Source organism: Miscanthus floridulus, chromosome 2, assembly GCF_019320115.1.
Source record: "Miscanthus floridulus cultivar M001 chromosome 2, ASM1932011v1, whole genome shotgun sequence".
In the NCBI taxonomy this organism is placed as follows: domain Eukaryota; kingdom Viridiplantae; phylum Streptophyta; class Magnoliopsida; order Poales; family Poaceae; genus Miscanthus; species Miscanthus floridulus.
Genome location: NC_089581.1, coordinates 1,083,621 through 1,135,288, shown reverse-complemented (window position 1 = coordinate 1,135,288; position 51,668 = coordinate 1,083,621). Strand labels below are relative to the sequence as shown.

At 48.5% G+C, this 51,668-nt stretch overlaps 4 protein-coding genes and 2 long non-coding RNA genes across 9 annotated transcripts; 3 read left to right on the top strand and 3 right to left on the bottom strand.

Moving 5' to 3' along the window:
* Window positions 1–1,430: 1,430 nt before the first annotated feature.
* Window positions 1,431–6,745, top strand: LOC136514257 (uncharacterized protein At4g15970-like). Of its 2 annotated transcripts, XM_066508245.1 has the most exons (4): window positions 1,431–1,883; window positions 2,270–2,518; window positions 4,973–5,347; window positions 5,911–6,745. In XM_066508245.1, the coding sequence occupies exons 1-4, from the start codon at window positions 1,635–1,637 to the stop codon at window positions 6,394–6,396; spliced, it is 1,359 nt and encodes a 452-aa protein (XP_066364342.1). In that variant the 5' UTR covers window positions 1,431–1,634; the 3' UTR covers window positions 6,397–6,745. The 2 variants fall into 2 exon arrangements, with proteins under 2 accessions (XP_066364342.1, XP_066364350.1); XM_066508253.1 differs by lacking the exon at window positions 2,270–2,518.
* A 13,135-nt stretch (window positions 6,746–19,880) lies between these two features.
* On the top strand, window positions 19,881–21,124 carry LOC136537581 (uncharacterized). The gene is made up of 3 exons (XR_010779117.1): window positions 19,881–20,360; window positions 20,451–20,783; window positions 20,885–21,124. It is a non-coding gene; the product is annotated as an uncharacterized lncRNA (long non-coding RNA).
* Window positions 21,125–25,002: 3,878 nt separating this feature from the next.
* LOC136513827 (protein RETICULATA-RELATED 1, chloroplastic-like) lies at window positions 25,003–26,822 on the bottom strand. The gene is made up of 4 exons (XM_066507804.1): window positions 26,801–26,822; window positions 25,462–25,868; window positions 25,316–25,414; window positions 25,003–25,227 (listed from the first exon to the last, which is right to left on the bottom strand). The coding sequence occupies exons 1-4, from the start codon at window positions 26,820–26,822 to the stop codon at window positions 25,003–25,005; spliced, it is 753 nt and encodes a 250-aa protein (XP_066363901.1).
* Window positions 26,823–27,166: 344 nt separating this feature from the next.
* Window positions 27,167–29,877, bottom strand: LOC136537580 (glutamate decarboxylase-like). Its single transcript, XM_066529507.1, has 7 exons — window positions 29,691–29,877; window positions 29,358–29,562; window positions 28,955–29,155; window positions 28,617–28,831; window positions 28,268–28,521; window positions 28,099–28,151; window positions 27,167–28,004 (listed from the first exon to the last, which is right to left on the bottom strand). Exons 1-7 carry the CDS (start codon window positions 29,780–29,782, stop codon window positions 27,558–27,560), a joined length of 1,467 nt encoding a protein of 488 aa, XP_066385604.1. The 5' UTR covers window positions 29,783–29,877; the 3' UTR covers window positions 27,167–27,557.
* A 1,219-nt stretch (window positions 29,878–31,096) lies between these two features.
* Window positions 31,097–33,799, top strand: LOC136537579 (uncharacterized). 3 transcript variants are annotated; one of them, XR_010779116.1, is made up of 5 exons: window positions 31,097–31,208; window positions 31,352–31,481; window positions 33,048–33,098; window positions 33,583–33,618; window positions 33,725–33,799. It is a non-coding gene; the product is annotated as an uncharacterized lncRNA (long non-coding RNA). The 3 variants fall into 3 exon arrangements; XR_010779115.1 differs by having other exon boundaries at window positions 31,098–31,208; window positions 31,347–31,481; XR_010779114.1 differs by lacking the exon at window positions 31,097–31,208 and having other exon boundaries at window positions 31,216–31,481.
* A 15,270-nt stretch (window positions 33,800–49,069) lies between these two features.
* On the bottom strand, window positions 49,070–51,167 carry LOC136537578 (tyrosine N-monooxygenase-like). The gene is made up of 2 exons (XM_066529505.1): window positions 50,087–51,167; window positions 49,070–49,957 (listed from the first exon to the last, which is right to left on the bottom strand). Exons 1-2 carry the CDS (start codon window positions 51,110–51,112, stop codon window positions 49,322–49,324), a joined length of 1,662 nt encoding a protein of 553 aa, XP_066385602.1. The 5' UTR covers window positions 51,113–51,167; the 3' UTR covers window positions 49,070–49,321.
* Between the last annotated feature and the right edge of the window lie 501 nt (window positions 51,168–51,668).

Here is a 51,668-nt window from a genome sequence, read left to right as displayed (position 1 = left end):
CCGTCCAACTGGTACTGGTATGTAGTACTAGTATATACTAGTCCTTATCGAAGTTGCCAGCCTTGGACTATATTATATGCTAGTTTGGCTTGCTCACGTATATATGACCTAGTAATAAGAAAATAAAGAAAAGGAAACATGGAGCAGCAATAAAGCATACCGAACAAACAGCTGTAGTGTTTGCAGGTCAAAAGGCTGCTAGTTAGCATAGCCATGCCCATGCATGAGGCCCTAGCTGCTCGCCTGCTTCCATTGGCCTTGGCCCTTGGCCACACACACATTCTTCCACTCTGTTTCTGGCCTTAGGAAAAACTTTCAACACAGACTACTATAGCACACCATCGTACCAGCTAGGCCAGCAGCAGTTGTATTCCAGCGTGATTTACGGTGCAGGGTCAGCTGGCCCTGCAGCGGTTTAGGCTGTGTTTAGTTCGTGAAATTTGAGAATTTGGCTACGGTAGCATTTTCGTTTTTATTTAGTAATTAGTGTTCAATCATGGATTAATTAGACTCAAAACATTCGTCTCGCGATTTCCAACCAAACTGTGCAATTTTTTTTCATCTACATTTAATGTTCCATGCACGTATCGCAAGATTCGATGCGATGGCTACTGTAGCATTTTTTGGGAAACTTTTTGGAACACAGCGTCTGTTTCTGGCCTTAGGAAAAACTTTCAACAGACTACTATAGCACACAATCGTACCAGCAGCAGTTGTATTCCAGCGTGATTTACGGTGCAGGGTCAGCTGGTCCTGCAGCAGTTTACTCGCCTACCCATCCACACGGCTTCGGAACAGGCGCAGGCAACAACAAACTTGCCGAGAACGGGAGGCAGATTGGCTGGTGCAGGTAGTCTAATTCGATTTGTATCATGTTCGCTTCACTGATAAGTTATGACTAAAAATATTGTTAATTAATTTATTATGAGAGGAAAATACTATCCGTCAGATGAAAAAGTACTATTCTACACAGAAGTCTGTTCGTTTGACTGTGGCTTGTCGTAAACGATCGTAAATTTCTAGTCAGAACAATATTTTTCTCTCGTATAAACCCGCCAGCGGTACTTCTCTGTAAACAAGCAACCGAACATGCTGAAGGCCGCGCGACGCGGACGCGGACCGAACGGACGACCAAAGAAAGGCAAATCGCCGATTGCCGAAGCGGGTCAGAGTCCAACCCGACAGACCAACCCCGCCGGCCGCGCGGAAACCCCGTGGCCGTGGTTGGGGGCGGGATCATCCAAATGATACGGCGACGATGATCTGTCGCCTCGCCGGCACCGGCACCGGCACCGGGACCGGGACGCGACATTTCTTTCCCTTTCGTTTCGTTTGACTACCACCCGTTCCGCACTTGGCCTGGCCCCACCTCGCAGTCCCAGTGCCTTGCGTGTTAAAAGGGCCTCGGCATCCCATCCCATCCCATCCCGTCCCGTCCCGTGTCCCCGCTCCCGTCCCTCGCGCGTTCCGTCCTTGTTCCTCCGCATCCACCCCACCCCACGTCTCGCCTCGCCACGGCAACGGGCAGCAGCAACAAACCCAGAAGAACCTGAACTGAACCCGCCGCACCACCAAGTAGGCAAGGGATCGATCGGCATCCCCCTCCGTCCGTCCCTCGTGAGCGAGGAGCGAGGATGAAGGGCGGCGACATGAGCAGCGTCAGCCCGCTGGTGTCCTTCGTGCTGGGCGCCGCCATGGCCACCGTCTGCGTCCTCTTCTTCATGTCCGCCACGCCCGCGCGCCGCCTCGTCGACATCTCCGCCTTCACCTCCTCCGCCGCCCCCGACAACTCCACCGCCGAGGACCTGCAGCGCCTCGCCGACGCGGCGCCGGCCGCCCTGGCCGCCACCGCCACCCCGGCGCCGGCTCCCGCGCCCGTCCAGGTACCTGCGCCGCCTTCTCTTCCCTTCCGTTCGCTTTCCGTAATTTCGTCCGCTGCTCCAGTTTCGACTTCTCGGTGATCAATCCTGGTTGCGTGCGGTTTTGTTTTACTATACTAAAGCAGTTGCGCTTGATCATCGGAGCGAGGGCTTCCTCCAAACACCAATCATTTCTGACGATTTTTTTTTTGGGATTGGGGGAGGGGGGATGGGGGATTGGGGAGGGGAGGGCAGGGTTTGGAACCGATCAGTAGTTTCCTTCAATTTCATCGGTAGTTTGAGCGATCAGCTCACCATTCGCCAGAGAAATGCAGTTCAGTCATCTGATACGTGTACTTTCCTACTCCTCTTCTTCATCATTTCTGATTCCGAGACAACACAAACAACAGGAACAGTACAAGCTCGTGAATGGAGTCGGTGCCCTGGTCGCACTATGGTTTCAGCCAGGCTCGTCAGTCAGCCGACAGTCATTTCCTCTCACAATGGAGCAGAATAAAACCGGAGTCAGTCCAGGGAGGGATGCAACGTGTCACCAACAACTGACGAACGAAGGGTGGAATAGAAAAAAACCGAACACAAAAAATAGACAGGACGGGAGAATCCCCTTTGAGCAAGTTACGTCGGCGGACGGCGACCGGGTAACAAAAGCGTGACTAGTTTATCAATATCTCCCAAAGCCTAAACTCCAAAAGCCAGAACCAGCCGGGCCGCCCTACACACCAGCTCACGTCTCGATGCTAATCCCCTCGTGCTTTCCTTGTTTTGTTTTGTTGATGACACAACCACTTTCCCGTGTCCCCGTGAACTAAACTACTCCTACACTAGAGAGTAAAGGCGTTCGGCTGGTCATGTTAGGACTTCTATCTCACATAATACTATTAAATTATCCGAAACCATCCGAAATATACTGTGCAGTCGACCAGCCAAACTACCTTGGGATACTGCTAGTGATACTGCTACCAAACTACCTTACGATTAAAAACCACCTCATCATCTGTTGTCTTCTCCACATGTTACCAGACGACAGGAAGTGGATACTGCTAGTGAATGACTCATCGCATGGGCATGGCTCTGTTGCTAACCCGGCACCATTCGCCGGAGATCACAACAGCTGCAGTCTGTACGCGTACTCCCCCTGTAGGCTGTCTGGCTGGCTGGCCGTGTATCCGCTGTCTGTCGGCAGGCATACGCTTTTACTGCTCGTCGTCGTCAACACCTCCACCAGATCGCCACCGCCGCCACCACTGCTTCCCTGCCACGTCCACACGTGTCCGCCGCGGCGGTGCACGCGGCCTCGGGAACCGCCCCGTGATCGACGGCCCATGATTGGCGCTCACCCACGCGCCACTCCGCCCTGCCTGCCTGCCCCTGCCCCTGCCCCTGCCCTGCCCATCCTTGACGCTACGAGCGCAGGACACGATCACACGACGGCTATCACGCACGCGTTCATGTACCAGCACTACTGCACAGCGTTTCCCGAGCGACGTGCACGACCTATTTTTGTACCGGCATGTTCGCTATTGTTTTCTGGGTCGATAAGGTCGTTAGTGGTGGTTTTGTTGTCGGAGAAAAATATCGGTGGCTTGCTAATAAACTTTGGTCGAAACTAACAAACGTATACGCTGAATATGTGGAGTGGAGCGGCGCACATGTATATACAGCGGCACAACTACAGCAAGAGTAATGCTTCTCTTCACTTCCTTAAGTTGATGACATACTGTATATGAGTATATGCCGGTGGGACCGTTAGCATTCAACGTCTTGTTTGTGGCTTGTTCGACTTATAAACCGTATTTTTTTAGCTAACGAATATTATTTTTCTCTTACACTAAATCAGCCAGCGATACTTTCAGCTATGGTTTATTAGCCAAACAAGACCAAACCAACCGGGCGCAGAAATGGCATTGATTGATTGCCGTTGTATGTATAAATAATAATGTACGTACCCACCTTCACCGTATATTGTACCCAAATGCTACCGCATCGGATGCAGCTGTTCACCTAATGGCTGCTGGCACCGCGCCGCCCGTTGGCTGTTAACGAACAGGCAGCGCGGCCCCGTGTGCCCAACCACCATTGCTGCACCCCCGTTTTGGTCACCTGGCTTTATATTCACCTGCCAGCCAGATCACATGCATGACGGCGATGCAGCGCACAGCGCAGTCGCACCATCCAACTTTGGAACCGACTCGACTCCATTAGTCAGCAGTAGCCCCCAAATTAGAGCCCACATTTTATATTTGGGTGCCTATCCCTATTTTTATTACTCTAAATTTGTGCTTCCACTCCAGCAGTAGCCCCAAAACGAAGGCCCCCCAAATCTATATTAGTAGACAATGACATAAAGGGGCCCACTTGTCATTGGGTCAAATCTATCTTCTTCCTCTGAAATCCACCCCACATACCATGACGCGTGCAGATCGAGCGCTCGCCTGTTCCGGCAGGGCTGCGAGGGCCGAGCTCGCGCGGCCAAGCAGAGGGTACCGAGCCCGCACGGCGAAGTAGAGGGAGGCCTGCACGGCGGAGCAGAGAGGAGCAGCGGGCCCGTGCGCACACGGCGGCGGCAGAGGAGAAGGGGCCGACGCCGGGGAGGAAAGGTCGCGGACGCCATGGCAGGGGGCGCACGCTCGAGCTTGCGCATGCTCGGGTGGAGGAGAAAGGGCGCGGCGCGAAGGGGAGGAACCGGCGAGCCCTCCGTCCCTGCCTTCCGTGGATCTGGTCGCGCGGAGCTCATCGGAGGAAGCCACCGGAGGGAGAGTTGCAGCGCCCACACGGATGGGGCCGGGTTGTTGGCTCAACCAAAATGGGGTCTGGTGAGAGGATTTGGGTGCCCACACAAATTTGGGATCCGTAGTAGGGGCCCTGCTGGAGTTAGATTTTTGACCTGAGCCCCCATATTTAGCTCTGGGGGCTCAAGTAGGAGCCATGCTAGAGTTGCTCTCAGTGGTTCATCATGCATAATAGTCACAGAATTTACATCATGCATAATAGTCACAGAATTAATCATCAAACAAGATTGACTGATTTGCAACGAGCCTACATTCTATTCCTGACCAACTGATGATTTTATAATCAAAACAATGCATTTGCAGGCCCCGTCGCCGTGGGGCGACCTGGAGGAGGTTCTGGCGCGCGCGGCGACCAAGGACCGGACGGTGATCATGACGCAGATCAACGCGGCGTGGACGCGCCCGGGCTCCCTGCTCGACCTCTTCTTCGAGAGCTTCCGCACCGGGGAGGGCGGCGTGGCGCGCCTCCTGGACCACCTCGTCATCGTCACCATGGACCCCGCCGCCTACGAGGGCTGCAAGCCCGTCCACCGCCACTGCTACTTCCTCCGCACCTCCAACGGCGTCGACTACCGCTCCGAGAAGATGTTCATGAGCAAGGACTACCTCGAGATGATGTGGGGGCGCAACCGCTTCCAGCAGACGGTGCTCGAACTCGGCTACAACTTCCTCTTCACGGTCAGTACTACTGTTCACTTCTTCAGAATATTCGTTGTTGCAAAATAGTGGATCATCAATTACGCACGCGTTACACGGGCAATCGACGTGAGTTCGTTACACGGGGTTCTACTCATCTGAGGTGGTGGTTGAACAATCCAGTAGTCCTCTGGTTGTTAAGTTGCGACGAGCGCCGCGCTGCTCTCCAACGGCAGCTACTGCTGCTCAACTTGGACTTTGAGAATGTCTTGTACTGTACGCAGGGTGGTTGCTGTCGTCGATGATCTGCCTGGCTGCCCTCGGCAGGCATCATGGTCATACTCATGTGAGTTGGAACTTGAGTGGCCACAAAGTTCCATCCAGGCCGCGCGCCGTGACAGACACAAACGGTGCCGTAAGCCCGTAGGTTTCTTCTGGCCGGTGGCCGGTGGCGCCGCCCGGACCCGGACCCGCCGTGACCGCGAGGCTCGCCCGGACACGCATATCGTTAGTACTAGCTTTATTACGGATGATTGACGAAGAAGAAAATAGTAGTAAAATCACATATATGGCTATAATATGGTTGCGTTTGTTGCTGGGTGCAGGACGTGGACGTGATGTGGTTCCGTGACCCGTTCCGTCACATCTCGATGGCGGCGGACATCGCCATCTCCAGCGACGTGTACATCGGCGACCCTTACAGCCTGCGCAACTTCCCCAACGGCGGCTTCCTCTTCGTGCGGTCGTCGGCCAGGACCATCGACTTCTACAGGGCGTGGCAGCAGGGCCGGTGGCGCTTCTTCGGGAAGCACGAGCAGGACGTGTTCAACCTCATCAAGCACGAGATGGCGCCCAAGCTGGACCTCGCCATCCAGTTCCTCGACACCGCCTACATCAGCGGCTTCTGCCAGCTCAGCAAGGACCTCAACAAGATCTGCACCCTCCACGCCAACTGCTGCGTCGGCCTCGGCGCCAAGCTCCACGACCTGCGCGGGGTGCTCGACGTCTGGAGGAACTACACCGCCGGCACACCCGACGAGCGCCGCGCAGGCAAGTTCCAGTGGAAGCTCCCGGGCATCTGCATCCACTGAGGATCTTCCTCATCGAGGTGAGCACCCGGCGAACGGCGAGCCCGGCAGCGGCATCATCAATCACCTGCGATGCTGCACGGTGGCGGTGGCTGCCTCCCCGTGCCCCGTGCCCCGTGCCCGGCCGGTTTCATCGCTCGATCTTGTCCATTCTTTCTCTGGCTCTTGGTTCTTGGCGTGAAATTTCAGGAGATTGCATTGAGGGGTAGGTTCCATTCTTTTGATTCGTCATCAGCAAAGATTATACTAGTAGGTAGCTAGAATTCAGGAAACATCGTTAAGTTATACTGCTCCGTACGCATGTATGCACACAGCACAGCTTATACTATGTATCTAATATCGTTGATCTGCACCTGCAAATCGAGATGGATGAAGAATGCCACAGGCAGCGCCCATTTATCGCCAACAGACTCGTTCTCAAGCGTTGCCTCTTCGATTCAGAGCAAATTTTCAGATGCTGAACTAGCCTTGCTGCAACATGAGATCAGGATGCAGCCCATATTCAGAGCAAATTTTAACATTCTCTGGGCTGGGCAACATGAGATCAGGATGCAGCCAGGTGCTTGGCTCGTTAACAACCGCAACAGAGCTCGAGAGCCGTTGCGAATTCGCATGGGCCACAACTGCACCTGGTATATATATGGGCTGGTCGGCGGCAGCTACTGGCAAAGTGGCAAAGCTATATATAGGCTGTGTGTGCTTCCTTTTTCGCTCCGCTTAGGGCCTGTTTGGAACGTAGGAATTTCACAGGAATCACACAGGAATTTCACAGGAATCAGTTCAATTTCACAGGAAAAACGCAGGAATGGGGAAAAAATCCCGCATTCCAAACAGGCCCATGTTTTGGGTGCTGGGCCAAAACTTATAGCCTGTTAGTACATATGGGCTGGTCGGCGGCAGCTACTGGCAAAGTGGCAAAGCTATATATAGGGAAAAAAAAAATAAAAAGACATTTGTCCATTAGTAATAAAGAAGAATAAAGCTTTTTATAATCTCGAAAGAGGCCAAATATAAAAAATAGCCTGTTAGTACATGGTGTCATGGTGGTATGTATATGGTATCAACCTTATGTATTGGTGTATGTATATGGTGTCGCTCTCATAGGAAATGGGCTTGAAAAGTAGTCAAGGACAGTATGGCTCCGTTTGCTTGTCTTAAATTTGGCTTGTTTGGCTTGTTTTTTCAGCCGGAACAGTATTTTTCTCTCACAACAATTCAGCCGGAACAGTATTTTTCAGCCAGTTTCAGCCAAAGTTCAGACCAGCGAACGGGCCTATGTAGGCTTACCAACGATCACCTGACCCAAATTATTGTGACGTTAGTACGATTGCAGGCGGGGCGGGTTGTTAGCGTAGCCCGCCCGCTCGCCCCACAAAATTTATCTTCGTGGCTATTGTGGCTCAACTGTGATTTCTTTGTGGCCCAACGTCTTTCAACCCGCCGAGCCCGTTGGACAATAGAGAAAACTGTTAGAACCCGCATCTCCCGAACCCTACCGCTAGTGTTGTCACGATAGTCTGGCATTGGGCGGAGGCTCTACGGCTGTTCCTCCACGACGACGAACACTAGCGGCCCACAGCTCGAGGCCGCCGTCGTCGTCGTCGCAACTGCCATGCGCGCCTCATCCTCGAGGTCCCCGATGACGAGGCCGACGAGGAATCCGACGACGACACCAGCGATGAGTTGCCCCTGCGGCCGATGAGCCGCTTCCACAAGGCCTGCATCGACGTACGTATCGTATGCATATATGCGCCTGCACGTACGTATTTTTAGTGAAGAGATCGATTTGTCATTTGAGAGCTATAGCTAGCAAGCTAATTGCATATGCATGGATCGATGGGCGCCTTCGTGTTGATGGCGCTCGCCACACTCGAGGACGGCGCTCGCCACGCTCCAGGACGGCGCCGACAAGGTCAACTGGTTCGTCGTTGTGCCGGTCATGTGCCGTTATTATGATCTTGTTCCTGTACCTCGCAGCTTTCTTTCACTCGTTGGCCACAAGATATTTGAGGGATGCTGTGTATGCGGCTGGCCCTGCGGGTTTTGCAGCTGTATATTATGTCCGCGGAAGGCTCGTTCCCGAAAGTAGATAGCTTGGTGACCGGCCGTAAACCAGCCAATAAACTTTGTGGCAAGAGCTAGTGGCATTTTCATGGAACAGTAGTGTAGAGTATACGTGGATTGGAGCCGGATCCGGTGGGAGTGGATCGGAGAAGCCCTAAGGACCATGGCACTATGGCAGGCTTAGCTCAGCTTTACCTCCAGTCCAGAGTAGGAGTACGACCCCCACCTTAATTAGCTGCAGTAGAGCAGCAGCTACCTCACTGTTACATGGAGTTCATGGCTGGATCCATGTTCTTTGTACTGTATCACATCACTCTGTGGCTTTGTTCGTTTATGTTATAATCCGTACTTTTTAGCTTTTTTTTAATTAAAATAGTGTTTTTCTCTCTCAACAAATCAGCTGAAACAGTGTTTCGGCTTGTTTTTTCAGCGAAACGAACGGGGCCGTATACACTCTGGCTCTCACAGGTCCCTAATGTCTGGAACTGGAAGAAATAAAGCAGTACGTACAGCGTCTGAATTCCGGTGATATCAATCAAAATTTCAGTAGTTGCTGTGTTCCGTTCCACACAGACGCAGCTCCAGGCCCGGGGGACGGGGAGATCGCTAGGACGAGAGCCAAGAGTCTGCAGCCGTCGCTGTTGCAAGCCAGCACCAGGGTGGTTCCCCTGTTTGGCGGTAAGCAACGAGGAGGAGGAGGTGATGACGTGATGTGATTAATTAGTGTGCGATCGAGAGCAGAGCATGCAATGCAAGAGCGACTGGCGACCAGATTAACCAAGCCAGGTCGTCCGTCCGTCCTTAGATGTTGCTAGCACCGCATCGCATCACGGCCCGCCTAGCTAATGGCTTGCTTGCGTTGGTAAGCAGAGCACTGGCGAGCAGTGCTGCCAGTAAACTAAACCTCGGGAAAAACGATTCACTTTGGCTGGCCATGCGTCCTGGTGCGTGAATCTGAATGGCGGGCGAGGCAGTGGCAGTGAGTGAGATGGACTAATAAAACTGATCTGATAGAACCAAGACTGGAGAGTCGACAGGCCTCAGCTTCTCCCTGTGCTTGTGCTGAGCTGTGACTTTCGTTGGTAGTACTTCCACGGTGACCTAGCATGTTGTTAGGCTACCAATAACGACCCGTCAAATGACGATGGATCGAACGAGGCGTGTGACAGTGCGTGCTCAATATGGGCCGGGGCAGCTCGAACATGAATGAACAATTGGTGGATGGTACTGTGCTGCATTGATTAGTCGGGATGGAGTATAAGTGCTTGTTTAGTTTCAAAAACTTTTCCAAAAAATACTACACACTACGGGAGACGCGTTCTTTGTCGAGTGCTTGGCGCTTTGCCGAGTGTCGAAACATGGGCACTCGGCAAAGAGGCAGTTCGCCGAGTGCCGCACTCGGTAAAGAGGCAGTTCGCCGAGTGAAAGGCCGTCCTTGCCGAGTGTCAAACACTCGGCAAAGAGGGACACTCGGCAAACGTCCTATTTGCCGAGTGTCAGACACTCGGCAAAGAATAACCCTCGGCAAAATACCTCAGCCGACGCCGGTGGCCCCTCCGTCATCCTTTGCCGAGTGCTGACCGTTAGCACTCGGCAAACGTGCTGTCTTTGTCGAGTGCTGCAAGCCTGGCACTCGGCAAAGAGGTTCATTTGTCGAGTGTCAATTCCGACACTCGGTAAAGTATTTTTATTTTTTTATTTTTGTTTTCAAATTTTTTCTGTGGCATTTATACAGTACCTTGAAGCACATGTTCCAATTTGGAACTTTTCTATGACTTTTTGGTATATTTTTTTAATTTTTTATGTTTACTTGAATTTTTCTCGAAAAAGTAAATTTGAACTGGGCTGTGTGCAGGGACATTCGTGAAATTTCGAACATCTGTTTCACGAAACATGACCACCAACTTGTTAAAAAAGTGTTTTTTAATTATATAAAATGCAAACGAAGTCCGAAAATCACGAAACTTGTCGATGTGTCGTGTCATCGCATGTAGAGGCTGTGATAAAAAATTTAGAAGTTTCCGAGCAAGTTGTGACGTACGATGCCTAAAACCCAGACATCTCGAGATGTCTGGGTTTTAGGCATCGTACGTCACAACCCCTGCCTCGTCCTGTCCCAGACGGCACGGCGTCGATGTGACTCCCATCTCGTCGGCCACTACGCTATATCGAGCCGTCGTTCGGCTGACGTCGCGGGAGTGGTTGGACGCGATGGTTGGATGTGACGTCCTGTCAGAGAAGTCGGTCAAGGCGGAGGTGACGGGGTTGATGCCGAGCTGGCCTCGAGCGAGTCGGAGAATCGGTACCTCGTCCGAGACCTTACGGGCGGGGCCTCGGGCGGGGCAGAGAATCGATACCTCGTCCGAGGCCTTACGGGCGGGGCCTCGGGCGAGGCGGAGAATCGGTACCTCGTCCGAGGCCTTACGCGCGGGGCCTCGGGCGAGGCGGAGAATCGGTACCTTGTCCGAGGCCTCATGGTTTCGTTCTAGGCCGAGCCCGCTTCGAGTGAGCCCGAATATTGTTCGAGGTGGGCCGGGCGGTCCAGCCAAGCCTCGGATAAGGTGGGGGTTTACCGATGGTTGTCTCTTGGCTTCAATTTTTACAAGGTCTAAGCGATTTTTTCGGTTCTTGCTTAGGGCACCCCTTTTTATGGTATCCGACAGTAGCCCCCGTGCCTCGGGGAGAGTGTGAGCGCGCTTCTTGAGGTTTTGATGAGACTTGGCTCACGACAGCTCCTAGCGGGATGGTATTTCGTACTCGAGGCCTCGGTGGGTGCGCGCGAGCGCACCCGTCGGGTGTAGCCCCCGAGGCCCTGGAGGAGTGGATTTATTCTTCTAGGGGCTTTTCTCATGTTGAGCGAGGGGTTTTATCGCGTTTGCCGAGCCCCTGAGTGCGAGTTCGGGTCGCCGGGTGTCGGGTACCATAAAATAGGGTACCCCGAACATTTGCCGAAAGAATCACTTAAGCCCTATCAAAGACAAAGCCAAGAGGTAAACCATCGATTGACCTCCGACATTGTCCGAGCCCACCTAGTCTCCGCCTCGCACGAGGCCTCGCACGGGAGGCCTCGACGGCCTGTCAAATCTCCGCCTCGCGCGAGGCCACGCACGGGAGGCCTCGACGAGGAACCAAATCTCCGCCTTGTGAGAGGCCCCGCGCGTAAAGCTTCGAACGAGACAGCGATTCTCCGTATCACTCAAAGCCGGCTCGGCAATAACCCTCGCTTCTGCCTCAACCGGGCTCCCCGACAGAGCGTCATGTCCCATTAATGCGCCAACCACTCCCGCAATCTTAGCCGGACGACGGCTCGACACTGCAGAGTGGCCGACGAGACGGGAGGTCGCATCAGAGCTGCCGTATGGGCTGCCAGAAACAGATAAGTGCACCTCAGTAGAAGCTCTAGGCATGTACATCTAGACCTGTGCCCACCAATCGGCTAGTAGAGAGTGCAAGGATAGGTTTGAAAGGTCTTTAGATACAGTTAGTGAAACATCCTCAATTTTCCGCGAAGGGAAAATCCACAGAATGAATTATAATATGATGAAATCAATAGTTGATTCCATCATATTATAATATATCAGTCGATATCACAGTCATACATCGTAAGATTACAAGAATACCAGATATTACATCACTAGGAAACACACCTATTACAGAGTTAATCTAGCGGAAGACTGTCGAGTGAAGGCTCCTCCTTCACGGGTTATCATCAGAGTTGGCATAGTGCAGCGTAGATTCCATCTTCGAACCAAACTTGAGCGTAGGCACGAGACCTCCTAATCCTTCTAAAGTCAGCATCTCTGAGAAGCAGGAAAATCTGCACACCGCCAGATGTGTGCAGGCCATGGTCAGCACCGATGAGCTTTAGTGAAAAAGATAAAACAAGGGGATCTGGCGATCCTAACATTTGGCTGTGGTTTGCATCCTTAGCGCATGAGAAGTAAGTAACAGTAGTAATGTAATAATAATATCCAGTTTTTAACACATTCCCAGGCACACACATCCACATCCATCCATATCCATCCACCAACCCATCCCAACCATAACCACACCACCATCACCACATCTCATCTCATACACTCAGGTCGACAGGCCGACTCCCTCTCGGCACTTGTCTCAACGGCCCGCAGCCCCCAAGGCTCACGGTCGGAAAATACCCCAAACCTAGAGGGAGGAAAGAAGGACTCATCTCGCTATCTAGAGGCACGAAACCTAGGAAAGGTACATAGCCGACAAGTCAGCATATGTATCGATTGATCGACCAAACACTCTGCAGAGGTTTTACATACCCACAAGATTAGCCATCCTCGGAGCCATGTATCTCCTAGGCAGAATTCCGGTCGCTTGCTAGCCTAGAACGATGCCACCCTACCTCTCAGCCCTGGAACATCCCAAGTCTAGTCTGGGATGGCTGATACTGTGAGTCATAGACAGAGCCGGGGCCCTCCGGATGTCAAGAGCCGGGTCCACAAGGCCTCCTGAAGTCTCGGAAGGGTGTGGGGGAAAACCACGCGCTCCGTATCTCCTTACACACGTTCGCCTAGCAGTAGTGGCATCGCTCTACCAAGTAGTCCGACCGTCCCGCACCATATAGGGCGAGTGGGATGTAAAGGATTCTCGGTAAATCTGAGTACTAGTAAGTCCTTAGGGATTGACCAAGCCAGAATGTCTTCATCAGGGTTTCCATTTTACGTGCCACCACAGCACCTCTACCCCGGGCTCCACCTCTCTGAGGTTCACACCCAAGGCCACCTCCAATTACCATTTACCCGCCACAGGTATTCCATATCCAAGTGCCCAGGTAGCACCACATGGCAAGACTCGCCCCAGGATCGTCGTTATTCTAGCTCGGTCGACACAACCCTCACTCTCCACGCACCCAAGACACACGCAGCACGCTCACACACCACCAAGTCCGGCACCCATAGCCAATCCTTTCCTAGGGGGTTCACCACCAGCATCACATCCCCGATATAATGCGACGTGGAGTTAATAATAAGTATAGTGGTGTAATATGCAAGCAAGCAGGCAAGTAAGCATATATAAGCGAGCGAATGCGCAAAGCAGGGTGACGTGGTAGAGTGGGTTGCCTCAGGGTAATAATGGCTTAGGTAGTAGCATGCATCAAAGTACTAGCAAAGGGATAATTATAAAGCGCTAGCAGTTCTAGATATTATGCAATGTCCAATAGGATTCTCTAAAAGAGGGTACTGCCATAACACCTGCGATGTAGATGTAGTAGTGGTACATTTATTCATCCGTTGGTGTTCAATCAGCGGGGTCACCTCCTCCTGAGCTGACTCCATTTCGCAGTCCTTGTCGTCGCCCACGTTCTCTTGATCCGATCGTCAGCTACTCCGCGAAGCGACACGCAAGGCAAGAGAACACCCAACACCCGAAAAGACGACAAGACGCAGGAAGATCCAACAACACCAACAAGACACAAAAGACACGAGGCTTAGCCCTCTCGGCGGTTGTCCGATCTCCTTGGGCCAAAGAAACACAAGTGGTGGTTTGCTAAGCACAAGCTTAAGTCATGGCCAAGCCAGTATGGCTTTAGGACAAACGGTTTAAGCCAGAGCTTATCCAGAGCAAACACCACGGCTCACGATCTTTCGATCCGGTATCATTGAATTGACGGGGATTAGAAGTCGGGCCCCAAGAAAGAAGAACGACGGGGTTCGGCTCTTATAGTCTTATCCCGTAAGTCACTTTTTGGATACAAGAAGCAGACAAGAACGATTAACACTATTGTAACTTGGCTCCAACATACTTCGGCTCGCTCGCTATGGTAGAAAGTGGTAGCGCAAAGAGATTGGACATCAACGGTTTTCCCTCGATCCACACGACACAATAACGTCGAGAGCCAAGAAGAGAGTCGCTCAACATGGCAAAAGATGCGGGGGTTAGCTAGGCACATCCATGTCATGTTCTCAGACACATCTTTGGGAAGATGGTTTTAGACGGACAATCAGGTCGACACGCACGGGTCCGAGGTACGACATAGACCATAGCTTCGCTAACCCAAAGGGAATAGTCCGGTCTTTGATCCAATCGTCATGGGCAAGACGGAATCAAACAGAGCGGGCTAACGGTGCAACAAAAGCAAGAACAACAAGGGACAAGGTCTACTTCTTCCAACACTCACGCCACGACGAAAGACGAGGCATTAGAAGGAAGCGACAAACACCAAGTGCGCAAACCACTCGTAGGGTACCCGACTTAGGTGCACTGGCACTAAGACATCTCTCTAATTCATAGCGGTGCGGTTGTCACCGCGGGAATCAAAGAAATGCGATGGTCATACAAGGTACAAGCATACGGGGGTTTGAGCACGAAGAGGCAAGTAAAAGCAAAAGAGTGGCGTAGCTCCATGGTCATGGCGAGGCGAACTCGCGGCCATGAGCTTAACCTACACGAGTTGACATCCGTCTTCTACAATCATCATATCCCGACTCGTCCACTAAGTTAGGCCACAAAGGGCTCATTGTGTGCGGGTGATATCCGCACCAATGTTCAGTCCACAATGGCCAGGTCCTAGGGCCGAATCGGATTTCTAATAATTGTAGTATATCGGAGACAACTAAAAGTGAGGGCGCGAGTTACACTCGCCATTACGGCCACGGTGGGGCGAACCCACTACCGAAATGGTCGAACAAGGTACGATCCCTCGACCGGCTTGAAGGCATGGTCCTTAGGCAAACAAACATATCATAAGAACAAGAATCCCGACAACCCAACATAAGAGCCAAGACACGACCACACGAATGGAGTAGCACATCTCCGTAGCAACGAGGGAACCTGCATAAGGGCATGGCATATGTGGATTTAGATAGGCATAGATCATGAATGACAGGTGGGTCCCACTGACATCAGCATGGCGTCATCTATGTCATCAGCTACTGATAGGTGGGACCGAGGCTCTTGGGTCACTGTCATGTGGGTCTAGTCAACGGTCGATGCTGACCGGTCAACGGTCATCCGGTTTGGGTCCCGACTGGGCCTTGGCGGGCCTGGACAGGGCTGGATTTGGGCCGGGCTGGCTCGGACACGTGTTGCGCGGGGAGGCCATCCACGTGGCTCATCTGGGCTCCATACGGGCTCGGTTCTAGGCTATGGGCGTGAGCGTGGCTCACGGTAGACCAAGATGCGCTGGTCCATGGACCTAAGGCAGGGTCCATGGTGGACCAAGTCCACTTCTTCGTTTCTCTTTCCTGGCTCACGGTAGAATGGGTTCGCAATGCCATGATAGGTTCCTCCTTTCCCCTTCTATGTTCTCCCACGGCAGGGCTCTCGCCGGCGGCGAGCTCGCGCGCCAGCGCAAGGCGGCGGCACCGCAAGGCTGAAGATGGGTTCTATGAGTTCGTGGGATCACAGCGAGGGCGTTGGTGGACTAAGGACAAGGCCAAGGGTTCCGGTGGCCAGTGCGTGCGAAGCAGTGGCGCGGGACGGTGGTGACGGGTGATACAGCTGCGGCGGCAGGGCAGTTGCGAGCTCCAGAGAAGCTACGGGGAGGCTCGACAGCATCCCGGCATGTGCGACCGAGGGCAGGAAGGTGGCGGTAGGGCACCGGCATGGCCGTCATTGACGATAGCGGCATGGTGGCGCTGGCGGACGACGACGAGGTGGTCGCAGCTCCATTCAGGGCAAGGAGAGGTTCCTTTCGTTCGATTGGGGTCTGCTGGTAATCGAAGGACTCACCGGCGTCGACCAAACGGCGCGGCGGAGTCCGCACCATGGCGAGGACACACGGCAAAACCCTGGTGACTGTGCGGCTGTGGTTAGCAGGGCAAGGCGAGGGCTTCCTCCCCATCCAGTGAGTCGACAGGGTGCGCTGGGTCACAGTGAAGCTCGACGGCGCATCCTCGCGACACGAGGTGGCTGGAGATGGCCGGAACGGCTGTGGCAGAGCAGCAGCACGGAGCGTGCGGTGGTCCGGTGAGGTAGACACGACCAGCGTTCCTAGGGTCAGGGGGTGGCTTTCCACGTTCTATGGCAGGGCGGACTTGGATCCGGTGGCTTTGCTACCTCTACAGGGGCTAGACGGCCAGAACGGGACGGCGCCGTGGGTACGCTGTGCCTGTGCGACTGAGGTGCGAGATGCCTCCATGGCGTCGAGCCATGACGGCGCCACCGTGGCCATGGCAGTGGTGGGCGGATGACCGTGAAGTGTATGGCTAGTGCGACAGGTGGCAAGGCACTAGGTGCCGGTGGCTAGCTGTGCGTGTGTCTCGGTGAACAGCTGCAACCATGGGTGGCCAACGGCGGCAGAGATGTTGCACTATGCATGTGGCAAACAGAGCCAGCGTCAAAGGCCAGAACAGGCTTAGGATGACTAACTCGGCTAAAGTAACGAGCTTGGGCGCTTGAGGCTCACCGATGGGCTCGTGGGAGGCAGATCAGATTGCCCGGTGCAGGTTGGGCTCTCGATGCAGGCAGATCGTGCGGTGGTGGCTCGGATCAGGGCTCTCCCATCCACGAGGTCATCAGAGTCGTGGTGCCGAGGGCGCAGTGCGGGTCACGGTGACATTGAGGCTGCTGGAACGTGGCCACGATGGTGCAGGTGGTCGTGGCTCGCTCTGGTAAAGGGAGATGGCCGCGTCAGCATCCTTGGGGAGAGCCCAAGCGGCAATGCAGTGGGAGCTATGCTCAGCTACCTCCCAGTGCGAGACGTCGCGTGGCGTGGCATCGGATCTCGGGCACCGCGGTCGGGGGCTCTGTGGTGAGGTGGCTCTAGGAGGTCGTTCCTACACCAAAGGCGCTAGGTTTAGCGACGCGAAGGCCTATCAGTGACGATGGCAGCTAAAGGCAGGACCTTGGGTAAGAGGAGGCTCACCGTCCGCTTGTGAAGGCCATGATGGAGACGAGGTGGATGGCGGCTCGACGTGGTGTCGACGCCGGGGCTTGACGCGGAACCGTGGCTGCGAGGTCTCCGTGCGACGTGGCTTGGCGAGGCTGTGGAGTTTCTGTGGTCACGCGGCTCGATGATGCGTCCGGCGTTGCAGGCTTGATGGCGAGGTCGCTCGGTGATTGTGCTCGCAGCGCGGTGGCAAAGAACGGCGGGGCTCGGTGCAGACCCAGAGCTCTGCGGCGGTGCCGTGGCCTCAAGGCATCCCGGCCATGGCGTCCTTGGATGGGGGAGAAGGCAGAGAGGAAGGAGGGGCTCTGTGGTGGCGGACAGGATGGAGATGGCGAGTGAGAGGGCTTGGTCTTGCTCTTATAGGCGGTCCGTTAGGGTTCGTGAGGGTAGGGAGCTTTCAGGGGACGAGGGCGATCGTCGGGGTCGCGTGCTCATGGACACGCGGCCACCATCCGTGGGATGGGTAGGGGTAGGTGAGGAGGTCAGGAAGCTGCTGGAGGGCCCCAGAGAGGTCGCAGCGCTGGTCTAGGTGCGGTCAAGGCACTCGTCCGCAATTTGTGGCGTGGGTTCCGATGACGTGGGCGCAAGGGGCGTCTGAGGCGCGGCCATTTGGCTGGCGAGCTGCTCCGCTTCGAACGGAAAAGGAGGTAACGGGGCAGGTAAAAGAAAGACGATAACGGCGAGGCTGACGGTCGAGCGACGAAAGGGAACAGCGTCCTCAGCTTCCTCTTTTCTCCACTTGAGGCTGACGCACGGGTCCCGGAGACGAGAGCCGTACAGGAGCATGCACGTGAAGGGAAGAGCGGCGGCAGCTCCTTCGTGCGCGTGCTGCGTACGCGAGACGCAGGGAAGGAAGCTGGGCTGTGCGCTGTTGCTTGCGCTAGGCCGGTTGTTCTTACCAGGCTAGGCCAAGATAGAGGATGGGAGTCGGGCTCGGCTGGCTGCTGGTCGAGATAGGCAGGAAGTCGACGAGCCAATGAAAGCCACCAACGGTGATGCATGCAGCTCTCCAACGCAAAAACCCTAAACCAAATAAGGAACTCCGGCAAGCTCCTACAAGCAATTCTATATGAGTGCAACAATTTATTTATAAATTGTCCTTAGTTTGACCTAGCAACTACATGCTTCACACATTGGCTCAAATTTTTTTTAAAAAGTTCGTATTTTTGGCTTCTCCAAAAACCCGGTTTGTTACAGTTAGCAGGAAGATTACAGTAGTTGCCGAGGTAATGTATCGTTGGGCAGATACTGTTCTAGTGCCAGCAGATAGGAACTACGCTCGCGTAAGCCACAAACTTGCTGCACATTCACCATGGTTTGATGGATGCATATGTGCTATAGATGGCACGCACGTAAACGTTGAGGTTAACCGCCAGGCAAAGGCTGATTTCTACAGTAGGAAAGACGAAACAACAATTAATGTTTGTGCCATCGTTGATATGGATGGCCGTTTCACATACGCTTAAACCACAACCAGGTTCCGTTCGCGTGCCCTTAAATCCGGCTGGATCCGCTTCTTTTTTTCATCCGAAACAGTATTTTTCTCTCACAAATTCCTCCAGCATTCCTCCAAACCATCCAAATTCCTCCAGAATTCCTCCCAGCGAACAGGTGTAGCTTGAAACTCAAAGCAAGAAAGGTAGGAGTGTGAGATAACGAACCGACGAAGAGAGCGTGAGAGGCGAAATAAAGAAATTTTCGTTCTTTAATACTCCCTATTAGACATAGATTAAGAGCATTTATTTTACACTTCTATTTGCTACAACGAGCATTGCTAGCGCCACTCAGCTTCAGATTTCAGAAACAATCCTTAGGTACAAGTTCACGAACAGTCCTAAAGCTATGATACATATGTGATTGACCAGTAAACATATTCGTGCCTTGTTCCGGAACATATATCTTGTGCTATCTGTTCTAATACGTGTTGAAATAAATCTTTATATCATAGACGAATGCGCACTATTCTAACAAAATGAGCACGTATCGTGAGTTTGCCTCTTGCTCCTCACAAAAGAGAAGGAACACGATTCCTCCAGCATCACATATACATACATGGTTTTGTGGTCCTAGCCACAAGGGAAAACTACGGGCGGCACCGTTGATTGTGATTGTTCTGTGCTTAAACTCTGCTTTCCCAACAATAACGTTGAGACTGCACTGTGTGTTCTTATTACTCACGAATGGGTGAGGTTTACACGGGTCGCCATGACCATGATTCGGTCGGCCGGCAGAAATGTTTAGTGCGCCTGAGGCCTGCGCGCGTGCGATTAGGAGCCGTATCAGGAGGGCAAAGCTGCAGAGCAGAGATTATTTGTTTGATTTGCATTGCTCAAGACCTATAGCTAGTGCCTACAACGGACAAAACTACTTATTAATGTCACGCATATATAGAGAAATCAAGGTTCTTTTAAACCCACTCAGTTCTGCAAGCACCAGAGCATTCGGAGCATTGCTGGCTCCTTCGCGTGCCGACACGTGGCTGTGTACGTTTTGCAAGAAAACCCTCCACGTTTTTGTAAATTAACCCGTGGTCCAACTCATCATACCTGAATCCTAACCGGTTCGCCTCATCTCATTCCTCTCTCTCCTTTCTCTTTCTTCACCGGCCGCCGCTACCTTTCCTGTGTGTCGCGCACGCCTCTCGACTCGCCGCCGTCGCTCCACCCACAAGAAGTGCTCTCCTCCGTGGCTCTCTCTCCTGTCCTTTCCCCTTCTCTCTTTCATCTATCTGTGCCGATAGGAGCTTGGGAGCTGTCTCGGGTGCCGCCGCCGAACCCTAGCATCATCTCCGGATGCCAGGCCCCAATCTACTCCGACCGGCACCAGATCTGCGCCTCCCCGTGCTCACGGCAGCCGCGCCGACACGAACGCCTGACTCCCACACTGTTCCGTAGGCCACGCGCGCCGTGCTGCCTCGCCTCATCCACAACCGTGGCTCTGGTTTTCCCCTTCGCTCTGTGAGAACAGCATCAACCTTCTTCTCTACGACCATGAGGATCTCGCCCAGATCGATCCTACGGTACAGTGGCGGTGGCAAGATCTGGTCCGTTTCTCTCGCGCCATCCGTTCACCTTTCGTCACTTGTGTTACCTGTGATTCCTTATTGGTAGTTGCCTCTTGTGGCTCCTTGCAGATATGATGTGAGCATGGACGGGAAGCCATACCTGAGGAAGGTGGACGTGGCGTCGTATGACGACTACGACGAGCTCGCGGAGGCGCTCAGTGAGATGTTCTGCTACTGCTCAATCAGTAAGCTTGCAGCTATGCTGCGCGAGATCAATCAGAAACCCACGCAGATCGATGACGCTTGCGTGTATAATAAGCCACGGGGAGGATCGAAACTGAAGAAGAATTGCGCTTTCTATTTCATTTCGTGCGGGGCTGATGGACATGTATGGCGACCTGGAGCATGCCATGGTGTTTGAGGACAGCGATAGCAACTGGATGCTGTTGATGTGCCGTGGGAGTAAGCACCCTTGCTGAGCTGCACTAGCTTTTGTATATTGGATGGTTGGAGTAAAGATGACAGGCTCTAACAAATGACAAATGCACGTGTCTGGTATGCAGGATGCTCGTGGCCTTATCCAAGAGTATGAGGGCAGGCAAGAGGGTTGAACTCCAAAGCGCGACAGGCATGCCGTGCCGCACGACATCGTGACTAGAATGGCAGGTTAGGGGGGTGGTGTTCAGAAGTATGCTGTTATTACTCCGCGTGTGGTTGCCCTGAATCACAGAATCAGCGTTAGTGTTTAGAAATATATTCTTCTCCTGTGTTAAAAAAAGAAACAATGATTTTGTTTGAGGCCATGAATCAGCACTATGTCCATAAAGAGTAATTTGAACTCAGAAATGCTTTGAAAAGAGTAGGGGAACGCTATACATGGCAGTAGCATTGATCCTCACATCAAAGCTACAATACCAAAAAAACATAACAGGAATATCGACATGTAAGTTGTGTCACCGTGCATAGTTACATTACGTTTGGATATTCTAATTGCAATGTTTCTCTTGGTCATTCAGATCTTTTTAAGCTGTATCATTGTCTGTAGTGATCAAAATTGGATCATTGGTTTCTACTACAGTATTTTTTTTATTACAGTAGTAGGGCAGATATGCATCTCATGCTAACTGAATTTCAGAGTTGCCATTTATTTCAACAGGGTTAATGTTAATATCAGGTCTACCACTGCTGCTCCTAAATTGAAAACAAACAAACGAAAATTGAAGAAAAATTGAAACCAGATGGGAGGAGAATTGGAGGCAGAAGATAGCATCAGACTCACGGAAGCTTTGTGCAATCAACACAACGTTTGATTGTTCAGAGTTTGATGGTATATATGAGCAAATCATCATCGTCCAACGCAGAACAAAAGCTCCAATGAATGAAACAAGAGTAGAGAGAGAGAAAATAAGAGTAGCAAGGAGAAATCTGAAGCAGACGGAGGAAAACCAACTTGGCGGCGGCGGCGGCGTGGTCGTGGTGTTGTAGAGTCAGGGGCGCGGTTATATAGAGCGGTAGCAGGAGGGGACGAGGGGGCTTCAAGCTCTAGCAACGGTGAATTTACATGTTTGCCCTTATCGATTGGCCCGCGATCGTGAATTGGGCCTCGCTGCCTTGTGGTTGTAAGGCCCTTCTTGAATCCGTTTCAAGTTCAGATGGCCCACGACAATAACTAAGGTCCGTTACCTTTTCCCCCAACCCATCGCGACTCGGCATCGCCAATCTAAACGCGGACTTGGGCATGTTTTGTTCGAGCCCTGGAAAAGTTACGAGACCCACTCAACTCCATTCAAAATCAGATATCTCAGATTGTGTCAGGATCATGAGCCATCTAATATGAATAGTAGATGGGTAGTGTGTCGGGCCTGCGAGCCTATTGTTGAGTTGGACCCAGCAGTGGCGGATGCACGATGCGGGATAAGGGAGGGCTAAAACAATGGAGATGTTGATTTGCATAAAGATTTAATGGTGAAATCAAGCTTTTGCTATAGTAATTAGGCTTGAAATCAAGCCATTAGGGGGGGCTGGAGCCCCCCAGCCCCCCTTTGGATCCGCCACTGGGACCAAGCCCATACGTCGATCAATATATAATATATACTGCTGGATAAAGAGAGAGAGAGAGACATCGATGATGATTCAAAATTTCCTACCAATACATGTTACATTTCCTACATCTAAAATTCTCCATCCCTTGCTGTTCTTCCTGCTCAGACTGTTGTCCTTCTCTAAATCTCCGATCCCCACTACTTCTCTACCTACTCCAGCAGCCCTGCTGCTAACAATTGTTGTCCTTATATATACTAGTATAATGCCCGTGCTAACGCTACGGTAAAACACAAAACAAAATTCATGAAGATTCACATCTTATATATTGACCAAATATTTTTGTCACAGTAAAATATGAGTCTACAATTATACCGTAATAGCAAATCATTGAGCGGAAGATAATTTTATCTCTAATTTGAAGAATAAATATTGTTCTTTCAACCAAACCATCCAAAATACATCAAAAGAAAATTGATCATCCTGTAAATTTTGTAAGCATCAATCAGTGACCGATACAAAAGGATCATGTCTAACATTGATGAATATTAGAATAATTTACATACCACTACTTTGTAAATAAAATAGTTCTGATTGCCTCCACTACCGGCATGTGCTAAAATCACCCGGCATGTGCTTACATGGTCAACAAAGCAGTAAAGCACCTTAATCCTTATCCTGGAGGCTTTCATATGCAATTTTGGCAGTATCCAGCTTTGCCCGTTGAAAAGGAGTCGGTTTTAGGCTGCAGTAGATGAACAAAAAGGAAGTTTACCAGAATTTTGACAATGGTCAGACTAATAATGACAAGGAGCTGGACCAAAAACCAACATCACGTCGAGGATGAAAAAGTAGTGTATTATCTCAAGATATAATTCCAGATTGGTAGTAAATCATTTCATATTTGGCATATTATCAGATTGCAAGTAGATAAAAAGTAACACCACAATTAACAATACGGAGTATGCAGAACATACATTGACTATGGTCCAAGTATACTGCCTATGCTAAGGCTACGGTGACATTTAATAGTGCAAATCAAACAACCAAAAGACGACATATACAGTCCCAAAGAAGCAGATTTTAAGCCAACGTGTCACAACATGTATTAGTAATAAAGCATAGATGAAATATATTTAAAATTCACATAAAAAGAACAACTGAAAGAGTAAAACAGGAAGGTATCTTATTTCTAAGGTTGAATAAAAAAGTTTTCATCAAACTTGATTCTGTAATTGCTTCTTAATTCAGCTGGACTTTGGATCGAACCTATCCTGTTGGAGATCACCATAATTTTTTAACAGGAAGATTTGTTTCATTTGTTATATTGATCACCATAATGCATGATGAGGTACAGAGGTCAGCAACATACCATTTTGTGCTTCCAGATAATTATCAGGGAGTGTCTTTATTCAAGATTATTTTACCCATGAGGATTATTGAACAATAGGACAAAAAATAAATATCTTCTCAAAAAATCATGTGCCAAAGTGAACACTTAGTATCAAACACCTTGTATCTCCGTAGGAGAGGATCCTTCTGCACTTAGCATGTACTGGAAATCAATACTGGGTTTCAATGCCCGTGCTAATGCTATGGTAAAATACAAAACAAGATAAAATTTGTAAAAACTACCGTCAGTCTCTCTCACTTACGAGCGGTCCCAGCGAAGAACGAGTCGATAGAGGTGGCGCCCGGGGACAAGGACCCACAATCGCTGCTCCAGAACTGGTGGTGCAATATTAACACCAATGCTTGCATGAGAAGGACCCTGTGTGGTTTTAAAAATATTGAGAACATATTCTTGTAAATGAATCATCCAAAAACAGGGTCATTAAGCACCAAAATAAAAAGAGTTAATAGGTCCATCCATGTTCTAAAGGAGTATCTGACAAGTTTATTTAAACACTATATCATGTAGGCAAAGGTAAAATAGCTAGCAACCTACAACATATCATGTGCATATATGCGCAAAAAAAACCCCATATCATGTGCATATATGCAGAGAACAAGCCATTTAATCAATTTTCAGTCTGTAAAAATTTTCAATCTCCTATAGCCCAAACTGAGAACAAATTCTTTTGTTGCATATATAAAAATCTAAACTTGCCAGCAATTGTAAGCTGCATAGTAAAATTTCTGGAAAAAAAATCAGTGTGAAAAAGAAGCTAGAGGTACCTGCAGATAGCCCTGGACCTCATCTCCACCTTTGTTGCCACCATTTATCCAATTTTGAATCTGTACAATTTTTTATTCGCTTATAGCCCCATCTGAGAACAAAGTATTTTGTTGCATAAACAAATCTGAACTTAAGAACAAATGTTGGCTGCATATAAATTTTTTGGAATAAAACAGAGTGAGTGAAAAGGAAGCTAGAGAATGAAGCATGTACGTTGTAGACTAAATCGTGAACATCTGGTGTGCTTGTAAAACACTGCGGTTTTAAAATCTTAGTGCCATTCATAAATAGAGTTTTGAAGTCACAGCTCTATTGCTGGTTTAGCAACATCTCCATTCTATTTCAATTTCATAGATGAAAAAATGGTCATGGGAGTGATATACAAGTTAAACAGACTTTCAAATTCAATTATTTTTCATGGTGTGGTACAAATCTCCATAGACAACAACTCGAAATGAAATTTCACCTGCTTCGCAAAGATCCAGCCATCCCGCTGAATCTTCCAAAGAGCCCAGTTGAAGCAGATGGCTTCTCAATTCTCACATATGGAGCCAACAGCCCCACAAGTGCAATATCAACTGCTACACTAACAAGAAGGTCAGCAGCATATAGTTCAAACTCCGCCCAAAAATCCTTTCTCCTCTTCTGCACCTCCACAAATGTCGTGTAGCAAGAGTCGATCACAATCTGCATTCAACCCATAACGCAATTGTTAGCAACAGCAGAACTACTATCTTCTGACCTCTTGAGAAAATAACTGACGAACCGCACCCACCTCGGTGCCAACTTTGAAGAGGAACGACGGGTCGGCGAGCGTCGACTTGCGGAGCATCGAGAAAACGCGGAGCATCACACCTAGCGGCCACGGAGCGGCCTGCGCAGATCAACATCAAAGGAATGAGGAAAAACGACCACGTTCACATCTTTCAGACAAATTCCCAGAAATTCGAGGACCTGCAGATCGAAGCAGCGGATGCCAGCGTCCTTGGCTGCCTCCACGTCAAAGCCGAGCAGCGGGCCGAACTCCGCGTCCTCGTAGTCGTCGTCATCCTCGCCACCCCCGCCGCTGCCTCCATCCTTGCCTCCATTCCCGCTGGAGTCATCCCCGTGGTTCCCGGCGCCCGATCCGTCCCCGACGGCGGCTCGGGGGATGTGCGGCGTGGAGCAGGAGAGCGAATGCGGTTTGGGGAGCAGGGAGATGAGCTGAGCCGTCTTTAGGGGAGGCGGGGCCGAGGGCGTCGAGGTCAGCTCTCGACGGTCACGGCCGGCATGGTCTGGCGGATCCAGGAGGAGGCGGCCGGCCGGCGGGATCAATGGGAGCTCGCGTCCTGATGGTGCGTTTCCTTTCTTTTTATTCCGTGATCGTAGCCTTTCATCTCTGCTCGCGACGGTGTGTGCGTTCAAGCGCGTTCGAAGCCACGCGTGCGTGGGTTGGAGGCCATGCCACGTTGGGTGATGTGCGGCGTTTGAAGCTAGGCATCAAACATCAAATATCGGCCATTGGATCGGGGTTGGGAGTTTTTTAGCCCTTGATTTTAACAGAAACGATTTGTTGTGTGTATTTTTTCTGGATACATAGTGGTTGGAGACTCTCAGCGAGGAATATTTTTATTTAGAGGAGCTAGTATAGTTTTGATTGGTCCATTATAGTAGAGATATACACCATAGTATGGCCATCGGTGCTTGGAATGTATTCTTTGGAAAAGAGACAGGAGACAAGTATTTGAAGCTTACAAGGGAGCATGTGTTTCTTATTCCACCCAGCCCAAGTCCGAACTCTATAGAGGCCATCAATAATAAAAAGTGCATAAGAATTGAGCAAATGGTACTGCTTCTGAATTGGCCAGATGTTGTGTGATGGTGCACTTCCAGACAGCTTTCGAACTCTGATACGAACCCTACAATTGCCCGCATCGCTTGTCTTATGAGCCGTACTTTTTCAGCGAAGGAACAGTATTTTTCTCTCACAACAAATCAGCGAACAATACCTTTCAGCTTGTCTTTTCAGCGAAGCGAACAGGGCCAGCAAAACCAGCAGGCGTCGAGTAGCTTCTCTTTGAAGACATAATAATCATCGTCCAGAGAACAACGAACAAATAACACCTTGTTACCGTCCACAAGTGAAGACTCACACCAACTTGATAGTTACTGATATAGAAACTGCATTCTTGTAGTTACTGTGACTTTAGCACTTTCATCTGTACTAAGCAAAAACAACTCGCTAAACATAGCATGTACATCACCTGGAAGTAACGCGTACCAAGGCTTCCAATGGTCCCCATTGAGTTCACGATTGAGGACCCATCAAAGATTTATGCATTGAACGCTCGACGGGCCTCATGGACGTTGATAGCACCATATAACAGAAGAGAACTCATTGAGGAAACAGAGTGAACGGTGGTGGTGTACCTGCTTGGCATTTCTTCAGACACCAGCCGAGCGTTCAATGAAGTTGATGAATCATGTTGGAAAAGGCAGTCACTGCAACTGGTAAAGGCTGGACATGTTTGGAGGCGACTAGGATCAGAAATGTAGCGATGGGCATTTCATCGAACAAATGGTGGACATAGAGGTTGACTTGCACCAACGCCATCCAAACATACTCCTAGATGACATATAACATCCGGCTAGTCTATGATCAAGATTGTGGGATTTTTCCTCACTTTGATGGCAAGCCACCACCACCAATTTATTTTCTTGAACTCCCCAGCAACCAGAATGTGATCAGAGTCCACATCGTTGGTTACTGATCTAAAACCCATGTTCACTACTGTACTTCAACTTGAAATGTGTGTATATATATATGCCTACATCCTTCGGATTAACAAGTTTTCTCATCAATTGGCGCGAACAACCACGCACAAATCGAAACAGACAAAATGGGAGCTCAAATCGAATCACTCAACGCAGACGTAAACCAAAAACAGATAAGAAGAACTGAGCTCGTGATGTGAGAACATCTCGCAACAGGAATGTTATTCCTCCCGCAGGCCGCAGCGCCCATCCGCCGCCCATCATCAGCACACCATGCTGCTCTTCTTCTTATTATTGGCGACCAGCCTCCGCCAGAAGGTGGTCACCTCCTTCTCGATGTCGTGCACCGACTTCTTGGGCTGCTCCAGCGCCTTCCTGCCGGCGTGCGCGTCCATGTCGGCCATGGTCTTGCCCAGGTCCGCGATGAGCCGCTCGGCGAGGCCGCGGCTGAAGTCCTCGCGGATGACGACGCGCATCACGGCCATGTGCTCGGCATCGGCGGGCATGGTGTAGGCCGGCACGATCCAGCCGAACCGGCGGAGGCTCTCGGTCACCTCGAACACCGTGTACTTGGAGGAGTCCTTGAGCGAGAAGGCCACCAGCGGCACGCCCGAGTCCTTGGACACCACGTCGAAGTAGCCCATCTTCTCGATGCCCTCGCGGAGCACCGTCGCGTTGTCGCGGCAGTTCTGCATCACGTCCTTGTAGCCCTGCCAATTGATCATGGTGCCGAAACGGCGTCATCGGTTACAAGCCCAGCGAATTTAATGTCATCAGTAGCATAATGCAAGCTGTTGCGGTTACCTCGAATCCGAGGCGGATGAGCTGGTAATACTGCGCGATAATCTGGCTCGAACCTGTCCAAGAGAGCAGGCATAGAAGATGAACTCACTGTTGCTCAGTGAAAGCCTGAAAACAAATTCAAACAGAAGCAACAGAGTTACAGAAGAGCGCGGAGCCCGCGGGTACCTACCTTTGGAGAAGTTGAGCGTGAAGGTGGGCTGGTCGGCGCCGAGGTAGTTGATGTGGAAGATGAGCTCGTCGGGGAGGTCCTCCTTGCTCCTCCAGATCACCCAGCCGACGCCGGCGTAGACGAGGCCGTACTTGTGGCCGCTGACGTTGATGCTCTTCACCAGCGGCAGCCGGAAGTCCCACTCCAGCTCCGGGTAGATGAAGGGCGCGATGAAGCCGCCGCTCGCCGCGTCCACGTGGATCGGGGTGTCCCACCTGGCGGAAATTAACCAAGCCGGTCGATCGAGATCAGTTTAGGTCCGAACCTCTGCATTGGTAGAGAACGAGACAATCGGCTTCAGCGCACGCACCCTGTCTCGGCGTTCTTGGCCGTGAGCAGGTCGTTGAGCATCTTGACGTCCTCGAACTCGCCGTTGAGCGTGGAGCCGAGGATAGCGGCGACGCAGATGGTGTTCTCGTCCACCATCTCCGCGGCCTTCTCGGGGTCCATCACGTAGTAGCCTTCCTTGAGCTTCACCTCCTTGAGCTCCACCTCAAAGTAGCGCGCGAACTTCTCCCAGCACACCTGCAAGCGCACCGCGTGCCAGCCCCAGCCCAGAGATCATTCATTTGGTTTAGTTTGGCATGGCCAGCAGCTCGCTCATGCATGCCCTGAAACGCCGACAGACGATGCATGCAAGCAATGTACCTGGACGTTGGCGCCGGTGACGACGTTGGGCTTGTCGTAGGGCTTGCCCGCCGCCTTCATCTTGTTCTGCCACTTCCTCTTGAACGCCAGCCCGGCCAGCATGATGGCCTCCGAGGAGCCGACGGTCCCTACCCCAACCGCCGTCTCGTCGTCGCCGATCGGCGCGTTGAAGAGGTGCGCGATCATGTTCACGCACCGGTTCTGTTCCATTCCAAGTACAGTTAGATTAGATTAAGGCCTCGTTCGGTTCTGCTGGAATGGGGCAGGAACTATTCTGGGTTGATCAAGATTATGTAAATTAATGAACGATTCCAGGTGGGAATGGTTCCAGGGATCCGTTCCCTGACAATCGAACGGAGCCTAAGCATGTTGTCAGTCAGGCCGCGCGCGCACTTGCAGTTACCTGGAGCTCGGTGGTGACGGGGTACTCATCCATGTCGACGTAGTTCTTGTTGATGGAGGACTGGATGAGCTTGTCGCACTCGGGCTCCATCCACGTGGTCACGAACGACGCCAGGTTCAGCCGCGGGTTCCCGTCCAGCATCAGCTCGTCGTTGATGATCTGGTACGCCGCCTCCTTGGGGATCGACTGCTCCGGCATCTTGAACCTGCAGCGTGACGACGGCAGGCTCAGGGGGACCCGGGCCTCCGGATATTCAGCTGAAAAAACCAGAGAGGGACTCCGGCCGCAAATCAATCAATTGGCCGGCGCGCGCCAATGAGGAGCAGGATATACCTCGGGAGCGCGGTGCGCACGTAGCGCGACGCGAAGGTGGAGCAGTGCAGATGGGACTCGGCGGCGTTCGTGTTCGCCGTGGACAGCGCCATTTCGTCCTCTCCCTTGGCCCTTGGGGCTCAACGGCGGCGGATGTCTGGCTTTGCCGTTGCCGGTAAAGAGCTAGTTAAATTTGCCTTGTCCGAGATGAGAGGAGCAGATCAGAGGATGGGACAGAGAAGTGGCGATGGTTTTATAAGGAGGCCGTGGGGCATGGCCGCATGGCCGCGACGTGGTCGGGGCGGCATGGCTCTTGCCGAGACGAACGGGCGTGCGCCCCAGACCGGGCGCATGGCTTTCGGCACTGAACTCGGGTGTGTCTATCACGCCCCGATCTGCTTATCGCAATTCTTTGCACCACAAGTCTACCACTACAACAGTACAAGGCTACAACTATTCTAACTTTGAGTTGAAAATCATATGGACGGTTCATTCTGGAAAACACTATTCCTCAATGGTCTTACAAGAACCCATCTCTATCAGTCGCCTAATTAAAATCACACGATGTGTCAACCTAGTGTAATTTAGCATAGTTAACTCAGGTCTTAATCTTAAATTGGATACTAAAGCAACACATATTTGGGCTCATATATACTAGCTTCCTATATCTTATTTTTGCAGGTACTAGCTCCTAATATTTGAAGCTTTAGAGCATTCCTTTTCTTCTGGCTTCAGACATCTTCTAATGAAGATGCATCGGACCACAGTTATTACAGAAAGATAGCACATGTTTCAATGTGAGCCTATATTAGCAAGCTAATCACAGTAATCACAAAACATTGCATGTGCAACGGCCTTCATTAGAAATAGTGATCATAAACAGCACTAAAACAAACTGGCAAATTTGTTAAGCCAGGACTCTCCTTCGCTTGCATGAACGAACTTGCACACAACTAATTTTTCAGAACATGATACAGGGGTACCCTACTCAACTCTTGTGAAATTTTATATATATATATATATATATATATATATATATATATATATATATATATATATATATATATATATATATATATATATATATCTGTGTGTGTGTGTGTTAACGGCCACACACCCAGGTAAATAGTGGAGCTGTAAACATCATGGATCGTTTAAGTATTTGCCACATCCACCAAAATTAGTTTGCCTTCGAAAGGGCAAGGGCAAAACAACACAAAAAATAAATTAAGAAACCAAAGGGAGATATGGGTATGTTCGTTTGAACTTATCGGTCGGCTTATCAGCTAAAGTCTACAGTATTTTTCTCTCATAACAAATCAGCCAAAGCCGGCTTATCAGCCGGCTTCAATACCAGCCGAACAGGCCCGCGATTGCAATTCACAATGTGTAGCCCTGTTTTCCGCTTCTCCTCTTCGCGTCCCCGTGCTGCTTAGAGGTCCTCCGTTATCCAACGATACTGTCCTTTCTTGTTACCTACAAACACCGTAAGCCTTATGAAAATTACCTCCACTTTACCCTCCTGTTGTCCAAATCTAGGTAAACATGGATGCTATATTCTTGATATTTTGTTAATGCTTTACTCCCTTTTCCTTAAAATGATTCAAATCCTTGTTCTACTATTGGTGTCTTTTGATTTTGAGGTGCACATTTTTTATTATGGGATGTTTGACACAGTCCAGGTGCCCACCAGCTTAGATGCTTACTGGCCAGAGCTCAGATTTTACAGCATGCCTAGTAGATCTCAAGGCCGAAGTCTATAATGCAGGGCTTCATGGTGCTACAGAGATGTCTATCTGGAGGCAGCTGGCGGTAAATCATTTTAAACCCGATTTGATTATGGCCTCCTTCGGCTTGCTAAATCTTAACTGAAACTGACTGAAAAATACTGTTCTGACTGAATTGTTGTGAGAAAAAAACATTGTTCCAGCTAAAAAAACAAGTCGAACAAGTCGAATATGGGGTAAGCCGAACGGGGCCTATATTGATCAATGTTTTCAGGTCGTCCGATTAATCGCGATTTGGTCAGTCCCTGGTATTCGATTAGGAGGACCGACTCGATTAGCTCGACCAGAAAGCTGGTCGTCCGTTTAGTCGACGACCAATTAGTCGTCTGACTAGAACAGGGACGACCAGTTTGGTTACTCTATTTTTGGGCCTGTTTAACTCGGCGAACATGTGGGACTATTGAATGTCAATGTCTGTGACTTTGTGTTGAACACTTTAGCTTATTTGTACTGAACTAATTTGGTTATATAATATGCTGGCTGTGTGGCTGCTATGGTCTGCTAAATGTTAGTTATTTTGCTACTGCAGCAGTGCTGCTGTTTAGGTGCGTCAAGATCAAGACTGCATTAGTGTCACTAGCTAAACACTAATACAGTCTTGATGCTTGCTTTATTGTGTGTGTGTGTATATATATATGGAAATTATTTTCTACTTCCATGGAGTAGTTACTCCCATATGTATATCTCTAGAATTAGGATGTATATGGCCCGACGAAGTGTATGTAGATGGAGTATATCATCGTACTAGACCATCTAGTTATTATATATGACAAGTATGTATGTATACTTAGAGTATATGGTTATACTTATTTTATATGCTACTATTATAGTATTATATAATATATTAAAAAATTGTGCTCTTTTGATTTTTTTTTCACATAGTAAAGATCTGGAGTATCTTAATATTAGTATGTCAACATACTCAAACTGATAAATGAGTATGTATACATTCGCAACTTGATTTATTGCCCGATATATGGACGATCAGGGTCGACTAATCGACCTGGTCGACTAATCGATCTGGTCGACGACTAATCGCGATTAGTCTCCTGGTCAGTTCCATGATGACCAGGTTCGACCAGACGACCTGAAAACATTGATACTGATCTCTAATATTCTTTCAGAAGATAATTTTTTCCTATACTGAGTGCTAATGTTTTTTTTTCAAGAATCACAAATGCTTGGGATATCATTTGTTAATTTGAAAGGTAAGATATTTTAGATCTACCAATTAACATTTGGTAATATACTCTGCTTCGCACTTTTAGCACAAAAATATGTATTTTAGTTTGGGATATACTGATTAACATTGGTACCTTCCCCTTCTGATTTTTTGTGGTGTTTGGTGTTCGAAAAGGTTCAAAATTGAAAGAGATATAATGTTTCCAGGGCCAATAAATAGCTTCAAACATCCAATTTTAGTATTTTTCCAAATTAACTCAGGCCAAAAATTACCTCCATACATCCACCATTGTGGCATACTGCTTTTGTAGGATATTGTTATTACCACACCTTTTCAATTAAAAGTATGTCAATTATGGTATAGTCTGAACCATAGTCTGCATTATTGATGCTCCTATTTCCATTACAGGTGGATTGATACAGATGTGCACTCCTTTTTGCATCCTATTCGACCTTCCATGTAAGAACTGGTTTATACCAGCCCAGGAGCAACCTCCTTATTCTTTCTTGCAATAGTTCTTTGCCTACTGTATGTAGGAAGTGCATAGTGGAAACTGTAGAGGAGTGAATTTTCAAAAAATGTCTCTTGTTTGTTTGCCTTGTGGACATGCAAGATCACACTGAGAATATGGCTGATTTTGGGCGAGGATTATGTTTCTGCATGGCCTGAGCTTAGGCTGCACCCTCTGCTTGTCAAGGAGATGTGCAGACTTGGATTCAAAGAGCCAACACCTATACAAAAATCTTGCTTTCCTGCAGCAGCTCATCAAGCCAATGTTTGGACAACATATTCTTTCGACTGATAAATTGTCCATTGGCCAAAGATTGAGCAACATATTCTTTACTTAAACTTTGGACCAACACCTACTTTACTTACTCAAACTTTAACTTTTTTATATGTGCACGCTATCTGTGCACGCACTTATTACCTATTTCATGTCCAGGATAAAGCAGGAACCAAAGAAACTGAGATAGAAAAGGTCGGTACCAGCATCCCAAATTACAGCCCTCCTTCATCTTTAGTAAATGCCAGCTACAGATTCATAAGACCTGGACCTTCTATGTATGAATCCTCTTCTTATGCAGAGGCCAAAGATTGGCGGTTCGAAGAATGAAACAAGAGGTAGCAACCGCAAACCTCGCTAACAACATTGCTACAGTGGTCAGGTCCGGGCATACTTACATCACAACACCAACACTATTCCTCTTTACATTCTGTTACATAGCTGTACTTTCACATGCCCTTATAATGTACATGCTTGTCACAACAGTATTGTTAATTTTTGTCATTTATTAGATTATTAACCACTTAAAAAATGACCATTTCCTAAATCAATATTTCTAAAACACTTAGATCAGCAACCGTTGTCATTAAATTTACTGACCATTTTCGTTCTTCTTTTATACAGAGGCCAAAACCGGTCTGCACCATATCTACCACACCATAACGAAGGTACTAACATCAGTCTGCCTCATCCTCTAAACAACTACATATCCTGTGTAACATTCTGGTATAACTTCATTACATGCACAGACTCAGTCTCTCACCACATACCTCGAAATAGAGTTGCCAACCAGTAAACGAAGCCGCTGGATTTCAGCATGAAAGCCCGCCAGGTAAAGTCAGCCTTGCCTTTACTACTGTTCTGCATACTACACACGTACGAAAACTAATGGCCTGTTCGCTCGGCTGATAAGCCATGGCTGAAAGTACTGTTGACTGATTTGTTGCGAGAGAAAAATACTATTCGTTGGCTGAAAAAATACGACTTATAAGACAAGCGAACATGACGTAAGACTCCTCCATCACCTATACCAAAACATAGATGCGAGAAATTTGCTGCTTCAATTCTTTGCTAAATCGATTACAACCAACTCCTGGGTGGGAAAAAAAGGAAGAAGGGAAATAGTCCATCTATTTCAGCTCCATCGTTCGCAGATTAACTGCCTTCATTCTTACACCAGGTGCTGCCACCTACCAAGGCGTCGACTTCAACGTTTTGATTAAAGATGGCAACGGGGTCTCGATACCCGATACCCGATAGGTATTTGATCTATTAGGGGATAAGGATAGGATTATATCTTTACCCGTGGGCATCTAAATGGATAAGAATCTATCCCCGACGGGTATAACGGGTACGAGAACGTTCTCTGTTTACCCGTTCCTGTTACCCGTTGGGGAACCCGACTATTTGAGCTGTCATGCGAGTATTAGGCCCAAAGAAGCTCAACATAGGTATTTTGCCCAAAATCTGAACAATCATATATATAGTTTGTGTGTTCTAGGAACCCTAGTTCAATTTTTTCTCACCATCTCCGTCAGCAGCACAAGCACGCCTGCCTCACGAGCGCTCGTGCCCCTCGCTTCCTCAGTTCGGTCTCTCTGCCATCTTTGCTCGTCCTTCTCGCAACCTCGCTCCTCCTTGGCATCTCCGAGACTCCGACACTTATACCCGGGTGAAGAAGAAACGTCTCTGATTGCAAAGCTGCGACCCCAAGTGTCCTTATTTATCGGGTATGCAGTACCCGTCGGGTATCTGTTACCCGACCGATGCTCGACGGGTACAGGGATGTGCAAAAATCTATACCCGAGACAGTTAACGGGGATGGAGACGGGATGAATTCTCCGTAGCGGGGAAGAGAACGCCGTTGCCATCCTTAGTTTTGACTATAGAATCGAGAGTTCGAGACGTTACTCGAACCACGCCATATAATTACTCTACCTAATGTTGTGTATATAATAATATAAAGTCAGATGGAAAACGCTGCTATATTACCTATTAACTATCACCCTATGTAGAATCGAGACGTTACCACCTATTAACCTTACACTAGTAGAGAACAGACCTTTGATCCTCGGCTAAAATGGGCTCTAGTCCCGAAATTTTTTACGCCCGGGACTAGAGATACATTTAGTCCCGGTTGGTGGCTCCAACCGGGACTAAAGATCCCTGCCCAACGGCTACTGCGCCAGACAGAGGTGGCAGGGACCTTTAGTCCCGGTTGGAGCCACCAACCGGGACTAAAGGTATACTTTTACTCCCGGTTGGTGGCTCCAACCGGGACTAAAGATCCCTGCCCAACGGCTACTGCGCCAGACAGAGGTGGCAGGGACCTTTAGTCCCGGTTGGAGCCACCAACCGGGACTAAAGGTATACTTTTACTCCCGGTTGGTGGCTCCAACCGGGAGTAAAGGTCTACTCTCGGGCCGTGGCGGCGCCCGGGGTTGGAAAGTTACCTTTAGTCCCGGTTGGAGCCACCAACCGGGACTAAAGGTCCCCCTTTATATCCCGGCCGTCTCCTTCTTCCTCCCCGAGCCCGAGCTCAGCACATTTTGAAGCTCACTGCACTAGTGTTCTTGCTTCCTCTCTCCCTCCATTGTTCCTCCATCCATTCTTCGATTCCTCCGTCGATTTCTTCGATTCCTCCGTCGATTCTTCAGTTATAAAGGTTACCAATCTCATACTCTTATTTTTCACCATTGTCTTATCTCATTTTGTTCACTATATATATATGGTCCTTTATTGTGGTTTTTTTTTCATTTGTAAGCAATTTGAGCTCAAAATCACTTCAAGCTTGCATATTTACATGAAAGAAGGTTAAAGTAGCTAGTTGAACTTGCAGACCGTGTTCATCTCGGCGACCATGTTCTCTGCCGAGCGGTAACGGACGTCAAGGAGGAGCTTTGATTCTACGAGGGAGAGCGGCAACGGTCGTGGAAGACCGTGTTCCCTTCCTCGTAGAATCGGAGCTCTTCCGTGGCCAAGTACGGTGCCGTCCGGTGGAGAAATGCTCGCCGAGATGATCACGTAAGCAAGTTCAACTAGTACAGATGGTTATTTATTCACATGTCCCGATATCATCGCAGTAGTCTGTCAATCACCGTACCCAAACGTAGTATATATATAAATATAAACGATAATCGATTGTTATGTGTGTACACTCCCATTCTTCTATTAATTTACGGAAATATCATGTGGATTACTTACCTGCCGCAGTAAAAGACGAGAACACAAAGACGAAAAACTTAGAAAATAGTTAGAAAATTATAGAAAATCCGTACTAGTTGAACTTGCGGACCGTGTTTAGCTCGTCGAGCATGTTCTCTGCCGAGCGGTAACGGACATCAAGGAGGAGCTTTGATTCTACGAGGGAGAGCGACAACGGTCGTGGAAGACCGTGTTCCCTTCCTCGTAGAATCGGAGCTCTTCCTTGACCAAGTACGGTGCCATCCGGTGGAGAAATGCTCGCCGAGATGATCATGTAAGCAAGGTCAACTAGTACGGATGGTTATTTATTAAAACATGTTTTTGAGCTATAGTGTATTAAAAAATGAGTATAGAGATATAGATAATTTTATAGTTTCTTAATTTTATTTGTTTATAAAATAAGAAATTTATAGTGTATTAAAAAATGAGTATAGAGAGTAGATGGCAACTGCTTCATTGTTTAGAGATATAGATAATTTTATAGTTTCTTAATTTTATTTGTTTATAAAATGAGAAATTTATAGTGTATTAAAAAATGAGTATAGAGAGTAGATGGCAACTGCTTTCGGGTCCTCGGCCTCTCATGGGTTTCCAAAGCGACTTAAGCCGGGCCTCTCTCTCATTCCATGCGGCAAGTGTCGTAATGAGACGAAGATTGTGATGGAGTACCGAGTGAAGAAGGAGGGTCCCAACAATGATCGTATCTTCTACAAGTGTCCGGATCACAATGTGAGTTATTTTATCGCATTTAATGATTATGGTTAGTTTATACCTATTTTCATGATGGTTGTGATTAAAGTTCTAATTTTTTGTTTTAATTTTAGTGGGATGGCAGTGGATGATGTTCAGGCTTCTACTGGGAGGAAGAGTCTGTTGAACTCGTGCAAAAATACCTTGCACAATAGGCAGATACGGCGGCTAATGAGGCAGTGATCCAGCCGAAGAAGCCCAAAGATGTTGCACAATCGGGGGATCTGTCTGTTTTAGTTGAGATTGGTCGCGAAATCCTTGTGCTCCTGAAATGTATTTTAGCTTTAGTTCTTTTAGTGGTAGTTGGGATTGTCTACATTGTAGCGATGCTTTCATAAATTTGTACCTTTTGTGGTGGCACGCATGTTGTATAAATATTTAATTATGATCTAGGTTTTAATATGGTATTTATGTCATGTAATACAGATGAGCCGGCATTGGATGTACAATGCTGATCGCCGCTCCCAAGAGTTCATTGACGGCGTGCATTCTTTGTTACGTGCGGCCGAGGCAAACAAACGCGACGGTTTCATGTGCTGCCCATGTGCCATATGTAAGAATACGGTGGAATATCCTTGCTCAAGGACTCTTCATTCACACTTGTTCAAGTCGGGTTTCATGCCAAACTATATTTGTTGGACGAAGCACGGAGAAACCGGTGTTGTAATGGAAGAAGGTGAAGAAGAACAATGGGACGACAATGATATTATTCCTGATGGTGCGTGCTTCAATGATACTGCAATGGGAGAAGCTGAAGAAGAGGTAGCCGCAGAAGATGAGCCGGCTGATGATCTTTGTCAGGTCATTCGTGACGCACAAAGAGAATGTGAAAGTGAAAAGGAGAAGATCAAGTTCGAGCGGATGCTAGAAGATCACAAGAATTTGTTGTACCCAACTTGTGATGCAGGGCAGAAAAAGTTGGGAACCACACTAGAATTGCTGCAGTGGAAGGCAAAGAATGGTGTATCTGACAAGGGATTTGGAGAGTTACTAAAAATCCAAAAGAAGATACTTCCGAAGGACAATGAATTGCCCGCCACTACCTACGAAGCAAAACAAGTTGTCTGTCCTATGGGGCTAGAAATCGAGAAGATACATGCATGTCCTAGTAACTGCATCCTGTACCGTGGCAAAGAGTACGAGAAATTGGATGCATGCCCGGTATGCCATGCATCGCGGTATAAGATCAGGTGAGATGACCCTAGTGATGTTGAGGGCGAACGTCTACGGAAGAAAATCACTGCCAAGGTTATGTGGTATGCTCCTATAATACCATGCTTGAAACGTCTGTTTAGAAACAAAGAACATGTAAAATTGTTGCGATGGCACAAAGAAGACCGTAAGGTAGACAATATGTTGAGACACCCTGCTGATGGGTTCCAGTGGAGAGCAATCCACACCATCTCCAAGGAAGTCTCCAACGCCATAGCCGCCACCTCCAAGGAGGTCTCCAACGCCGCTGCCACCACCTCCAAGGAGGTCTCCAACGCCTCCCCCGCCCCCGCCTACCAAGAAGCCAAGTACTAGCAAGAGGCTAGCCCCGCAAACGAAGAACCAGTCCCCGCCGGCAAAGAAAGCCACCGTGAAACCAAGGGCTATGCCCAAAATAGTATCTGAAGAGAAGTAAGAAGTAACTGATGCATATAAAAAAGATATGTCTAGATTCTATGACAAACTTAAAAAGGGTCAAGAAGCAAGGAGAAATCCGGAGAAACCGTACTTCTTCGTAGCTCCAGATATTCTAAGAAAAAAGGTGGCTTCTTACCAGCAACAACAGCGGAAATCTCGTAAGCCGTCCAAATCAACGTTAACGGACTATGACCGCACTCTCACCAAGTTAATTGAGGCGGCACAGAAAAAAAGCGGGCAGGGAAAGGAGTTGCACAACTCGGACAACAATTGCACCAATCAGTCCCCCTGCTAGTTGTTGGTAATGAATATGGTTCGAATTTAGGATTAATGCATCAGGCAAACATACCTCCGGATGTCGATTTGGATCACCTTGGTGAATTTATTGAAGAGACTGGTCTCGACCTTTACCAGATGTTTGGTGATGGAAACATTGAGAGTGCGGCGGAGGTTGATATTTGGAAGAAAAAATTTGTACTAGGCCAGAGTCTATACAACCCTCAAGCCTTATGTGATCTGGGGACGCAAATGTACCTGCTAAACAAGTGGTACATGCAGGCGTCTACCGGTGGAGACTTCTACGTTGGTGTCAGAATTAGAGACGAACATTGGTTCCATGGCGATGATGTTATGTATGTTGACTTTGCAGAATTTCATCAGCTATGCCACCTGACCTCTCTGGACAAAGTTATCATTAGCTGCTATTGCCTGTAAGTAATAATTCTTTCGATCTATTATTAAACTCATCATATGTGTGTATATGCATATAAATTATCCTAACAAGTACTATATATATATATGCAGATTTATAATGACAGAGCTCAGAAAGGAAGGCTGCAATGAAATTGGTTTTGTTGATCCCCATATAGTATTCAAAGACCCAGTTACTCCAAAGCCTAATTGGAAGTCTGAGTCAGAGAGTAACCTCATGAACTTCTTAGTGAACCAACGCCACAAGAAGGATATACTCTTTCCCTACAACATCAAGTGAGTGTTAATAATGTCGATCATCCTTAATGGCTCATATGTTGATTCTAGTTAATTAATGAGTGTTATGCGTTATATCCTATAAACACATGCAGCAATCACTGGATATTGATGGACATCGATCTGGTGAAAAGTCACTTGATAATCTATGACTCGATGAGAAAACCACAACAAGACTACCAAGATATGATAGATATTATCCAGAGGTAATTTCGGTATCTCTAGCAACTATATATACACACAAACATGATGATTAACTATATCTGATGACGTGGCAAATTTTTTATTGGGCAGTGTTTGGAAAACCTTTATTGAGAAGCAACACATGGGAAAATGCAAAGTGCCACTGAATGTAATCCCTTTGAAAGTAAGTCCCCTAAATCGCATCATCTTTATTAATTAAACATATAGCTTTCACCGGATCACCAGATTGGATGACAAATCTTTTTCTCGTAAAGTGGTGTCTGAGGCAGGAACAGGGGAACAACTACTGTGGTTACTATGTTTGCAAGTTTATCAAGGTGGTCTCCCAAAGAACTCCTACAGAGAGACTCAAAGTACGTTAAAAATACACTATATATTCATTTAATTATTATTATTGATTGTGTTACTATGTCTTTATATATATATATATATATATATGTACATATATTAATTTATTTTTCTTTAATTCAAACCTGTAGGCTCGATGGTTGGAGGAAAAGGTCATACGGCAAGACCAAATCAAAGCAATTCAAGAGTCTATAGCCGGATTTTTTAATGAGCAGGTCATCGATTCCAAGAGCGAGTTCTACTTCGACCCAACACTGCCATGGAAACCAAGCTAGAGGATAAGAGGAAACTTGTTATATCACAACAACTGTAATGCAATCTTTTGTAATATATGCACATGAAATAATATAATGTAAAATACACATATGCATGCATGCATGTAAATATATATATGATGCATGCATGCATATATATATATATTTCTATGCTTGAATTGTGTGATTTAATACGTTCATTGTGCTTGAACCAAAATATACTATATGCGCGTATAAATATATAATTAGCAGCGTACAATACGACTTCGAAAACCTATTTTGAAAAGAAAACAAAAAAAAGAAAAAAAAAAGAAAAAAACCTTTAGTCCCGGTTCATATTACCAACCGGGACTAAAGGTGCCGGCCATCGTGGCATGTCAGGAGGCACCTTTAGTCCCGATTGGTGTTACCCACCGGGACTAAAGGTCCTCCTTTAGTCCCGGTTCCTGACCCGAGACTAAAGGACCCCCTTTAGTCCCGGATGCTGGCTCCCGGGTGGGGAACCAGGACTAGAGGGGGTTCCCCACCAGGAGTAAAGCTCTGTTCTCTACTAGTGTTATCTGTGTAATATCGAAGCCATCTGTGTAAGTACAACAACTATCGTCCTGTTTGTTTGGCTTATAAGCCGTACTTTTTCAATTAATAAACAATATTTTTCTCTCACAACAAATCAATCAACGGTATTTTCAGTCATGGCTTATCAGCCAAGCGAACGGGGCAATACTTATTAGCTAAAACGCTGTTCAGTCTTTAGCTTTCTGCCTGCATGTGCGACGTACAGGCAGTCAAGAACGCCGTCACCGGCATGAGCGGCCAACAGAACAACGATGCATGCACCTGCAGCTAGCCTGCTATATCAGCGCATCGTGGCCGTGGTCTCGACATTCAGTTACCGCCGCCGCTTGTTCACCGCACGTCCTTGGCCTTCTCGTTGCCATGTCATTTCGGTCCGCGCGCATCCGTGGTCAGAGGTGTAGATGCGTTCGTTGTTTCGTCCGCACGCGGCCATGTCATCTAACGCAGCTGTTGCTCGGCCCGTGTTTGGCTGTGGCTGGAGCCTCTGCTGCCACCGTCTGTCGTCTTGTGGGCAGCCGTGGCCATGTATTAGTTTTCTGCTGTCGCTCTGCACCTCTGCCAGAAACATCCTAGGCCGCCGGTGACAGCATGAGTACGCCGTGGTGTCCGGCCTTGCGCAGGGCAGCGGCGAGTGTTACATTCTTGAATCCCTACGACCATACATCTAGCCGGGGTGCTATTCGGTATTAGAGAAGCAGTACATTCTAATGCACGTAGAACTAGAGAGAAGGGAGAGGTAGAAGATGATCGTGTCAGACCTGAAACCACACTGAAATAAGATTCACTCGTGTCCGCCATGGGGTCGACGTCTGCGCTAAGGCAGCGACGGTCGGTGAAGGCGGGGTCGGTGATGCGCGGTGGCGACCGGCGGTGAAGACAGTGGAGTCCGGTGGCGGCACGGCTGGTGGCTTCCCGTCACTAGCTGCGCGCCCTCTAGATCGGACTAGGGTTTTGGTGTCGGTGGGGAGCTCGGCTCAGATCAACCTCGTGATAAGAGCTGCCGGCCCCCACCTCTTTATATAGCGCAGGGTGACAGGGGCCCTCCAGCCATAGTGGGCTGGGCGCCCCAGATTAGGGCGCGAATCAAAAGCCCAACTGGGCCGTTGGGTCCAGTTAGGTTAGAGATCAATCTAATAATCTCCCCCTTGATCTCTTTCCATCTTTCACTTTCATATCATTTACTTTTGTTCATTCCATTACAGATTAGCGCATAGAGCATGTCTCATCGTCACGGTTCATTGCCGATAGATTTAACAGCTACAACCCACTACTCTGTTTTGAAATAGATACTTATCTTTGGGCCTTCTTTTGTCCAGGAATTATAGGCTTTTCCTTAAACCCATGCCGGCTACATGTTCTCTAAACATGTTGGGTGGTAAACCTTTTGTAAGCGGATCCACGAGTATCTTTACTGTACTTATATGCTCAAGACTTATGACTTGATCCCGGACTTTATCTTTCACAACATAATACTTTATGTCAATGTGTTTGGCAGCACCGCAGCACCACTTGACTTATTGTTGTGAGCATACTGTACTGCTGGATTATTATCGCAGTATAACTTAAGTAGTCTATAGATGTCGTCAACCACCTTCAAACCGGGTATGAACTTCTTTAGCCAGTTCACCTGCCCTGTTGCCTCATAACACGCTACAAACTCGGCATACATTGTGGACGATGTAGTGACGGTTTGTTTTGAGCTTTTCTATGAAATAGCTACTCCTGCGAGAGTGAATACATATACAGACGTGGATTTTCTATCATCTCCCGCATAATCAGAATCTGAATACCCCACTATATGAAGTGAATTAGATCTTCTATACGTCATCATGAGGCCTTTCATTCCTTACAAATAACGCAAGACTTTCTTTACCAATTTCCAGTGTTCTATTCTAGGATTGCGTTGGAATTTGTCAAGTAACCCGGTAACAAATGCCAAGTCAGGGCGCGTGCATACTTGAGCATATTGTAAACTTCCGACAGCTGAAGCATATGGAACCATTTTCATTTAATCGATCTCATATTGGTTCCTGGGGCATTGAAAATCCCCATATCTATCGCCCTTGACTATAGGAGCAGGTGAGGGACTATATTTGTGCATACTGAATTTTTAAGATCTTTTCTATGTATGCCTTTTGTGACAGACCTAATACCCCTTTACTTCTATCTCGGTGAATCTCGATCCCTAGAACGAACGAAGCTTCACCAAGATCTTTCATATCAAATTTTGAGGACAAAAACTTCTTTGTCTCCAGTATAGACTGACATCACTACTAGCAAGTAAGATATCATCCACATACAGGACAAGGAAGATGAACTTCCCATTCTTAAACTTTGTATAGACACAATTGTCCTCTACATTCTCTTTAAACCCAAAATTCTTTATTGTCTGATCAAACTTCAAGTACCACTGTCTTGAAGCTTGTTTTAATCCATAAATGGATTTCTTTAGGCGGCATCCCATTCGTTCTTTTTCTTCTATGACAAAACCTTTCGGTTGTGCCATGTAAACATTTTCCTCCAAGTCTCTGTTGAGAAATGCCGTCTTTACATCCATCTGATATAATTCTAGATCGTAATGTGCCACTAATGTCATTATGATTCTGAAGGAATCCTTACATGAGACTGGAGAAAAGGTCTTATTGTAATCAATCCATTCTCTTTGCGTAAAGCCTTTTGCCATAAGTCGGGCTTTATATCTCTCTATATTCTCTTGAGAGTCAACCTTTATTTTGTAGACCCATTTACAACCTACTGTTTTGGCTCCTTTAGGAATTATCTCTAAATCCCAAACTTTATTGGCATTCATTGATTTCATTTCATCTTCCATGGCCTCAAGCCACTTTGATGAATGATCACTTCTCATGGCTTCTTCAAATGAGGTGGGATCATCCTCTATTTGAAATTTCTCAGTGTTGTACACTTCATAATCAGCAGGAATAGCTGGTTTTTTTACTCTTTGAGACCTTCTAGGGGCCTCTACATTTGGCACATCTTCTGTTTGAGACTATTGTTGCTCCCCCTCATGTGTGGCAATTGGTTCTATAGGACCCTAAAGAACTGGTTCCTCATCATCATTCATTGTTGCCACAGGCGGAATAACAACAGGTGCTGGCACCACAGTATCTTGTACTGTCGGTGCAGCGACAGCAGGTAGTGAGAAAAATGGCTCATGAATCATCAGAGTGGGTGCATACACCCGCTTCTCTTCAAGGTCAATTTCTCGAGCTACCATGCTCCCCCTCATCAATTCATCCTCTAGGAAGACAGTGTGTCTCGTTTCCACAAACTTTGTATGTCTATCTGGATAGTAGAAACGAAAACATTTTAACTTTTCTGGATAGCCAATGAAATGACAACTTCCTGTTTTGGGATCTAGCTTCCCAATGTTTAGGTTAAATACTTTAGCCTCAGCAGGACTCCCCCACACACGTAAGTGGTTTAGTGAGGGTACTCTTCCTGTCCATAACTCATACGGTGTTTTGGGCACCGACTTACTTGGTACTCTATTGAGAATATGAATGGTGGTTTTTAACGCCTCCATCCACAGGCTCATCGGTAAGGTGGAGTAACTTATCATACTGCGCACCATATCCATCAGGGTACGATTACGCCTTTCAGCTACTCCATTCTGTTGAGGTTCGCACGGTGTAGAATACTGGGCTACTATGCCATTCTCCTATAAGAACCTTGCAAAAAGTCTAGGAACTTGGCCATATGGGGTATGCCGACCATAGTACTCCCCCCACGGTCGGACCTGACTATCTTAATCTTTAAATTGTGTTGGTTTTCAACTTCTGCCTTAAATATGTTAAATTTATCCAATGCTTCTGTTCTTTCTTTGATTGGATAAATATAGCCATAACGGGAGTAATCATCTGTGAATGTTATGAACGAATCATAACCATCCACACTCTTTACAGGAAATGGATCACAGACGTCTGTGTGAATAATCTGTAGAATTCCTACGCTTCGTTTGGCATCTTTCTTAATTTTCTTTACATACTTTTCTTTTATGCAATCTCTGCATTGTTCTAAATCTGAGAGCTCTAATGGAGGAAGAATATCATTCTTAACTAGTCTTTCTATTCCCCCCTAGAAATATGGCCTAAACGACAGTGCCATAATTTCAACAACGCATCGTGAGCTCTCTTTTGTTTTCTGTTTACATCCGCAGACGAGGATACATTCATATTGTCGCACGCAATGTTCCCATCATCGCATACAACATTCTCATCATCACGTAGTGATAACAAATAAAGCTCATTTTGTAAGATAGCAAGACCAACACATGTATCATTAAATGTTATCTTACATTTGCCATTTTCAAAATGGCGATCATATCCATCATTGTCCAAACATGAAACACTAATTAAGTTTCTCTGTAACGAGAGAACATAAAGAACATATATAAGTATAAGTTTGAAACCATCAGCAAGCTCTAGAGAAAGATCACCAACGGCTTCAACTTCTGCTTGGACTCCATTTGCTACTTTAACGTGTCTTTCGCTTCTTTGCGTAGCCCTCGTCAAACGGAATCCCTGTAAAGAATTAGCAACATGAACAGTTGCACCTGAGTCAATCCACCAAGTAGATTTCGAATACTATACATACATGAATTCATTTATGAACATAATAATGTTCTCACATTTCTTTGCCATGATCATCTTTAGGTAATCGGGACAATCTTTCTTATAATGTCCCGTCTTCTTGCAGTAGAGACATTGATCTTTCTCTACTGTGAACTTGTTTTGCTGAGGCTGATGCAGCATGGGACCCTTTCCCTTTGACTTTGAGGAGGAGTTAGCATTATTATTCTTTTTCTTATTGTCTTTCAAATAATTAATAGAGCCACCATTGGCAGCTTTCATTATCTCCTCCTCTTGCACACACATAGCCATGAGCCCTCCATGTCCCATTTCTCGGGCTGTATGTTGTAGTTGACAACAAAAGTGTCAAACTCTTTTGGCAAGAAAGCAAAAATCAGATGGATAAGGAACTCATCCTTGAGAGCCAGATCCATTGGTTTTAGCTTGGATGCCAAATTGCTCATCCTTAGTATGTGCTCTCTAATGCCACCATTACCTGAGTACCTCTCTGTTACCAGCTGCTTTATCAGTTGGGTAGCATATGTCTTCGAAGAGCCAGTGAACTGACTCTTTATTCTTTCGAGATACTCGGTGACGGTGTCACATTTTAGGATTGAGCCCACAATTGCAGGCTCAATCGTGTTCTTTATCACAGCCAAACACTTCTTGTTGACAGTGACCCACTTCCTATGCTCAAGGTCATAGGACATTCTTTGGGATGCAAAATCTCTCTCTCTGGTTGCCCAAGCGGCATCAGCCTCGTTTGTCTCCCTCACCAGTGCCACAGGCTCTGTGGGATACGGTGTGGTAACTACCCAGTCCACCTCAGCCAAGATGAAGGCCATGTCGATCTTTTTCTTCCACTCAATGTAGTTATCACCTTTGAGAGTGAGAGTGGGAATTTCTTTGATACAACTAATCAAATTGTATCCGCCTAAAAACACAATTCAAATAGTGTGAGAACATAAATAATAACAATAACAATCGCATGCCTTAGTTCCAACGTTGGTCAAAATTAAAACATACAATTGTTCTCTACACTAATTCTACATCACCGTTGGGCAGAAATAGAATTAATGCATGACAAAGCATCATAATATTGCCATTAATCAACGTTGGTCAGAATAATAACAATATTATGAACAATTAAAACATATCTATTTTTCAAAATTAAATTCTCCCGTTGGTTCGAATTTAATAATAAAAATAACATCTTTAAATACGCAGCGGAATAAATGAACTCATTTTCTTGAATTTTACCCACAGGGAAAATACTTTTTTCTATTTTCTTTTGAGCCAATTTCCATTTTTCAATTTTCTGGAAAAAAGAAAATGCGAAACCTGGCTCTGATACCATTGTTACATTCTTGAATCCCTAGGACCATAGATCTAGCCGGGGTGCTATTCGGTATAAGAGAAGCAGTACATTTTAATGCATGTAGAACTAGAGAGAAGGGAGAGGTAGAAGATGGTCGTGTCAGACCTGAGACCATAGTGGAAGAAGATCCGCTCGTGTCCGCCATGGGGTTGACGTCTGCGCTAAGGCAGCGACGGTCGGTGAAGGCGGGGTCGGTGATGCGCGGTGGCGACCGGCGGTGAAGACAGTGGAGTCCGGTGGCGGCGCGGCTGGTGGCTTCCCGTCACTGGCTGCGCACCCTCTAGATCGGACTAGGGTTTTGGTGTCGGTGGGGAGCTCGACTCAGATCAACCTCGTGATAAGAGCCGCCGGCCCCCACCTCTTTATATAGCGCAGGGTGATAGGGGCCCTTCAGCCTTGGTGGGTTGGGCGCCCCCCATCAGGGTGCGAATCAAAGACCCAACTCGGCCGTTGGGTCCTGTTAGGTTAGAGATCAATCGAACAGCGAGTACTTCGCTTCGGTGGGCGTGGGCACGCCGCCGACGCCCACGCTGCTGGTGCTGGACACCGGCAACGACGTGGTGTGGCTGCAAAGCGCGCCGTGGCGCCGGTGCTACGCGCTGTCGGGCGGGTGTTCGGCCAACAGGATCACTGTGGCACAGCCCTAGACGCTGCTCGACACCAAACTAGAGTTCTCCGTGGAGTCCATCGTCCACTGCCAAGACAAGTTCTTGGCGATCGACTGTACTGGAGAAATCTCTGTCTGCAGCAGCAACGCCGCCAGCGCTACTCCAACCGCGACGCTGTTGCCATCGCTATCGCCACCTGCGGGGCTCTGCCACCGTAGCTACCTAGAATCAAACGGTGAGCTGCACATTATGGGTGCCATGGTGAGCACGTTCCACGAGACACAGAGCTTCACCTACAGTAGCGCAATCTACAAGTGCAACCTCCACGACCGTATGCCGGAGTGGTCCAGGGTGAGGGACATCGGTGATCAGACACTGTTCGTGTCTAAACATTTCAATGAAAGCTTCAGTGGAACAAGTGTATCCAAGTATAAGGAGAACAAAATCTACATGTCTGAACCATTGTATGGGGATCCATACGACTTGGTCCATCGACTGGAGATCGTTGATATTGCTACCGGCGCATCCGAAGTGAAGCCCATCCAGGAAAAGATGCAAGGTTTTCGAGGCTCTAGGTTGGATTCGACCCAATCTCTGGAAGCTCTTGAGTTTGAGCCTGCGACGCCGCGCACTCCGTGACTGTGTTAAATTCATAAACTTTATTTTTTGGATTAAATGTCACTTTAACGTTGATATTTAATTTAACAATACTGTTATCTTATCGTGCGATCCGTGTATTTTTAGTATAAATTATTAGTTATCTCGTAGCAATACACAGACACGCTACCTAGTTTTAAAATGTATTTCTAAAGACGGCGCGAGATAACAGCCTGCCATCGTTAGTCTATTTCTTCACACATTCTCACGCGCAGTATTTAATCCTAAAATGACACTATAGAGAAGGTGTTGAGCGCGATTTCTCTCTAGAACATCTAATGGTATGAAATTCGGCATATACATACATACATACATATTTCCCCCTCAAATTTCAGTCAAGATACGTACACATATTCCCCCTCAAGGAAAGCTCCAATTATTATTGTCGATAATAATAATAAACAAAACAAAAAACCATGTACGGGTGGATAGCCAGATAGATACACTCAAGCAAAGCTCCAATGCAATTATTATTGTCGATAATAATAATAATAATATTTTTAACTCGGTACAAAGCTGAACGCTGTCGCCACTTACGTACGGTCCGTGTGCAGAATACGCACAACCACAAAATCAAGCGCGGAAAATCTTATTGCATCCATTACACGTGAGAGAGCCTGATCGATGATACATGCAATGCAATGCAATGGAAGTGATCACGCCAGGCTCGCTCGTCTTATATGCATACAATATAATGACTAGCCGGCCGATTAATCAGACGGAGATGGCCGGGTAGAGGTGCGCCGGCAGCCTCGGCTCGGCGTGCAGCACCAACGGGGTGGCCATGAAGGTGTCGCTCTTGGACTCGCTGAGGTCGACGGCCTCGACCCCGGCCGGCTTGCCCCAGGTGAACCCCTGCAGGAGCCTGCCGAAGAGCATGATGCTCATGGCGGTGCCGAGCGACGCCGCGATGCAGCCGCGGCGGCCGGTGCTGAAGGAGATGAACCGCAGGTCGTTCTCAGTGAGTGCGACATCGGACGCGGCGGCGAGGTGGCGATCCGGGTAGAAGCGCAGGGGCTCGTCCCACACGCGCGGGTTGCGGCCCAGCCCCGTGCGGCTCAGGATCACGTGGCTGCCCTTGGGGACGCGGTAGCCGGCGATGGTGGTGTCGGCGAGCGCGACGTGCGGGACGTTGAACGGCGCCACCGGGTGCAGCCGGAACGCCTCCCGGATGCAGGCCTTCACGTAGTTGAGCTTGGGGATGTCCGACTCCTGCACTAGCCGTTCCCGGCCGACGACGCGGTCGAGCTCCTCCACCGCCTTCGCCATCACCTCCGGGTTGTTCACCATCTCTGCCAGCGCCCACTCCACGGCGTTCGACGGGTTGTCCACCGCCGCGAACGTGATGTCCTGCGTGCGTACGTACACATGCGATATGAGTTCATTATATATATTTTCATGTAGATGTATGTACCGAAATACAGATTACCCAATGCATGCATGCCATGTCAATAAACATGATGCATGCATGTACTTTACCTGCGACTGCGCTTTGACCTCCTCGATGGTCAGCAGCGGGTTGCCCTGGGCGTCCTTGAGCGTGATGAGCACATCCAGGAAGTCCTCCATCTCCTGCCGCTCGCCGCTCTTCCACTGCCTCCACCGGTCGTCGATGACCGTGTCGTGGAGCCTGTTCACCGTCTCGTTAGCCTCCTTGACGATCTTCTCGTGGCCGTCGATGTCGAGGCCCCGCAGCCATGGGAAGTAGTCGGAGACGCAGAAGGCGTAGAGGAGGCCGAGGGAGGTGAACACGGCGTCCATGTGCAGCACCTCCATCGGCCCGGGCTCGCCGTCAGGCTGGGGCTCGCCAAAGTAGCGCATGTTGAACATGAGGCGGCGGATGACGTTGCCGCAGTAGTGACGAGCAACGTGCCTGACGTCGACGACGTCGCCGGCGGCTCTGGTGGCGAGGTTGTAGACGTAGCGGGTGAGGTTGTCGGCCTCGTCGGCGCGCTTGTCGTGGAGCCACGCGTGGCGAGACGGGCAGATGATCTCGGAGGTGAGGACGCGGCGCATCTTCTTCCACTGGTCGCCGTAGGGCGAGAGCACGGCGTTCCGGTAGCCGCCGCTGAACGTCTCGGACGCGAAAGTGAGCGGGCGGGATATGAAGTTTGCGTCCTGCTTCCGGAGCACCTCCCGCGCGAACTCCGGGCAGGTGATGGACACGACGTGGACGCCGCCGAGCTCGACGCACGCGATGTCCGTGCCCATCTCGCTCATCATCTGGTGGATCCAGCGGAATGCCGGCTTGTTCAGCAGCATCTCCGGCAGGTTGCCGACGACGGGCCACGGCACGGGCCCGGGCGGGAGCGGCGGGTTGCCAACGCCCGGGGAGGCGCACGTTGTGCTGCTGCACTTAGTGGTGGTTTTGCGTGGCCGGCTCAGGGCTCGGGCCAGGTACGAGAGCGTCACTACGAATAGCAGCAGTTTAAGTATCGCAGAGGAGGACAGCAAGGGGACAGCCAGCACCGTGGCGGCGGCTGCCTCCACCTCCATTGTCGTCATTGTCAAATTACCAAACACGCAGACGGTGTGTGCAGTGTGTGTGTGGGAGCGAGCAGCTAGCAGCGACCGTGATGATCGATCTGAGTTCTCTTTGGCTAGCTGCACTGCTAGCAGCTAGCTAGGCCAAAGAGAGAGCTCACTGATCGATCACCCGATCAGCTAGCTAGCTGTGTGTGCAGGCTCCTGCTTGAGGCAGAACAGGGCAGCCCGTGATGGGTATTTATGGTGCTGGATCGGCACTAACCACGCGTGCCTGCACAGTTCCACAGCTAACTGTGTGCAGCATGCACATGTGGGAGCGCGGAATGAGCACATCATGCAGCCAACTGTGTGCGCTAGCATGAAAGTGGAGTGGGGCCGGGCCAAATTCGAACCGTTTTGGTTTTCTATATACAATACTATACATTTTTTATTGTTCTCGAATTTAGCCAAATATAAATACTTTCATTTTCAACTAGCTAGTTCCATAACTATTTTTCATTTATCATTTTCACAAATATGGAATTTTTTTATCCAACCATTTTTATTTTATTTCTATATTGTAATAATACCGTTT

Excerpts from the sequence above, each read along its gene's own strand:
- LOC136514257 (XM_066508245.1), top strand. The coding sequence starts at position 1,635 with ATGAAGGGCGGCGACATGAGCAGCGTCAGCCCGCTGGTGTCCTTCGTG. Across the intron at positions 1,884-2,269 it reads CGGCTCCCGCGCCCGTCCAG|GAACAGTACAAGCTCGTGAA; the intron begins GTACCTGCGCCG and ends CACAAACAACAG. Across the intron at positions 2,519-4,972 it reads CGTCGGCGGACGGCGACCGG|GCCCCGTCGCCGTGGGGCGA; the intron begins GTAACAAAAGCG and ends ATGCATTTGCAG.
- LOC136513827 (XM_066507804.1), bottom strand. The coding sequence starts at position 26,822 with ATGGGGACCATTGGAAGCCTTG. Across the intron at positions 25,415-25,461 it reads TGGGAATTTGTCTGAAAGAT|GCCGCTCCGTGGCCGCTAGG; the intron begins GTGAACGTGGTC and ends TGATCTGCGCAG. Across the intron at positions 25,228-25,315 it reads TCTTCAAAGTTGGCACCGAG|ATTGTGATCGACTCTTGCTA; the intron begins GTGGGTGCGGTT and ends GGTTGAATGCAG.
- LOC136537580 (XM_066529507.1), bottom strand. The coding sequence starts at position 29,782 with ATGGCGCTGTCCACGGCGAACACGAACGCCGCCGAGTCCCATCTGCAC. Across the intron at positions 29,156-29,357 it reads CCGTCACCACCGAGCTCCAG|AACCGGTGCGTGAACATGAT; the intron begins GTAACTGCAAGT and ends GGAATGGAACAG. Across the intron at positions 28,522-28,616 it reads GCCAAGAACGCCGAGACAGG|GTGGGACACCCCGATCCACG; the intron begins GTGCGTGCGCTG and ends AATTTCCGCCAG.
- LOC136537578 (XM_066529505.1), bottom strand. The coding sequence starts at position 51,112 with ATGACGACAATGGAGGTGGAGGCAGCCGCCGCCACGGTGCTGGCTGTC. Across the intron at positions 49,958-50,086 it reads AGGTCAAAGCGCAGTCGCAG|GACATCACGTTCGCGGCGGT; the intron begins GTAAAGTACATG and ends GTACGCACGCAG.